The 72,089-nt window shown below is 44.5% G+C and overlaps 1 protein-coding gene and 1 long non-coding RNA gene across 3 annotated transcripts; both read right to left on the bottom strand.

The window, feature by feature from the left end:
* Positions 1-4,138: 4,138 nt before the first annotated feature.
* Positions 4,139-7,849, bottom strand: LOC120717735. The gene is made up of 2 exons (XR_005692273.1): positions 5,841-7,849; positions 4,139-4,877 (listed from the first exon to the last, which is right to left on the bottom strand). It is a non-coding gene; the product is annotated as an uncharacterized LOC120717735 (long non-coding RNA).
* An 11,814-nt stretch (positions 7,850-19,663) lies between these two features.
* On the bottom strand, positions 19,664-55,392 carry LOC120717728 (GTPase IMAP family member 8-like). Of its 2 annotated transcripts, XM_040005944.1 has the most exons (5): positions 54,982-55,392; positions 31,613-31,657; positions 27,895-27,951; positions 24,733-25,275; positions 19,664-23,900 (listed from the first exon to the last, which is right to left on the bottom strand). In XM_040005944.1, exons 3-5 carry the CDS (start codon positions 27,929-27,931, stop codon positions 21,172-21,174), a joined length of 3,309 nt encoding a protein of 1,102 aa, XP_039861878.1. In that variant the 5' UTR covers positions 27,932-27,951; positions 31,613-31,657; positions 54,982-55,392; the 3' UTR covers positions 19,664-21,171. The 2 variants fall into 2 exon arrangements, with proteins under 2 accessions (XP_039861878.1, XP_039861879.1); XM_040005945.1 differs by lacking the exons at positions 31,613-31,657; positions 54,982-55,392 and having other exon boundaries at positions 27,895-28,947.
* Between the last annotated feature and the right edge of the window lie 16,697 nt (positions 55,393-72,089).

Here is a 72,089-nt window from a genome sequence, read left to right as displayed (position 1 = left end):
GAAGAACATCATCTCCTCCTCCATCCCAGACACCACAGATCCGCTGCAGTTCGCCTACAGATCCAACAGATCCACAGAGGATGCCATCGCCCACGTCCTACACACCACTCTCAGCCACGTGGACAAGAAACAGGGTAACTATGTGCGAATGCTGTTTGTTGATTACAGTTCAGCGTTTAACACAATAGTGCCCTGCAGACTGTTCACAAAGCTGAGGGATCTGGGACTTAACAGCCGTCTGTGTGCATGGGTGTTGGACTTCCTCACTGGCAGAACTCAGGTGGTGAGGGTGGGCAGGTGCTTCTCCAACAGCATCACCATCAACACAGGAGCACCTCAGGGATGTGTCCTCTCGCCACTGCTCTACTCCCTCTACACTTCAGACTGTGTGGCCACCCATGGCTCCAACACCATTGTGAAGTTTGCTGACGACACAGTGGTGTTGGGTGCCATCTCCAACAACGATGAGGCGGCCTACATGGATGAAGTGAAGAATCTGGCATCGTGGTGCCAGGACAACCACCTCCAGCTGAACGTCAGCAAGACCAAGGAGCTGGTGGTGGACTTCAGAAGGGGTCAGCACAGAGACTACAAGCCCATCATCATCAATGGAGCTCCAGTGGAGAGGGTGCAGTCCTTCAAGTATCTTGGTGTCCACATCTCCTCAGACCTGACATGGTCTGCCCACATTCAGGTCCAGACCAAAAAGGCTAGGCAGCGCCTGTATCACCTACGACAACTGAGGAAGTTCAGGGTCTCTCCAAAGATCCTCAGGATTTTCTATACAGGCGCTGTGGAGAGCATCCTCACACAGAACATGACATCGTGGTTTGGGAACAGCTGTGTGAAGGACCAAAAAGCTCTCCAGAGAGTGATCCGTACAGCAGAACGCTGCTGCAGGATTGCTCTCCCCCCGCTTCAGGACACCTACACCAGGAGATGCCGGACTAGAGCAGCGCAGATACTGAAGGACCCGTCCCATCCTGGCAACAAACTGTTCCAACTTCTGCAATCTGGTAGAAGGTTCCGCATCTTCCGGGCAAGGACAGAGAGACTCAAGAGGAGCTTCTATCCCCAAGCCATCCATGCCCTAAACACACACACCCGCCCTCTCACATCATCTATAATTGACTGAGACAGGACTCTTCCAGACACTAAACCAAGGCACAATGTACATTTCAAATTCCTTTAATTTTAAATATGTTTATATTGTCTCCTGTAAAATAGTCAGATGTCTATTCATATTAATATACAGAATTCACCTGCTTGCTGCTACTACTGCACATTCACCCAGTGTATATACTATATGTCTGTATATATATATATATATATATATATATATATATATATAATGTTCTTCCTCTACACCCCCCCCCAATTTTTGCACATGTCGAGGAGCGTGTCAGCCTACATTTCACTGTGTGTTATACTTGTATAACTATGCATGTGACAAATAAAGAACCTTGAACCTTGAACTGCTGTGAAGATTGCAGAACGACCCACCTGGATACACCAAAGCCATTGCAAAAAGGTGACACACATCCAGGCCAGCTCGGAGTAAGTGGCAGGAAGACCGGGTACAAAGGGGGGGGAAAGCCTCTAGGGCCCTTCGTCTCAATCCGGTGAAGAAACCAACTGAGCCACAGGTACTCATCAGAATGGCTGGTAAAGTGTTGTCTACCCTGCTGGGTGTAATGGCTTTGATGTCATCATGGTCAGCTGTGGAGACCCTGTATGTCCAAGGAAACCACACCCAATACCCTCATGGCTATTCTACAAACTTTTGGTGGCAGTTTATGAATACAACTGCTCACTTGAACAATAGGACGGACTGCTATGTGTGTGCTCATATGCCGTTATCCACATATACATCTGGACTGTGGCCGTACAGCATACCAAAGGACAGGAGTTGGTGTCTGTTGGGCTTAGCAACTCATCCTGGCGACAGAGTCCTCTGGTCCCAGGCCAACTATAGTACACCTCTGAACATCACCTGGAGTAAGTCGCCACTTCTAGGCGTGAATTGTTCTGGACAAACTGACTTATTGGCCTGGCCTCAAGTGTCAGACCCACTGCCAGACATAATATTGCTGAACAAGCTGAACACAGCTCAACTGCCGTTGTGTGTGATGAACAATGGATCACTGTCAGTGGGGGAGCTGCCGCTTCATTTATGTGGATACATATACACCTTCTGCCCTCCAGAGAATGAGAGCAGGTGTATGGAATGCTTGACCAGTGCGAAGTGCGCTGGGAACTTGACATTAAGGGGGACTGAATGCAAGTCCAACATGGCTTACAGAATACCAGTAAAAGCCAAGAGTCAGACGTGGACAAGATGTGTAAGGACGGTGCAGAGCAGTAAAGGAACAAGAGTTTTGGCTGATTGGTATTTCCTGTGTGGACATAAAGCCTATCTATCACTCCCTGAGGGATGGGGAGGATTGTGTGCCTTGGTGAAGTTATCGGATCATGTCTTCTTCATGGACAGAGTTGAACATCACCCTAGTAACCGACGGAAGCGTGAGGTGAATATAGCCTCACCAAACTCTTTTGGAGTGACAGTAGACACTGGAGTGCCGCGAGAATTTCGCATTTGGAGTGGAGGAGCTAAATTCTTCCAAAGTCTGATCCCAAACATCGGAGTTGCAGAGGTGCGGGATCATGTGGAGATCAACCGGTATGCCTTACTGCGACACATTAATCTCACTAAGACTCTGGGAACAGCTTTAGCGGAGGAGCAAAAGGCCATCAGAACGATGGTACTGCAGAACAGGCTGACCCTGGACTTGATAACAGCATCACAAGGAGGAGTGTGTAAGCTGATTGGAGAGACATGTTGTACGTTTATTCCGGATGGATATACGACTGGAGGAGACATCTATGAGGCACTGCAGAACTTAACTGCTTTGCAGAAATATGTGGAGGACCACACATCAGGAGGAGACGCGTCACAAGGCTGGATAGCCTGGTTGACATCTGGACCATGGTGGAATATGTTCTTAAAGTTTTTGACTCCCATTCTTACATTATTGGCGTTGCTTTGCTTGTTTACAGGTTGCATTTTGCCATGTGTAAGATCGATGGTGAATAAAATGATTGCTAACACCTTTACCAATTACATACTGTTGCAGCAGAGTGACATGGATGCTAAGGCTAATGTGTGTGTATGAAATGAAGCCTGCACTGAAAATGTTGACAAGTGGTGTGGAGCTGAAGATATATATGCGCCGTATAGCCTTAAAAAATGACAATACAGGGTGGTGATGATGGGTTTAGATTTTGTTATTGTCATTTGTATTTAGAAATATTTAACCATATATGCTTAGAGGTGTATAATCATTTGTAGATTGAAAGAATGTCTCATCCTAGGAGGTCTGTAACAGCTCTGTGTAGCATGAAAGGGGAGTGCGTTCACTCCCTCTACAGAGTGTTCCGGCGTAGATCACACCTCCTAGGAGAGGTCGTATCTTCTCTTGCTGATATATCGTTTAGCAAACACACGTATATTTCTTTAAGTATAAGAGCCTTTTGTTCAGAAGTCCTGGCACCAGCTTTGGGGAGTCTTCACAGGGTCACACCTTGACCTCACACACACACACACACACACACACACACACACACACACACACACACACACACAGTATTCTTTGTTCACATGTATACCTATGTAAGATGTTATATGTTAATGACCTTATGCATATTCATGTAACCACAATAAAAGGAGTGCTATGGGGAACCTGGCTGAGAGTCTGACGGTGGTCAAGTGGTGGAACGACACTCGGCCCCAGCCAGGTCTCCCTCATGCATGAGTAAACCAGAGAACTTTGGTGCCTTGTGTCTTGCTTTTTGCTGCGTAGCAGATTGTCCTTAACGTTCCAGCGAATAGGTTTATGCTACAAACCTATCAGAGCCACACAAAGATTATCAAGATGCAGTGGCAGATGTAATAGAGAAAGACACAGGGCCACCTGAAAACTGTCGTCCTATCTGGTCCAAAACCAACCTGTAGGAGAATCTGGAATTTTGATTTTGAGTTAAAAATAAAATATGGGTAAAATGCAGAAATGTTTTCCACTAAAGAAAAAAAAAATAAAATAAGAGTCACAATTATAGCTGAATCCATGACACCTAATTGTTTCTACAAGATCACGTCATTGCTAAAAGTCATCAGTGATCTCAATGTGCAAACAGAACTCACAGTATCTGGAGTTCAAGCTCCTCTTGGCTGAGAAACCAGGGACAAACATGTGAACAAGACCTGAATAATACCAGTAATGAAAAGTTCTCTCCGAAAATCAAGAAAAGGAGGCCCCAACCAGATGAGAGTGTAGCAAAATATGGTTCACTCCACTTGCCTGAAATGGTTAACGGTCCAAGGCATTTCAGTTGTAGAATGGTTGGGTGCAACAGTAAAACATATGTGAGATGTGGGAAGTGCCAAATGTTCCTTTGTGTCTCCAAATAAAAATAAAAAATCACAGTACTTCCTCAGATATCATAAATGAATTGACTTTTGTGAAATAGAAAGCCCAGTGCAATCACTTGTTCCTGAACCAATGGCTTACAGCTAGTGAAGTGTCAGTGACTTCTAAGTTGGTCCCTGATCTACATTTTTTATGATATTGTTATATAAATAAGTTTTAATCTCCTGCTTACAAAAATTTCAGTGGAGCATTTAATTTTCTTAAATAGCTCTTGAATGTTGTTAGTTTCACATTCGTGATCAATGAACTCCCCTTGTGCACTGTAGTGCACATGTTGTAAAATTTAAATAAAATTAGTTAAAAACAATTTTGTTCTTGTAATGTATTTATTTTACCGTCCCAACACTTGATTTATCTTAAAAAGAAAAAGAAAAAATGAAACTACTTTTCCTTTTTTCTTTTTTCTTCCTCCCTGGGTCTCAGGAGGACATTGTGTCTCTTTCCACTACAAGACTCTTGCTATATCTAAAAAACAGTCATATTCAAAGTAATCCTAAATTGGACTCTGGCGCTTTCTCCCGACTTTCCTGACATGATTCTGCGCGTGGACGGAGCAGCAACACAGATGACTCAACTTACGTACTGCCTTGACTTGACTATTGCAGGGCACGCACACATCAATGATACTAAACACATTTTGCTATAAATCCAGTTGATTTTAGTTAGTTTTGTGAACCTTCATTACCGTTTTAATCAGTTTTCCTTCTTCGTTTTGGTTTTATTTCCGTTAACGCAAATGTTTTTCCACTTCTAGCTTTCGTTATTTCATTTGTTGTCTTTAATAATAATAACCTTGCTCCGCACACTGGAATAAACATAATCAACATGATCAACATTTCACTGCGTATCAATTCACCATCTTATCAATTCAAGTGCTCCATCCTTATGTGGTTTGTGACATTATGTTTATCTAAACCTCCACTTTGTCTCTAAACGTTTAAAGAATTTTTTCAAGTTCAGGGTCAAATTTTGAGAATTTGACCATAAGTGAAAGTTATGGCATTATCACCCCCTTTGGGGCTTACCTTTCCCAGTTTTGATGATATTCCTCTCTATTCTTTGCAAGTACCCTTTTTCGGTGGCGAGAAACTGTTGGTGTGGCCAAGTGGGTGCTGTAAAAACAAAAGCTCAGGACAGAACAGTCACCAGTCATGTACTTCATTCAAAATTAGCATATATTGAACTTCATATTGATCCTCTGAGTGTAATGGTACATTTTAATTTAAACTTCTCAAAGCTAAACACAATATTTTACTTTATCTTACTCTTGTTCTTGTGCAGCACCACCCCTGTCGGTTCTATCTTACTTTTAAATTTCTGATTATTTCAAGAAAGCACCCAAAAGGCGGGGACCAGTGTTTATCATTACATATCTCTATTTTGCGTGTGAGAAGTCTATCATTCCCCTGTTATTCATAGACCTCGGTAGAGGGTTTTTTTTTTTTTTACCTCTATAAAAGTTAATTGACTCTTTACAGTAACCCACTATGGTTAATAATAACATGTTCAGTCATGAGTGAAATCAAACCTTTTCTTCACTTTAGCATTTAACATTCCCAACCATATAATATGATACATTAATCGAAACACAGCTACTAAAACACAATTTTCTTAATGCAAACATCAGTAACTCAAAATTAGCAACCAAAGGGTTAAGTCTGCAGTTCACACTCCTGTGAAGCTACAGCCTCCCCCTGAAAACTCTGTCATTCTTCTGTTATTACAAAACAAACCAAAGCAAGACAAAACATCCACCCTTCTTTTACAGGCTGGGGGAATTGTTTGTGAACATCTACTAATCCTAAAGTCGGTACCGTTTTTGTCTCAGTACCAAGTCAGCTAAAACTTTTAGTCGTCAGTCCATCACAGTCCAGTCACATGCATACATCCACACACATTCATAACAGATATTGCTGATAATGGAGATATTGCTGATAATGGAGTCTGACTATTCGAGCCTCCATCACCAGCAAGATGACGTCATCATTTTAAAGGAAACAGTTCCTTGTTTGTTATTTTTTTCTTTGGACTGGATTGACTCGCTGCAATCCTTTTAGGCTCAGGACTTCTCATTCGATCAGTGTCCCATATAAGTGAATTTCTCCCCAGCCCATTATAATCATGGAGAAAAACACTTTGCGACTGTTTTCAGTAAGAATATTTTATAGCGCTTTAAAGTTCAATCTCTCGGACCTGGATTAAGGAGCCGATTTGTTAAATCAGGAGCTCACAAAATACCAAAATATCACCACCGGTGGATCATACCTCTCAGATGTTCTTATCTCAGTGCACTGTAACGAAAGCAAAAACAAACGTAACCAATAAAACACTCATATAATAACAAATACTGGGGCCCATTGCAAACATGTCCAAGCATAAAACCATCCTTCTCTCTCCTAGAGAAGGAAAACAATCCAAACCTCACTGATAGAATCAACCTAGTGTCAAACAAAACCCAAAGATCAAACAAAACTCCACACACAATATTGTGTAGGCATACAGTTACCGAAACTCCTGTTTTTGCACCAACAAAAACATGTCGGATTTACTTGATTCAATAGTGGACACTGGTTACACACAAACGCTTTGCTTTGGCAGAAATTTAAACAACTGGGTTAAATCAACACAACCTTTTCATATTTTCTCCGGAATAAAACTCACACCGTTCATTCATCATTTTCACTCTCTACCACTGCTCCTTGTTAGGCTGTGTTAAGCACAGTGAACAATTCAGTGGAGGCCTTGAGCCATAAACAGACATCACGCACACACATTGTTTTCATTACCAAACTGCAATAGACCCTGTCCCCTAAATCTACACAAATGCCCTCTGGGTAACTTGAAATGCATTTAACCAATAAACAATCAATGGCTTCTTGTTGTTGTAACCGACTCCGTATTTGGATGTTTGTGTGCAGCATTTGTTAGTAAAGCATTCTTCATTGCATCAGCGTGTGTGTGTGTATCACTCTTCATTCTGAGTCTGTGCATGTAGATGTGTGTGTTTGTGTGGGTGTTTGTGTTCATCACTTTCCTGTTGTGGTGTTCTGGGTAAACCACGGCCTGAAGCGTGCCCTTGGATCCTGCCCTCCTCCATTTCAGTCTGTTTACATCCATCGGTTCTGCTGCTCAAAGTTTTGTCCATACTGGTTCTGGCCCCAATTGGGGCAGTCCTTTTCTCCAGTGTCCTGCATCTTCTCCTCGTTCCGCTCCTCCTTAACTTGACCCTTTTTCTTCTGTAGCTCCTTCAGGGTTTTGATACGCAGCTCAATCGTCTGGATGTCCGTGCCAAGCTCCAGTCTACGCTGCTGCTCCAGCTCTTCCTCTGTTTCTCCCAGCCAAGTCAAGATTTTTGTTCGGGTCAGAGGTCCTAAGCCTGCCAGAGCTCCCAGTGCCCAATCACTCTTTAAGTCTGGGACTCTGAGCTGCTGGGATCTGCTAGTCGCCCATCAGTCACAGATATCCCATGTATGAGGAGTCCGTTTCTGTGCTTGCAGAAGTGCGGCTGCTGTCCGTTTGTTGCAGGTGGAAACAGCTAACATCCAAAGGGTGTATATGAGAGTCTGCAGCAGCAACCTCCCCAGTGGAAGACCTCAGTGTTTGTTCTGTTAGTTTAACCAAGGCCTCAGGGCTCTCTGGGATCACTACATCTGACAAGCCTGAGGCAGGGCGCCGAAGGAAGTCTCCCTCCTCACTCTGGTGCTCTCTGGGATCCCCGCTTGCACTTTCAAGCCCACGGCTCAGGTCGTAGTCGTGGTCCCATTCCAGGGGAATGGAGTCCACGTTTGCTGGGGTGTCTCGGCCCGAGCGTTCAGTCCGGCTCTGGGCAGCCAAGGAAGCTGAGCGACCGGAGGGCGGCAGAGGCGACAGGAAGCCATCCCCCAAACGTTCACTCCACAGCAGACTGGACAAATCACAATGCTCATCTAGCTCCTGGAAGCTCCGGCCTGATTTCAAGTCCTGTGTCTGGGACTCCAAGCCTGATGGGTTCGATTATCAGCCAGCTCCTCTTGAGCCATGCTCAGTCTCTGCTCTGATGCCTTGAGCTCTTACTGAGGGCAGAAACCTCAGAGTCTTTTCCGTACAAGTCAGATTGAAGTCCATTGATGTTTCCCTTGCCTTGCTCCACGGCCTTCTGCAGCTCTGCTGTTCGGGTCTTCTTAGAGGTCAGCTCCTGGCCGAGCCCCGACACCTGTGCCTTCAGCTTATTTTCTCCTGGTGCTTTTGTCCATTCTGAGGTGCCTCCTGACCTCAGTTACTCCTCCTGTCTCTGGCACGCCCTTTTTGCTGCCCGATGATCAGTGTTGGTCCGTCACTGTCCTGCACAGCTTTGATGTAGAGTGGTTAAGGTCAGCATTGTCTTGCTCGGCCTCACTTTTCCTCCGGGCTTAATGGGCGTCTCGTCACTGCTCTGTCAGCTGAAGCTGTCCGGAAATCTCCCCCGTGTAGTGAAACGGGCCTTGGATTTAACGCTCTCCGTCTCCGCTGCATAAGATCGTTTTCCTGCAGCGCTGTTGACATCTTCAAGTTGTTGTTGTGGGTCCAGCTGCTATAGCATTTGGTCAGGGTCACATCAAAGATGGTGGAGGAGAGAGCAAAGATGGTAGGGAGGGAGAGCAGGAGTCCAGGGTCAGCCTCGGCTTTCTGGGCCGACAAAGCAGCCTGTAATCAAGCATAAAGAGAAAAAACAAAACAAAACAAAAACAAAACAAAACAAAACGAAAATAATGATGTTGTGTTGGCTGTGTCATTCAGAGAGGGGAGAAACACCGGGGCCAGGCCCTGTGTCAGCCTTCTCTCCCCCTTTTTTGTTTTTTCTCACCATATAATCCTCTCATAACCCACCAAGCTGACAGGACAACACAGGTACATGTTAAAATTCTTAAGATCATGTTTAAAAGTTCAAAAATGGAATTTTCTTTCATTCAGTAATCACTTGTATTAATCAATCAGCAGAAAACATGTCACAATTTGACTTTCCTAACCACTAAATTTGTCGTGTCTTCACTGGTTGGTCAGACCAGTGTCTTTTTTTTTTTTTTTTTGAAGTTAAGTTGTTGTCCTGCAACCCAGAGAGTTTATTTGTTAGTAGTGGATAACTTTATTGTTTAACGGCGGGTGTATGTTAAGTTTCACTGCTTTAAACTTGCTGGAAAATCTTCACGTGTTCATGGGTGTAAGCTGTTTCTTCATTGCGTGTATGTGCATTTGTAGGTGGGTTAATTTAACTTTTTGTGTGCTCGTGGGGGGCAGTTTGTCCAGGCCCGTAGCCACCTGTATCAACACACTAAGAGATTTATTTAATATCATTTTCATCACAATCTTACTCTGCCGACTGAAGTGCCGGTCTTAATCAAGCACAATTTATCTCTTCTATATCAAAACCCAGCCGAACATCAAACATCCATCATAGTCATTCAAAACCTTATTTGTAATATTATAATCAGCAAAACCAGCGTTTTTATTACAGGCATGTGTCATTATTTGCAAATCATAATTATAAAACTCAAAAACACACTAAACAGGAAGCAAAAATCCTCTGTGCGCTTCACAGCAGCCACCTCATTTGTATGTTCACACACCGTCTAAAAATAGCTCGCAGCGCTGCAGCTGCACGTCACACACAGTCTCACACAAAGCTCAGACAAAACTCTATTATTTTATATTACAAAGACGTCTTATATTTACAATCACTGCAAGGCCAGACAGATTTAGCACCTAACAAATTTCGACAAATTTAAAATAACGGGTCTCACCGAAGAAAGTCTCACTTTTTTGTAATCAATCAAACAGTATCTGTTACTTCTGGAACAGTTTCTGACCTAATTTCTAAAATCCCTAACTCAATTTAACTGTGTCCAAAAAAGCACATCACACCGTTTCCAACGGTGAGGAGACTCTAACTCCTAGCTTATTTCAGGATGCCCTGTACCCCACAGATAAGCCAAACTGAACTAACCCTGTTCGCTGACAGGTCAAGACCGCGCGTCCATGACCAGGAGGGAGCGTAACCTCCGGGCTATGCGCTTCTTAGCAACTTCTGGTGCCGTCCTATAACAATTTTCGCCTACATAATTTTGACAAATTTTACCATAACGGGTCCAACCGAAGAAGGATAACTTTTTTGTAATCAATTAACCAGTATCTGTTACTTCTGGAACAGCCTCTGGCCTAATTTCTAAAATATACGTAGCCAATTCCCTACCAAACTACTTGAGACTCTAGTTCAATTCCTTGGGACTCTAACCCAGCATTTCTTTCATACTTTTTCAACTTCATTAAATACTCTTAACCGACTTTAACTGTATAACACACGCAGATCCTCATCAAAATCAAAACAGACCCTCTACCAGTAATTTCAGTGAGTAGACTTTTAATTTAATCATGTCCAATTTGGCACACTTTGGAAATAATTCAACAGGTAGTGCCTTACCTTTAGATAAGCCGGCTTATGCCCACTCACGTCAGACCACTGGCTTGTGCTTGTCCATTCAACAACCTCGGACCGTCCAAACCTTTAAATTCCACCCCAATACCACAGGACGAGCCCCCAAGCTGTTATGGTTCAAAATATTGGGGATGGAGACAAGAGAAAAAACCACAATAACAACACTAACACTGGTCCGGCCGGGTTAAGTCAAACGATGATTTTAATGAACACACGCGTGGGAGATGGACACTGTATGCAGACAGCCTCAGATCTCAAAATGGTGGAGCATTGCTCAAACTCTTATAGCCTCTGGTTCTCCCACCTTATCATAAAAGCCTAAACATTCACATGCTTTTCTCTCACACGGCGCCTAAGCTACGACCTTGGCTCCCCATTTATCTGCTCCTGCTGAGTTGGGGCAGAAAACTCCAGTATATTCTGTTCTCTTCTAATCAGACAAATAAGGCGATGACTTTCTGCAAACAGTATTTCTTATAACATCATAAAACAATATCATTCATCCACAATAAATCAGCAGTCTAATGTAATGCAAATCAGTTTAACAAATGCAATAGTTATCAGCTTCTTCTAATTCAGGAGAATAATGCAAACTAAAACTACATAATAATTCACAATCTTTAGTTAGGGGTATAACATGGCATAAAATAATATTATAATCTAACAGAAGACTTATCAAAGTGTCTGAAATGTAACATTCCAACCTCCCCTTTAGTATGCTTGCTGGGCAACTTGGATGAGGTCACTGCAGAAATAAACACAGCCCACACAACACGTTCTCACTCCCAAAGCGTAACATTTTACGCTAGGTGACAAATCATCACCATATTACGTTTTCGGCTACCCACCACGTTCCTAAATGACGACCTCGGAAAAAAGAGGAAATATGAGAACCATCTGGACTGAATCTACACGTTTGCTCTTTTTCTTCAAATCGCTTAGAAACACGCTATTTAACATCATTAAAGTCCTGGTTAAGGTCAGGAATAAGGTTATGGTCAGGGCTAGGGATAAGGTTAGGTTTAGGGCTGGAATACAGGGCTGGAACGTCTATTACCACGGGAGCGTCATTGCACTGGATTCCAGCCATAGCCCGCCACGTACCATAAGAACGCCGAAGGTCTCCTTTCGCGTTCCTCAGGAACACCGCGGGACGTGACAAAATGTCGACATGTTACGCCTCGGGAGTGAGAACGGGCTGGCCCACATTGTCAAAGGAGCTTGCAAAGAAAAGCGTCTGGACTTCTTTAAGTTGCTTGAAGACGTTTCACCTCTCATCCGAGAAGCTTCTTCAGTTCTAAGGTCAAATGGTGGGGAGTCCAGATTTAAACCTAGTGGGAGTATCCCCCCGCAGAGGGACAAAAGGACCCTCTGATGATCCTCTAATCGCCTGAGCCAAGGTGTGAAACTGGGTGTGGGTCCCAATCAGCCAGGGTTTCGGGTGAGCTCATTGTGAAACCTGGCCCCACCTTATCATGCGAATTCCTGAGGTCAGATGGCCCAGGATGTGAGTGAGCATTAAGGCGTCTGGGGAGGGAACTCAACACTGGATTATAGATGGCAGACAGTTGGTGTCGTAAACCACCGCCTCTGTTCAAAGATGGTCGCTCACAGTGGACATAGATGGCTTCTTTCACTCCTCTTTCAAACCATCTGTCCTCTCTGTCCAAAATGTGAACATTGGCATCCTCGAAAGAGTGACCTTTGTCCTTAAGATGCAGATGGACTGCTGAGTCTTGTCCTGTGGAGGTGGCTCTTCTATGTTTTGCCATGCGCTTGTGAAGTGGCTGTTTGGTCTCTCCAATGTAGAGGTCTGGGCATTCCTCGCTGCACTGTACAGCATACACCACATTGTTAAGTCTGTGTTTTGGAGTTTTGTCTTTCGGCTGAACCAGTTTTTGTCTGAGCGTGTTGCTGGGTCTGAAATGCTTGGAGAAAACCCTCCTGAGTTTTTCTGATACACCGGCTACATAAGGGATGACAATGTTGTTGCGTCTGTCCTTCTTATCCTCCCTCGCTGGTGTCTGATCTTCTTTTCTGTGCCTCTTTGCTGACTTTAAGAACGCTTCCTTTACATGCGTGTGTTCCTTCTTTTTCCCTTCAGGCTTAGAGGGAACATGTTCTGCCCGGTGGTGTACGGTCCTAATTACTCCAAGTTTGTGCTGCAAGTCTGAGCAGACTTGATTCTACAGAGAGCACAAAATCACCTTTTAAGTGAAAGGATAAGACAGGTCCATTTCACTATAGATGCCCTCGAGACCTAAGAACTTCTTGGATGAGAGGTGAAAGGTCTACAAGCAACTTAAAGAAATCCAGACGCTTTTCTTTGCAAACTCCTTTGACTACGATGACCTGGATGACTGAGAACCTTCACAGACACAGCCCACATTGTTTTTACGGCCCTATGCATTGCCAAGAAAACGGTCCTCATTAACTGGAAAAATAAAAATAATCTTAATTCTAACCAATATAAAAACCATGTAATAGATCACATTAGTCTTGATACAGCCTCTGCCATCACATTTGATTCATATATATATATATATATATATATATTAGGGGTGCAACGATATTCGTATCGATATTGAACCGTTCGATACAGTGCTTTCGGTTCGGTACGCATATGTATCGAACAATACAACATTTGTAATTTATTTTATCAATTTTCCTTCTGACGATGCTGTCTGTGTTGAGCGCTCAGTGAATCTGTGTTCGACTACTCCGCCTAGGCTGCACTGTCGAGCGCAGATCCACTGAGCGCTCAACACAGACAGCATAGTCAGAAGGAAGAGCGCAGGGCAAGCTAGCGAGACAGAAGTTAAGCTCTACTTGCAACATTCAGATCTGGCGTTTGGAATTATTTTGGTTTTCATGTGACGTATGACCCTGAAGGTAAGCGAGTCATGGACTAAAGTAAATCAGTATGTTGGATGTGCCATGCAATGCTCAATTACATTGGTGTGAACTAGTGTGTTAGCGCAGTTAGCTCGTTAACGTGTTTGCCGTCTAGCCCCATGCACGGAGCGATCGGCGGTAGCTCGTTAACGGAGATTTGCCGTGTTGTGGCGTTAAGGTCATTTCAACGAGATTAACCTGAAAGCACTAGTGGGAACACAACGAATATGACTGCACATTTACGCCGACATCATCCTAGTGCAAAGACAAAAACAACAAGCATGCTACTAACTTTAGCCGAGTCATTTAGACAGCTGTTAGCACATGATTCTCCTTATGCTGCTGAGAATATAGCCCAGAAGAAGCGGATAGTATAGCTTTTATTTTGGAAAGAGCCATTTCTCTGTAATAAACTCTCTTTTCCAAAGATGAGTGATTCCTCAATCAGATACAGGGCTTGCAATATCGCTAGCCCGACGTCCCGGAGCTAGCGATTTTTTCAGTCGGGCTACCAAAATCTATCTCTTCCCTGCCCGTCGGGCTATTGTAGGAAAAATATATGTCAGTGCTTTTGCATTCTTTCAGAAATGTAGCTGGGTAATTATGTCATTGGCATCGGTGAGCCACTGTCAATATGTGACATATTGAAGTCGCGTTTGAATTTGCGCTTGTTTTTTTGCTTTCACTTTGCAATCGTGCGAACTGTGTATAGAGAGCGACAGCACTGATCTGTGAGTGATGATAATTTGTGCACCAATTCCTCTGACATCGTCTTATTAATCGTTAGCTTACTATGCAAACATGACAAGTGAAATCTCCCGCAGCAAGCTTAAACATGTGAGAGGTTGATCGCGCAGAGAATCGCTGAGCTTATGTGAGTGAGCGTGTAAAAGCAGCAGGATATATATTTTAGTTCTGCTGAGCCAAATAAGACAGGTCAGGGTGAAGAAGTGACAGCCAAAGAAAAGCTTACCACAAAACGGAGAAGTTATGACAAATCAGACTATAAGGCAAAAAGAAAGTGCAGCTTTATGGTTTCATGGACAAAAGAATTTCTGTGGCTGCAATATGATGAGCTAAATAACCAGGGCTGCACATAAGTGGTCCACAGGTGCGCATTCGCTGTCAAAATAAAAAACATGCACAAGGGTTAGGGTTAAATTTAAAAACTGTACTTTTGAGTTAAAATATATATTTATAATTTTAATAAATGACAAATTAAAAAGGCATGAACATTTTTTTTGTATCGAAAAAATATCGAACCGTGACACCAAAGTATCGAACCGAACCGAACCGTGAATTTTGTGTATCGTTGCACCCCTAATATATATATATATATATAAAAACACCCAGCACGCCCCTGCGGGCGGTTTATCCTTCAAGCTCGGGTCCTCTACCAGAGGCCTGGGAGCTTGAGGGTCCTGCGCAGTATCTTAGCTGTCCCCAGGACTGCGCTCTTCTGGACAGAGATCTCCGATGTTATTCCTGGGATCTGCTGGAGCCACTCGCCTAGCTTGGGAGTCACCGCACCTAGTGCTCCGATTACCATGGGGACCACCGTTACCTTCACCCTCCACATCCTCTCGAGCTCTTCTCTGAGACCTTGGTATTTCTCCAGCTTCTCGTGTTCCTTCTTCCTGATATTGCTGTCATTCGGAACCGCTACATCGATCACTACGGCCGTCTTCTTCTGTTTATCTACCACCACTATGTCCGGTTGGTTAGCCACCACCATTTTGTCCGTCTGTATCTGGAAGTCCCACAGGATCTTAGCTCGGTCATTCTCCACCACCCTTGGGGGCATCTCCCATTTTGACCTCGGGACTTCCAGGTTATACTCGGCACAGATGTTCCTGTACACTATGCCGGCCACTTGGTTATGGCGTTCCATGTATGCCTTGCCTGCTAGCATCTTGCACCCTGCTGTTATGTGCTGGATTGTCTCTGGGGCATCTTTACACAGCCTGCACCTGGGGTCTTGCCTGGTGTGATAGACCCCAGCTTCTAAGGATCTTGTACTCAGAGCTTGTTCTTGTGCTGCCATGATTAGTCCCTCTGTGCTGTCTTTCAGTCCAGCTTTGTCCAGCCACTGGTAGGATTTCTGGATATCAGCCACCTCCATAGTGGAGTCCCGTGCGTAAGCTATTCCAGCCTCCATCACCAGCAAGATCACGTCATCATATTTTAAAAGAAAAAACAATTCTTTATGATTTTGGACTGGATTGACCCGCTGCTATCCTTTTAGACAGGGACTCACACTCTGATCAGGTCCCTCATAGGTAGCCTTCTCCTCAGCCCACTGTAATCTGGAAAAGCTCACCTTATATTTGCTCTCACGAAAATGTTTTACAACGCTGTTTATTCAATCCTGCAGGCCTGCTTAGAACAAAAATGAGAGAGAGCTGATTATTAAATCATCAAAACACAAATCATCATCACCATAAGGGTGACACCTGACAGGTTTTTTCTCTAAGTGCACTGTTACAAAAATAATGGACCCAGTTCTCGACATGTCCATGTATAGAAAAACTCTCTCTATGAAAAAGAGGAAAACAACCCAAACCTAACTGGCAGAATCAACCTATCACTAAAACAAAAAACCCCAAAATATGCCAGTGTCACGGCGAGTGAGATGAGCCATGTGGAAAATGAAGGAGGATCCGAAACCAGAAACAAGGGGCACAAGAGTCCAAAACCAGTCCAAAAACACAAGAAAACAGTCCACGAACACAGGAAAACAGATCAAAAACAAAACCAAACTAGAGCTCAACAAGAGTCCAAGAAAAGTTCAGGCGGTCCACCCGGGGGTCGACAACACAAGGACCAAGACAGTTCCGGAGGCTGGCCGTGCACACGGCAACGGCGGCGGCGCAGGCAAAACCAATCAGGAGGCCGATCACTTGGAAGGCAGTGGCAGCCACTGAGCAGGTCCGGAGGTCGGCCGCGATGCCAGCGGCGGCGACGAACTCTTTCCGGAGGCCGTCCCCGAAGGCCATGATGCCAACTTAGAGGCCTGGAAAACGGCCGGCAGAGGCGAAGCGGAACAGGTCGAGCTGGTTCTGACGGCGGTGTGGCAACCGCAGGACCAGACGAGGCAGGACCAGACGAGGCAGGACCAGACGAGGCAGGACCAGACGAGGCGGAGCTGAAGCTGGACCTATTTATAGTGTATTTATACACACTATAAATACAGGGCCAGAAAGGGAACACAGCTGATACAAATTAACTAACGGGACCAGGTGGACGCAAGCAAAACTAAAAACATCAACATAAGACACAGACCTTCAAAGTAAAACAGGAAATCTCCGAAAGTTGATTCTGTTCATCTGGGCTGGGAGGTCGGTTACTGATCAGGTCAGTTACTGATCTCCCAGCCCATTGTTCCTTCAGTGGGCTGGTTTCAGTTATTATGCAAATGTACTGTTTATAAGATTGGGGAAATCTGCAGTCAGCTGAGACGGAAGAAGTCACTTGGATGAGTGACGAAACGTTTCTCCCACTGAAAACGCTACGTCCAGATGAACAGAATCAGCTTTTGGAGATTTACTTACCTGGATGATTGAGCATGCATAGAGACAATAAAACAGGAAATCCATAGACAAAACTCAGGGGTACCCACCCAAACTTGTATTAAACACCAGTCCATCAGGAACGCTAGAGCTCATGAAATAGTCCAACATAAAGTCCACAAAAATCTCCAGGGCCTGAGAAAACAGTTCATAAACAGCTCAGGGGGCCGACCCAGAGACCATTCAGGCAGCCGGCCACGCGGAAGGCAGTCAGCAGCCTGTTAAGTGGCCACTGACATGAAACCAGATGCAGATGAGGCGGCAGCATGGTGGCTGCAGAGGATGGAGCAGCTGGAGATGCTGATGGCAGAAGCGGTTCTTCTGATCCTCCAGCAGGAACAGGCACCTGAAGAGGCCCCCCGAACCCTCCAGCGGAGACAGGAGGCGGCTGAAGGGGCCCCTTGGGCCCCCCAGCGGCGGCAGACAGCTGGACGGGCCCCTCGGAACCCCCAGCGGAGGCAGATGGCTGAAACTACCCCTCGGACCCCTCAGCGGAGACAAACGGCTGAAACAGTTCTCCTGAACTGTCAGCGGAGACAGACAGCGGCATGGGAGCCCCAGAGTGCTGGATTGGCTCACTTGAGCTTCCAGCAGGAGCAGGTGCAGGGTCAGAAGGTATTGGGACCCCTGGCTGAGCGTATAGCTTACCAGACAGCTAAGTGTGAGGCTGACCAGGTAGCTGAGTAGGTAGGTGATTGGACAGAGGACTGAGTTGCTGGTGGCAGAGCAAATGGCTGTGTGGACAGCAGAGCAAACGGCTCTGGCTCCTTAGCTCCAGGTTAGTTAGCTGAGGTAGGTGGCTCAGCCAGGGGAAGCCCTTGGGAGGGTGACAGTCTCTGGCAGGGTTAGATCGGCCATATTAACCATTATTGGGTTAGTTTCGGCTGGGTAGGCTAAACTAGAGTTTTCTGAGAACGGGCTAACGGTCAGTGTGGATATAACTTTATGTGCAGAAAGAGCAGGAGAAACAGTGTCTTTAAACTCCAAAACTATTCCAGGAGAAACAGTTTTTGATGGAGCTCCCACAGAACTATCCATAGCCTTAGCATAACATGCAGAAACTGTCCTTGTTAAAACAATATCAGGCTCAGAATGAGTGAAACAAACAGAGTCTTTAAATCCTCTGAGTTTGAACATGCCACCTCAGAGGGAGCAGTCCCTAGCCCAGAAAAAGTATGAGTTGAACAGTCTTTCTCATTCCCCTCACAACACATCGCTTCAGGATATACAAAGCTGACCTCAGAGAAAACAGGGAAAGTGTCTTTGCCACTCACCTGGGTTCCGGCTGAGATCTCGGAACCCAGCTGTGGAGGGGAGCGCTGGTGGCACGTAGGCTGCTTCTTGCCGGAGGGGGAGGCAGCGGAGATGACAGAGGTGACGGTGATGGTGATGAATTGGAGGCTGGTTCAACATCTTCTGACCACATAATGGGTAAAATTAAGTGGCAAACTGTCCTGGCTTTATGAATATGAGCTACAAGCATACTCTGATGGGCAAAGTTAAGTGGCAAACCATCATACCTACTGAAATTTGTGCTGGAATTACTCTGTGACAGCAGAAATGTGCATAAACTACTTACTGTAGGACGTTTTGCCAAAGTAGGATGGTTTGTCAGAACACCGGGTATCCGAAGCATGAATTGTCTATTTAATTAGCTGTGTAATGCGGCCAAAATCTTTCTACAGAGCAGAGTGTTCGCGTCGTTCTGTCATGGTCTGTGTGTAGGCAGGCAGGGAAAAAGACCCAAGTGCAAGACTCGCGGAGGCAGAAGTGAACTCAAAAGAACCACAGCTTCCAAAGTACAAAACTCAAAATTGCATATGGACGAAACACACAGGCAGGAACGGTGGTACGACACAGACCTTCAAAGTAAAACAGGAAATCCATAGACAAAACTCAGCAGCACCCAACCAAACCTATATTAAACACCAGAAATAACAAATTACAATAATAATAATAATAATAACAATAATAATAATAATACGCAAAACACTGGGTCACAGACCCAGGACCGTGACAGTTTGCAAGTTAATCTTACTGCTGATGTCATCTTGTACACCTTTAAGCACTTTTTCCACCCCTAAAAAACTACCTGGATGCCAACGGTCATAATAAGCTTTTTGCAATCAAAGTTATACTCGGCCATGCGTGATCCTCAAAGTTAAGCTTAATTGTCATCAAATCATAATCAAACCAATGGTTTATTCAAGAAAACAAACTTTTGTTAAAATTTCAAAACATGTTTTTATTGAAGTAAAACAAATCAATACACTCAATTTTTAAAAACAAGTAAATACACACACATACACACACACACACACACACATTGATTTAACTGATTTAAAAGATTAATAAAATCACAACAGATATGCAGCCTCACTCCACCGACAAAATCTTGTTTTCTTATTTAAGACATTAGGACATTGGTTTTGGAAATCTCAGTAACACTAGTCTCTAATTCCGACAGAGACTTCCCAATGTCACTTGATTCTCTGACCTCAAAGAGATAAACTTCTGCAGCCCCTCTGACCTGAGCAGGGTGAGGTGAACCTCTCTAATAGAATGGCTGTGAAATGTCCATTCCAAAATCTTTTACACACTTCATCAGAATAGCAGAAGAAATATTATTTTTCCTTCAGAAAAAGACAAGAATGAAGAAAAAAGAAAATGTTCAGATCAAACATCAAACAATTTTCTGAGGAAGGACACTGCCCTGAACCATTTTATACCTTTCCAGAACACTTTCAAGCAAACAACATTCCACAGCACATCATATATCTCTATACCTTCAATCCAGCTCATCTTGGCCCCTCTCCCACTCTAAAAAAGTTACGACCACCCGTCACCTCCCGAGAAGGAGGATGTCTGGAGATCTTCAAGTCTACAATGCAATTGCATACAATTGGTGTCAGGAGTGAGCTTGCTATACCAAAGTGAGAAAGTGATGTTACTATTACCAATGTGATATGATTAAAATATGTCATTATTACATAAAATAAAGAAATTTCCAGTACAGAGGAAAGCAGTCTTACATATTTGTTTAATATGTGCATTGAAGGACATGGTCAAAAATCACATGTGTTTCTTTGTGCGTCTCTGTATGTCATTATGTATGTTTGAGTGAGTGAGTGAGCCTCTGTGTGTGTGCATGCCTGGGCCAGGGTTTGGGGCTTGATGTGCCTTTGCCCCTGTAGAACATGGTCATGGAGGGAGTGGTTACATATCTAAATGCATATAACACAATAACACGAATTGAAATAAAAAAAAAAACTAAACAGATAAAAGAAACACCTGAAAAAGACGAGGCTACTGAGAACCTATAAAGCTGATGTTAGAAAATCAAAATATGTTTGGCACAACAGTACATTCAGATCATAGTTATAATTGCAAAAAAGCTGACAGACAGAACAGGATTTAAAAAAAACAAAAGACAAACTCCTATATTTGTCATTGCAGAGCCAATGAGCTGTATTAATTTGCAAAATGAAAAAACAACGATAGTCTCTGTTGGTCTCTTACTCGTTACATGTCTCTTCCTCTTTTATCATCTTTTTAAAATTATTTTTTTAGAAAGCCAACCATGATATTTAATATATAAAAAGAACTGACTACATTTCTGTTTTTCATCAAGAAATCATGGAAGTGCTGTTTCTGCAGTCACAGTCCTTTTTAAGCAACTGGAGCTGTTGTGTTTTGTTTTTATTTGAAATTTATTCAATGGTATGGATATCCGGATCACTCCTCATGTGTTGTCCTAGGTTGTTTAAATTCATCAGGCAATGGTGCACCAGCTTTTCTGTTTTAATTGTTTTAATTTGTCTTCGTGCTTTTTCTGCATTTCCTCCCTTTCTTTCTTAAGCATTTCTTCTTTGTGGTCTGCGACTTTGTGCAAAAGAGTAAACTCATTCTTGTGTTCCTGTTGCTTTTGCATTAATATTCCATATGTTTCCTTCAGATCCCTTATCTCCTCGTTATATTTATCTATCAGTGATTCAAAGTCCCTGGTGTATTTCTCACTGAAATCATTGAACAGTTCAGCTTGATTTCTGGCATCATCTTCATATTTCTGCTTCATTTCCTCCATTTTAGTTTTATAGTCTTTCTCTAATGCTCTTCTCTTCCTTTCCTCCTCCTCTAATCTAATGCAATGTTCTTTTATTTTCCTTTCATATACTTCTCTTTCCAAGTCATATTTTTCTTTGAGATTTTTAATTTTCATAGCTTCTGCTTCTCGTCTCTGTATTTTTTCTTGATAACTTTTTTCCCACCAGTCATTTCTTTCCATCTCCCAGGCCTCTCTCCCTTTTCTTGTTTCTTCTCTGGTGTGCTTCAGCTCTCTGATGAGCTCTTCCTTTGATTCAGATTCTATTTGCTTCTCCAAAGTTTCCAGTCTTTGTTTCCATTGTTGTCGTTGAGTTTCTTCCTGTTCTGTCTTCTTTCTGTCTTCATCTTCTCTGATTTTCTTTTCTATCTCTCTTTTCTCTCGCTCCTTGATAATGCAGTCCTCCATCTGCTTCAGCTGAATCCTACTCTGCTCTTTCTCAGATTCAAATTTAGAGATCTGTTCTTCTATTTCTCTTTTTATTTTTTGCATTTCTTCTTCATGCTTCCTTTTAAGCTCCCCCCTCTCTCTCTTCATGTCTTCATCTTTCTCTTTCAGCAGCGTCTCTACTTTCTTCTGTATCGCTGCCTCAGCCTCTTGGAACATCTCAGTGGTGTAGTGTCTGCCATCATTTTCTTTCAACATGGCTTCAGTTTTGATCAGCAGGTCTGTCACTTGTCTACGGTTTGTTTGATCTTTGTTGTTGAAGACGTGGTATCTGCCTCCACAGTCATTAATCAGAGTTTTTACGAAATCGGCACAATCTTCTTTTATGTAACTTTCAATGGATGTGTCTTCAAGCTCATCTCCTCTGGTGAAAGTAACAATGATGAAGTTTCCTGACTTCTTTCCAAAAATCTCTTTGATCTTTTTCACGGTTTCTTTTTCCTCATCTGTAAATCGACCGATCGGCACCACCAGTAAGAACACATGAGGTCCAGGAGACAGCAAGCTGATACATTTCAGAAGCTCCTGTCGAACTTCATAATGGGACAGAGTCGTGTCAAACAAGCCGGGGGTGTCGACCACAACAACAGGACATCCATCAATTTCTCCTGCTGCTTTCTGACATTCTCTGGTCACAGAAATCTGACTGGCTTTGGATAAAAAATTTATTTTGTTTAAAATGGTGTTTGCAGTTGCACTTTTCCCACTGCCAGTTTTCCCAATCAGCACCATCCGGATGGACTGTTTAGTATCACTTCCATTATCAGGTCCAGCCTCCCTCTTGTGTTTAACTTCCTCCAGTTCAGCATCAAGTCTTGTTACCCTCTCAATCTGAGCTTTGCATAACATCTCAGTTGTGAAGCACTTGGGTCCTTCAGGTCTCATCTTTTCCACTCTATCTATGAGCTCAACAATTGGTTTTGTTTCCTTGATATTAAGAACAACTGAATTTCCTCCCCACCTTTCAAAGAGCTCATGCATGTCTTTGTTTTCCTTTAGAGAGTTAACAACAACTGGATCTGTAGGATCTGAGTCCACAGTGAACAGAATCATGGTGAAGTCATTGACTCGAGAGCTGAATGTGTTCTGGATGGTCTCTAACTCTCCTTTGTCTTCATCAGTGAGGGGAGCCACAGGTAGGACCAGGATGAAGGCATGGACACCCTCAGGATCACAGAGGGAGATACACTTGAGTGATTCCTCCATCACTGCCTCCTGAGGTTTTCCATACAAGGCAGGCAGCTCCACCAGGGAAACCCAACGTCCACACACCTCTCCCTGATGTTTAACACACTCTGATGAGTTCGAGACTGAATGAAGCTCTGTCTGACCTAAAATGGCCTTGGCTGCTGAAGTCTTCCCTGCTCCTCTCCTCCCACACAGAACCAGGTTTAAAGATGGTTTGAGGAATTCAGGCTGTGGTCTGATGGTCTCTTCAGTGACTCTGAGGAATTTTCCTTTGTTCTCATGTACAATGTCTTCAATCTTCTCCATCAGCTGTTTATGATCATTTTCAAACATGTTGTAGTGCCGACCTTCACAATCGCTGAGGAGTAATTTCACAGACACACTTGTCTCTTCCTCATGTGTGATGATGACCATGGAGTGTTTAAAGATATCTTCACCAAACAAACTCAGGATGAACTTCAGAGTTTTTCTGTTCTCCTCAGTGAAATCAGAAGGTTTCACTAACAGCAGCAGAACATTTGGTCCAGGAGGACAGAGACTCACACAGCTCCTAATCTCCTCTCTTACCCTCTCCACAGGCAGAGTGAATATGTCGGGAGTTTTCACCACTATTAATGGTTTTCCTCTCCACTCTCCATGATGGGAAACTTGACTGGTTCGAAGAATTCTTGGAAAGCCTGATTCTTTAACATTTCTGATAAAATTAAAGAGTGATGTTTTCTTTTTGTGGCTCATTCCAAAGAGCATAATCCTGAGTCCATTTTCTATGAAGAAAAAAACAAGAATTACTTTCAAAGGTTAAGAAAAGTGGACTGATTGCACTAAATACTTCAGTCAAATATATTTTACAAGAACTCTATATGAAACATGTGTGTCTGAGAGTTTGTATATAATTTCATGCTTCACTCTCTTTTATGTTTTTATGTCTTTCTATTACAGCATTAAATCAGCCTCTGCTTCATGTGGCTTTTCTAATCTATGAGGTGGAAAAACAAGAACAGACTGGACAGTGTACAATGCAAAGACTGATTATGTTTTAGAAGAGGTTTTTATTTTGTTTTACATGTTCTGGGACAGAAGGTTTTAAAGGTTTACTTAGTGGACTTCCACTAAATTATAACTGTATACATATAATGGTGAAATGTTCTTTCAGTTTTAGTTCCATTAATTAAACCAGAAAATATCATAACTTTACTTCAGTAAAGAAAGGAACTGATGAAGTAGATGTTGAACACTTTTGGTGGACAGTGTCTTTTTTATCTAACAGTACTCTCCAGTGTACTGTGTATTTCCAGTTAAAAATATGGGTGTTACAGTGAAGGTTACGTAGTTATTGGCACTGACTCGACATTTATAAATGAAAAATTTATATTATTTACTAACTAGAGAGCATATCAGCACATCACTTGTTCCACATTTCATACAGCATCACTTCACAATGGGTTAAAATCATTTTTCTAATCAAAATTCAACACACAATGCTCCATAAGGACAACGTGAAAGCTTGAAATTCTTGCAAATTCATTAAAATTAAAAACTTGTGACCAATTTGATTTAAGCTTTTAACATTATTACAAAATATTTTTATAGACTTACGAACAGGGGCTCCAGCTGTGCTTGGATGACAAATCAGATGATTTCCATCATTATGCGCTATAATTTCCTTAATTTTTGACTGCAACTCACGAACTTCAAGGAATTTCCGTCTCAGCGATCGAAATCTGCATTTTCTGATCAAGTCCTCTAAAGGTTGACTGTACATGCGAGACTTCGTTCTGGGCGTTGATTTCAGAACCAGTGAATGGTCAAAAGAATAATCACTGAAGATGTTCAGGATTTCACAGAGCCTCAGTTTGTGTTCCTCTGTGAAGTCCTCAGGCTGTATGACCAGTAGGAACACATGAGGGCCAGGATCAGAGAGCCTCACACACTTTTCCACATGTCCTCTTAGTTTGTCTTCAGAGATGCTGGAATGAAGCAGATCTGGTGTGTTGATAAGAACAATTTCTTTGCTTTGAATGCTCACATGACAGTCAACTTCTTCCACTGTGTTAAATTTGTTCTCTCCCAGTAAGAAGTTTCCCACTGAACTCCTCTCAGACCAGCTGTTCCCCAGCAGAACAATCCTCATCTCAGACACTGAAATGGTAACAAAAATGTTAAAGGTTAGCACAAATGTAATCTTTTAATGCAACATGTGTTCTAAATAATACATTTGAATTACTATAGATTCATATAATACAAAATGTTTTATTTAAAATGTAACTCCATGACTTACATGTTTCATCTTTGTTTTCACACGTACTGTTTTAGCTTTAATAATGTTGAAGACATACAGTTGGGTCTGAACATTTTTAATCATAGATTGTGTAGTACATCATGACAATTTCCAGATTTAGAAATGAAAAAATTAAGATGCAGATAAAATGCAGGTTCCACATTTAATAAACAGTGTTGGGCAAGTTCTTTGAAAAAGTAATTGATTATAGTTACTAGTTACTTCTTCAAAAAAGTAAATGAGTTATTAACTGAGTTACAAGATTCTAAAAGTATTTAATTACTAGGAAAATTAAATAGTGCGTTACTTTAAAAAAGAAATGTTTAACCCTCTGGTGCCCAGGGTATAATTGGCCATTTTTAACTACTTTTGATTTTACCTCTACATTTTACCTTAAAAACTATTTACTTTGCCTTGTTTCTTTAAAGCACAACCTCATGTGTCTGTATTTACGGTTATGTTTTCATTTTGACATACTGTATTAACACAATTGATCTAAAATCAGACAAAAAACATAAAATTCAAGTACAAAAAGTTATATTTTTTACTGTAACAACCACAAACGTGTTGTGGAAGTTTTCCATTAAATAAAGCCTGCAGACGAGCGGTGAGCGGTAGCTAACATTCTTTAATCAAAACAAAGAACAGAAAACCAAGCTTGGTGGAGAGCCTGCATGATCGTGGGGCAGGCAGTCAGCAGAGTCTCTCTCTGAGCCTCAGTTAAATACCTTCTTCAGGAACAAAAGGCAGTACACAGCTGTATCACACCTTAAGGTTCACACTCCCTTGCTACCTCCCAGAGTCATCGAAGAGACAAAAGATTGTTCCTGTGGAGTTGTCTGCTTCCCCCAACTTCCTTACCAGACCCCCACCATCTGTCTAACTGTATGAGTGTGAGACATGTTAAAATCCAGTGGCACCAAAGCATTATACAATAAAATAATGTGAATAATACATAAGTAAAAGAAATTCCTATACGCATGTTTAAATGAATCATATTTCATAACTTTAAATGCAAATATAAATTGTCAATTTTAAAATCCTATACACAAGTTATTTGCAGCCATTTACCTTTTACCCTTTTTTATAACCATTTCAAACTATTTACATAACAATCAGGTGTTCTGCCACATAAGTTATTTGTGCCAGTGTAAAAAATAATTTCTGTCCACTATAAACATCACAGATGGTCTGACAGCAGCAGGTGTATCACTCCTCCTGTTTTTTTTACCTGGAGACAGCAGTCGCCTCATTGTGCTGACACACAACACAAAACTATCCACAACACTACACACTAACTACACAAGACAACACATTAACTACACACTCCAAACATACTAAACGTCACAAATCTCTCACATCTCAAAACTCTCTCTCTCTCTCTCTCTCTCTCTCGCTGTCACTCCTAAAACTTCCCCCTCTTCCTAAACAACCAAATGAGCAATAAAATTGCTAAGGGACGGTACAGGGAAAACATGAAGTCTGTTACAGCAGCTGAAACATCAGGTCGGGACAAGATAGCTTCCCAGGTCATGTGCTCAAAGCATGCACTCACAAACTGGCAGCTGTCTTGGCAGACAACTTTAGCCTCTCATTGTTTTTGTCTGTAGTCCCCTCATGCCTTAAGAGGAACACTATCATCCAAAATCATCATCATCAAAGGTGGTACGGATCAGCAGTGTCACATCATCTACACTGACGATCAGTACCCCAGGGATGTGTGAGTCAGCCCCTGCTGTAAATTCTGTTCTTCCACGACTGTGGGGCCACACACAGATCCAACACCATCATTAAATCTGCAGACAACACCACCATCATCAGCTGCAATTCAGATGGAGACAAGTCTGCTTACAGGGCAGAGGTGAGAGCCCTGACATCATGGTGTCGGGACACAGAGGTGGAGAGAGTCAGATGTTTCAGGTTCCTGTTGATTAACATCAGTGAGGATCTGAGCTCGTTACATTACTTATGTGACATATATTTTTTTATTAATATATGTCTTCTTTATTTATATAGTGTATCTTATTTATGTCTTATTTATTTCTGTTAGTTCTGTGCATTTTTACTTTTCTGTGTGAAAATATTGAGGATGATCTGAGCCTAATAATTTCATTGCTAATAGTAATATGCCATTGTTACCTGTATATGACGAATAACAACTTGAACTTGTTGAACTATTTTTTTTGACATCCTTAAAATAAAGGTTAAAGTATGTACTTTAATTGCATCTTCAGAGTTTAATTTCTAATCTTTTGTAATGTCCTACAGAGGTATGGAATATGTATCAATATAAATGTCACTGTCAACAAACTCCCAGAGCTGGATATTCAATTTAATGTGTTCAACTTTGCTGTGGTACCTTCTATTCTGAGCAGGTATTTTTAACCAATAACTATTTTATTCCTTTTGAATTAATATAGCTCTACTTAGTTGTATTTTTTTTCTTCAAGAAATAACTTGGAGTGTTTTTCAAAACTCACTGTCGAGTGGTGGGGAAATGCTGTTCCTACGTTTCATGATTAATTAGTCTTCTGGAACTGCAGGAGAAAAAAAGAAAAACATGATTTAAGCTGTTTAATTTTTTATCACACTTTTATTATTTGGGTAAACAGGTGGAAAAAGACTAACTTAAAGTTGAAGTAATGTAGAGCCTGTTTCCTAATTCAAATTGTGATATTGCTAATACAAGTTGGGTGTCATCTGCGTAGCAGTGAAAATGTATACTATGTCTTCTGATGATACTGCCTAAGTGAAGCATGTATAATTTAAAACGGAATTGGTCCTAGCACTGAACCCTGTTGAACTCCATAATTAACCTCAGTGTGTGAAGAGGACTCTCCATTTAACAAATTGGAGTCTATTAGATAGATATGATTCACCACTGTTACATATTGCATATCTTCAGGTATTCTGCACAAAAAGAAATAAAATTGTACTGTAAATATATACTGTACAACATAAACAGCTTTAAGTTATGTGTGAATTCATGGTAATTTTCTGGAAAGCAAACAATATTTGCCCATCTTGCATTGTAAGTACGTTGTCGTTTTCAGGGCATGGGCTGTATTATGGAGTGAATCAACAGATTTGATAGCCCTGAAGCACATCCCCCTTCCCAAAGAATGCTCTGAGAGGGATAGTAAAATGTCTTTTGGGGGGGAAAAAACAGCAGTAATACCTATTCCAGAATAATTAATTCTGGGTTAAGAAGTGGGTTTCCAAAACACAGATCAATGGAAGATTGCTAACAACTATAGAGTGCTAGACTTTAATAAACTAGATTATTACCTCTGTTAATCTAAAGTTGTTTCAAAATGTTTACTTATAAAATATGGAATCGATTCAAAAAGGTCTAAAATTGTATAGAAATGGAGAGGCAAATCCAGTCTTGAAGCCAAAAATTTCAGTTAGCCATAGATGAGGGTAAACGACACACATAAGCAGTGAAAACTGTCACGGTCCCCGTGTCTCTCTGGTTGGCTCACGCTGGCTACAGGTTTTGTTGTTGTTGTTATTTTTTGTTGTTGTTTTCTTTGTTTCTCCTCCTCCTCTCTGCCTGGGTGGAGCCAGGGGCGGAGCGTGGGGGTGGCTTACTGGGCTTAAACCCGGGTTGTTTTGTCAGAAGCCCGGGGTCTTTTAGAGTGTAATTTTTTCATAGGTAGATGCCTGGCTGACAACTGTATAAAACAAAAAGTACACACAATATTCAAAGCACATAGTGCACACTGTGGGAATTTACGACTGTGCGTGAATCCCCCCTAATATTGGTATGATTCGAGCTCAGGCACTAAGCGACTGAGCGAGGGGGCGGGGCAGCTGCTGCCAGCAGTGAGTGCGCTGTTGGAGAAACGGAGCCAGCCATACTAAGGAGAGCTTAAGTTTGACCAGGTACCAAAGCAAATCATTCGTACTGTACAAATAATGTAAATATGACCGTGCATCACGAAAGATTGATATCAAACTGATCACTTGACCCATATTACGTTACTCGCTCTTCAAGTGAATCAACAAATGGCGAAATGAAAAGCCGAACAAATGCTATTTTTATTAATGCTGTTTCTTTAGAGAGTCTTAGCTTACATGTGTTTATTTCATATTTTCAGTTCTTACCCTCCCCGACTAAATTGGTTTCAGTTATGTACTGAAATATAAGAATGGACATTAGAGGCTTCTTTCAAAGAAAAAACTCAGGTAAATGTTATTTTGTATATTATGCTTTGTATGTTGTTCAGTATATTTCTATGCAAAACAAGAGGGATTTCAGTACACAGCAGGATATTCACATTTGTAACCAGATATTTACATACTCTTTAGGGAGAAAACATTAAACATTTTTACTGTACAACATCAATTTAGAGTAAACTTTTGTTTTAGATAAATATTGAAATATATTTTGAATTAGTTAAATGTCAGAATAAAGAGAGACAGAGCTTTCTGTTTTTTATCACTTTCATCACATTTAGGAGTACATATACACTAAGTTTATTGTAAATTAATAAGAAAACTCCAGAGGATTCCATCCTGAGCCGAAGAAGCTTCTGATTGGTTAGTAGAGTCCATGTGAGTAAATTGGTGGCACACCTGTGGATGCATATAAGGCAAAACACAGAGCCTGTTTCTGTGACATGGGAACATCAGGAGATGTCAACCAAAACACCAGGAAAAGAACCATGGAGCTCCATAAGTGTGGCTCAAGTCTGAATACAATTTGGTGCCATTTGCAATTAAGAAATACAGATAGTTTCTCTCTTTACTCTTAAAGTTAACAAATATGTTTTTTATATTTATCAATCTAAAAAAATAAACATTTAGTCTGATTTGATGTTACAATTAAAAAAGTGTTTGTGTTTTGATCTGAAGAGTATGTAAATATCTGGTCTCCCCTGTATATTTGATGATTGTCAGCACAAAGAGGGAGAGAGAGGAACAGAGAGGGAGAGAGAGGAGAATGAGGACAGAACAGAGACGAACAAGAGCAGGTGAGACACACATGTTAGTCAAATGGTCGTTTACCAAAAGTATCACCGTATCATAGGTACTCATGTATCTCGTACCTAGTGTTTCTTTTTAGGTTTGTTATTTTTCAAATTCTATATTTATTAAGTTATGCAGGCTTGTTTGCACAACAAGGCTGAATAATTATATAAACTTTTCTCAATCTAAATAGTGGACTTTGGTAGAATTAAAAAAACAAGTGTAGTGCAGGTCTATGATGATTTTTAGTGCTACTATCATCTAGTTCTGATTGTGGTTCTGTCTTGGTTAAATCCTCAGTAGCCCTGATTTTGAACTGTTGTAGTCCTGTTTTAATTCTAATAATTTCCCCCAGGGATCAATAAAGTATTCTGATTCTGATTCTGATTCCGGATCAGTTCTGGGTCTGGTTGAATTGGGGTTTAGTCCTCATGTCTTGATACAGCCCCGACTTTGTTCTGCCTTGCTGCTTAATTAAAAAACTAGTTTAAGGTGTCCTGCACATGTGATATATATTTTTCCCTATATGAAGTCATTCTTTTTTGAACAAAAGTCAAAACAGAGCCTATTAATCTTTCAGTCATTTCTACCCCCCCCCCCCCCCAAAAAAAAAAAATCCCACATGTATACTACCCTTTTGGGCTAAGCCCCGGGTGTTTCAAATGTCTGGCTCCGCCTCTGGGTGGAGCTCGTTACGGGCTCTCGCTCTTGGCCCACGCACCTGTGTGATTGTCTCCACCTGCTGTTGATCTGGCTGATTTACCCAGCTGCTATTTAAGACAGTGGCACAGAGCAGCTCACCGCTGGAACGTTGAACCTCCTGAGTTTGTGCTCTCGGCATTATCAAAAGAATCCCCTGTATGTATTTTGCTGTGGGACTAACGTTGAATTCTGTGTGTAGATATCCCTCTTCTGGACCAAATCACGGGACCTGCCCGGGTGTGGCAGCGTGAGTGGAGTTTTAGAGCGAGTGCGGCTGAAGAGGAGTGCGTGTGTGCGGAGGAGCTGTGGCGGTGACTGTGTGGAAGAGGAAGCGTGTGTGTGGATTCCCCCCCTTCTCTCCCTGGACCCCCCCCCCCCCCCCCTTCCCAACTCACTGTACATATATATAGCACTGAAGTGATCCCCGTTGTAAATAAATAATCTCCTTTTGTTCTCAAAGAAAGAACTGTCTGCGCGTGAGTCCGTCCAGTAGCCATGACAGAAAACAAAGCAAACAAACACCTGAATATGTGTTTGTGAAGGAATTCAGTCCATAAGCACATCCATCTACAAAGCACAGAAAAACAACTTCGGATGTATCTCACTCTCTTAAACAATTAACTAGAGATGGCACGATACCACTTTTTAATGTCCGATACCGATTCCAATATCATAAATTTGGATATCGTATGGTTACGGTCTAACCTTGGTTCTCTTAGTGAGAGACTATCTCTCCACACCGTTACATATTAAATATGTCGCCGAGAGTGAATGACCAAAGAACTATACACATATGTACACACCACCCCAATCATGGCCAAGCCAGATGCGAAGGCCAAGCCGGGGAGTGGAGGCGCAGTCCGCAAGGCGCAAGACTGGCCCAAGCTGGTCCCGCCAGACGCAGGGGCCGCAACAATCGGCCGCTCCCGGGCAGCCAGCAGGAGCTTGGCAGCCCAGGGAAAGGCTACTGCCGAGGGGCACCAAGCACCCGGTCCCCGAAGGACGGGCTGGACGCCACATTCAAGCGGTAGAACCGCGTAAAGATGGAGGCCACGTTGCCGCCTCACAGATAGTGAAGAGGGAGGCGCCTCTCCACAAAGCCCAGGAAGTGGCCAGACTACGCGTAGAGTGGGCCCGTACGCCCGAGGGGAGAGAGACACCTGTCTAGGCGTAAGCCTGGCGGATGGCCTCTACGACCCAGCAGGACAACAGGGGCTTGGACAGAGGCCTGCCAAGCAACCCAGGATGGAACGAGGCAAACAGTTGGTCCGTGGAGCAAAACGGCAGAGTACGAGCGACGTACAGCGCCAGCGCTCAAACAGGGCACAGGGCCCAGAGACGTTGCGCTGCCTCCCGTTCCAAACCGCCAGTGGGAGCTGACCACAGCTCAACCGACTGGGAGAGGTGAAAATTGGAGTGGGATTTCGTCAGGAAGGCGGGGTTAGGTCGAAGGACCACCCCACGACCATCTGGCAGCCATCTGCAACAGTCGTGATGGAACGACAGGGCCTGAAACTCGCTAATTCGTCTAGCAGACGTAATAACGAGGAGAAAAGCGGTCTTGAGCGACAATCACTTCAACCCTGCTTCCTGCAGAGGCTCGAAGGGAGGGCGCTCAAGGGCACTGAGGACCAGGTCCAGATCCCAGGGGGGGACCGAGACTCCTGCATGGTGTCAATGACCAAGGCCGGGAGGCCTAGGGTACCGAGCCCCTCCCTCTCAGGGGCCAGGCAGTCAGCCGCAGCCCTGCAGGGAAAGGATGGAACAGATCCCCGTCGGCCTGAGATAGGAGGTCCCTCCGATTCGGGAGCGGCCAGGGCACGCCATCCAGGAGGGGCGGAATGGCCGAAAACCAGGGCATGTGAGGCCATAGCAGGGCCACCAGGATGAGCCGCACCGCCTCGGTCTGAACTCGACGGAGGACAGAGTGAAGGAGGGAGAAGGGAGAGAAGGCGTACAGGAGGACCCGGGGCCAGGGCATCCCAGCCCAGAGGGGGATCGTCGGCCCGCAGGGAAAAGAACAGGGGGCAGTGGGTCGAAGCCCTTGAGGCAAAGAGGTCGACCGCTGCCCTACCAAACTGGCGCCAAATCTTGACCACCACCTGTGGGTGGAGTTGCCACTCCCCAGGGCATGGGCCTGGACAGGATGTCTGCTGCCGTGTACGTGGACTGCCCTGAGGGAGAGGAACCGGGGGTGGGCCCACAACCACAGCCGGGTGGCCATGTTGCAGAGGGGAGGAGAGCCCAACCCGCCCTGGCGGCCGCCATGGTGCTGTCCGTCCGGACGTGAAACGTGAAACCCCTGCAGCCGAGGCAAAAAAGCCGCAACTCCAGGACATTGATGTGTCGGGACAACCATGGGCCCGACCAGCAGCCACTGACCCTGCAACCTTCGTGGACCGCCCCCCAGCTGACTGGGGAGGCGTCTGAGAAGACCACCTGCCGGCGAGTCACAGGACCCATTGCCTGACCCTGTTGGAGATTGACAGGGTCCCGCCACCACCGCAGGGCCCGGGCAAGACCCCGGGAAACCAGCATGGTGGACAGGTGTGACTGACTGCTGTGGGCACAGGCCGAGAGACAGCAGGCGACGCTGAACCGGTCTCATGTGCAAGGAGAGTCAATGGGACCACCTGCACTGTAGCAGCCATCAAGCCCATGAGGCGGAGAGACAGTCCCCAGCGCACCCGAGAGTAGGGGCTGTAGGAGGCCAGGCACACCTCGAGGACCCGCCGGCGATCTGCCGTCAGGGAGACCAAGGCCCTGACGGAGTCCAGGGACATGCCTTGGAAGGTGGTGGTCTGGGACGGCTCCAACCTGGACTTCTTGAGATTCAGGCGGAGTCCCAGAGCCTGAACATGCGAGACCAACAGGACAACATGGCTGCGGCACTGTTCTTCTGAGGAAGTGCAGACCAGCCAGTCGTCCAAATAATTGAGAAATCTGACGCCCCGCAGCCTCATATGAGCAAGGGCTGCATCCATGCACCTGGTAAAGGTTCGGGGCGCCAGGGAGATGCCAACTGAACTCAAAGATCCGCCCCTCGAACCCAAACCTGAGGAACCGCCAGTGACCCTGCCAGATAGGGATCTGGAAATAGGCGTCCTTCGGGTCGATGGTGGCAAACCCAGTCCCCAGCGGCGATGGCCTGACGCACCCTGGGGACCGTGAGCATCTTGCACTTCAGGGGTCGGAGATAGCGATTGAGGCCCCTGAGGTCCAGAATGGGACGGAGACCTCCGTCCCGCTTTGGGACCAGAAAGTAACGGAGGAAAAACTCCATCTTGCGGTCCCCCTGTCCACCTCCTGTATGGTGTCCTTTGACAGAAGGGTCGCCAGTTCCTCCCGCGGCACCCGGCCCTGGCCCGGGTCGGCTACGGAGGTGAAGGTCGGAGTGGAAGTCAGGGGAGGCCTGCGGCAAAACTGAAGGCGATAACCCTGGGTCATGGTAGATACCACCCAAGGGTCCGCCCCCAGGGCCGACCAGGCAACCCTGCGCTGTCTTGTAGACAAGGGGGGCAGGCAGGGTGGCCTGGTCCGGGGAGATGTCAGGAAGGAGCAGGACGGCTGGAGGACAACTGGCCTTTGGCACCCCGGCCCCCTCCCCGAGCCTGAGCGCGGCTGCTGCGCCTACGAAAGGCCTCCAGCTGGGTCCGGAGATCTTCAGGACCCCGAGCTGGAGTAGCAGAGGCAGGCGGAGGCACAGAAGCTCGGGCCTGCCCCCCCTTGGCCGGACGATTGTGTAAGCCCCGTGACTTCTCCTGAGTAGTACGGCGAGTCTCTGTAGCCTGCTGGAGGAGCTGAGCAGCACCGGGGCCAAACATGGCCGCATGGTCGACCGGGAGCCTCATGAGGCAATCCTGGTCGTCCGAACGGAGCCGGGACTGAGACAGCCAGAGGTGGCGGCGTGCCACCCAAAACAAAGCCAAGGAAGAGCCTGTGGCAATAGCCTGATGTTTCATGAGTGAAGCTAGGAGAGAGGATGTGGACAGTAACTCTCCCACGCCCTCCAAATCGCCCGAGCTAGTCTGCAACTGACGGGCCAAGTGCCGCAGATGAAGCGACAATATGGCCAACGAATTGGACAGGCAGGCCTGGGTAGCCATAGACCTGTGCAGCCTAGCCAAGAGGCCGTCCATGGTTTTCACATCCCTATTAGGGCATACAGCCCGCCCCAGGAGGGAGCCTGAAGGGGCAACCAGGGGGGCCAGGGATGGATCCACCGGGGGAAGGGGCCCACAGGCAATGCGCTCCCGGCCATGCATGGCCAAAAAGCGCTTACAGGCAGGGGACCAACGGTGCAGGGCCGTGGGGGCCTCAAACTGTTTGCACACCAGGTCCTGAAAATCAGGAGCGCTGAGGCCGTGAAGCGTCGTCAAACCAAGAAGGCGCTGAGACCAGTACCTCAGGGAGGGACAGCTCAAGCGCCTGGCATGCCCTTTCCAAAAGCTGAAAGGAACTCAACTGGCCAGACTCAGTACCAGGGGAACCAGCAGGGGGCAGCTCGGGAGACAGGCGGGAGGCATTGGAGGAGAGGACGGAGGCCTCGTTAACATCCGCCTCCCCATAGTCCACATCCAACAGCCCAGGCTCAGAGGCGGGGCCACAGGAGGCAAAGGCACGGGAGGGGCCCGGCAGGTCAGTAAACGGGGAAGGGGACCCGGCCCATGGAGCTGCGGGACTAGATTCCACGTCAGCAACAGCCATTTTCCTCACTTTCGCCTGAGAGGCCTGAGATGAGGGAGGGGCGGGTCGCTTGACAGCAAAAAACCTTAGCATGAGCTTCCCTAGTCTGTGCAGGCAGAATAAAACAGTTCATGCATGAGGCAGGGGCTTCTCTAGCCAGCAAAGCATGCTCAGGACCCAGACACAGCACACAGTGCTCGTGCCCATTGTCCAAAGGCATACGAATGCCACACTCGAGGCAAGTTTGGGACGCGTGGCCTGCAATACTGTGTGGCTAGCAAGGGGCGGGGCCAAAAACCAACTGGGAAGTGGCGAGCAGCTAGCCGTCCTAGCCTAAGTCCCCAACCCACTGTGTATTCCCGCAGGGTAGGTAAGCTTTTTTTCTTCACTGCCAGTGGGACACAGCCTCTGCTGTCAGCGTGTATGACCACGGCCACAGCAGAGCTAAGCAAGCAGGCAATGGGGTAACAGTAACGCCAAAGCCGCGTGTCCCCTGTATAACGCACTACAGCAGCTAGCTTTTTTCTTTTTCCGATAGCAATGCTGAAGCCGTTTACCCTTTGTGTTATGTGACACAGCAGCTCTAGCTGACAGCATACGCTAGCAATGCAGAAGCCCTTTTCCCCTTTGTGTTATGCGACACAGCGTAGCTGACAGTGTATGCAAGCAACGCTGAAGCCCTTTTCCCCTCAGTGTACGCTTTCACAGTAGCCTAGCTGACGCCGCACGCTAGTACGCTGAAGCAGCTTCCCCCCTGTGTTATGGCTCACAGTAGCTTAGCCGACAGCATACACTCAGCAACGCTGACGCCCTGTGCCCGCCAGGTAGCCCACAGGAGCTAAGCTACCCGGCGCCCAGGCAACAGCACTCGCTCAGAGTGCTAAAGCTGAGTCTCCCCTCGAAGCGGAACAGGCTAAGGACCAGCCAACAGGGGGACAGGAGGGCACACCAAGGGACACCGGGGCTACCAGGGACACCAGGGGAATAATGGGGCTACCAGGGGAATACCAGGGCTACCAGGGGAATACCGGGGCTACCCGGGGAATACCAGGGCAAGGGAAGGGGGAGAGCCAGCGCCCACAGAGGATGCCGAAGCACGCTCCAACAGACGCAACAACACACAGCACTCTCAAGGTAAGTACGCAAACACACACACCAAGTGGAGATCAAACGATCACCGGTGTCACATCCGCACAGCTGTTTTATACGTAAGCTGTGGGGCGATCCACACAGCTGTTTTATACGTAAGCTGTGGGGCGTAGCCGGAGTGTCTTAAAGAAATATCCACACGCGGGGGTCTTACCCCGTACATATGGAATATGTGACGGTGCGGAGAGATAGTCTTGATATGCTAGAGAACTGCCGATACCGATATGAATCCAATATAGCGTATTTTGTAATCAATAAAACTGTTTTTTAAATAAATATCTTGATGCATTTTGCACAAGTTCATAATCAAGTTTTAAAAAACAAGACACTGAAGCTATTCTGTTATACCTGTATGCAACAAATAGACTCCACCCAAAACATTTTATAGTTCAGCAACACAGGTCAATCTAATAAATTTAAACCTACACCATCCTCCCTATTCTGTTATTTGAAAGAGTACTTACCTACCTAACTAACAGGGTTGCCAACTCCCAGCAAAAATATTAGGGAACCACCCCCCGCCCTTGATCGATGTAATCAACTTTAATTTAATGCAAGTGTAAAACAAATGCACAGAAATCAATTATTTTTCTACAATAATTAAATAGATTCAACATCTTTCTTCAACAGAATTGCAGACTGCACAGATGGTACCTTCCCGAAGGAAAAAGTACTATAGCTTACCAGGGTGTATATTAGACTTATTAGTTACTACAGTGGGGCAAAAAAGTATTTAGTCAGCCACCGACTGTGCAAGTTCCCCCACTTAAAATGATGACAGAGGTCAGTAATTTGCACCAGAGGTACACTTCAACTGTGAGAGACAGAATGTGAAAAAAAAATCCATGAATTCACATGGTAGGATTTGTAAAGAATTTATTCGTAAATTAGGGTGGAAAATAAGTATTTGGTCACCTCAAACAAGGAAAATCTCTGGCTCTCACAGACCTGTAACGTCTTCTGTAAGAAGCTTTTCTGTCCCCCACTCGTTACCTGTATGAATGGCACCTGTTTGAACTCATCATCTGTATAAAAGACACCTGTCCACAGCCTCAAACAGTCAGACTCCAAACTCCGCCATGGCCAAGACCAAAGAGCTTTCGAAGGACACCAGGAAAAGTATTGTAGACCTGCACCAGACTGGGAAGAGTGAATCTACAATAGGCAAGCAGCTTGGTGTGAAAAAATCAACTGTGGGAGCAATCATCAGAAAATGGAAGACATACAAGACCACTGATAATCTCCCTCGATCTGGGGCTCCACGCAAGATCTCATCCCGTGGGGTCAAAATGATCATGAGAACGGTGAGCAAAGATCCCAGAACCACACGGGGGACCTGGTGAATGACCTGCAGAGAGCTGGGACCAAAGTAACAAAGGTCACCATCAGTAACACACTACAACGGCAGGGAATCAAATCCCGCAGTGCCAGACTTGTACCGCTGCTGAAGCCAGTGCATGTCCAGGCCCGTCTGAAGTTTGCCAGAGAGCACATGGATGATACAGCAGAGGATTGGGAGAATGTCATGTGGTCAGATGAAACCAAAGTAGAACTATAAATTCAACTTAACATAAGTTAAAGCAGTTCACATGTTACCTACACTTTAAATCATATATTTTTTGACAGTTTTAATGTTCTTGCCTCTGTGCTCCACCATCATTTATTTTAAATTAAACTATAAACAAGTAGCTGAAGTGCAAACTTCATGGACCAAACTGTATGGCAGGGCATTTATTCTTTTTCTGTATTCTTAAAATGATAACTTAGAAAAAGAAATTGATTAAATCTAAAAAAGAAAATTTATAATAAAAAAACATTTGAATAAATTATAGAAAAGTGAAATAACCACTTTTCAATACCATGTGAATGGAAGGACATATCCTGGTCAAAAATGACATTTCAGCACCATTGTAGACATGAATTGATTATCACGGAATATAAATAACAGTTTTATATTGGTCTTAATTTCACACATATTTTGCCTAGACTTTCTTGTTTTTAATGATATATTAAATATTAACAGTAATTGTATTAAAAGTAATATTTTTTTTGTTATATATAAGACAGAGGATTGAAGCCAGATTTTATTATTGGTTACAGATATCTATTATTGATCTCCTCAATAACTGATATGAGCACGTTGTGTATTAGTAAGAGACACTGAGGTCCATCCACTCTTTTACACAGTGAAACTGATTCAAAATATCTTTCCATTTATTTGATAAATTCCATCGTATATATTTTTGATATCTGAGATTTTTTAGCATAATAAACATTTTTTGAGCAACTAGCAGCGTTTTTCTTAAAGATAATATTATATTAGATGAAACTCCAGTAGGTTCCCCTGGGAAATTCAGTTTCCAGTAGCATTGACAGAAGTTGCAGGTTACAGATACAATAAAGGCGAATGAGAGTAAGGATATGAGCATAAATACACCATATATACATATATACAGTAACGGTTTTTGATACGGGCGACACGGGCGGTTGCCCGGGGCGGCATCATGGTGGGGGACGGCATCACAGGCATCGGCAAAAAAAAAAAAAAAACTAAAAAAAATAGCTCTTACTCATCCTGCTCTTGCTCTTGACAAAGGCGGTCGCACTTTTCTCCTCTCCTCCTCTCCCTTAGCTTCCCTGCTTAGCCTCTTGTGTCCTTGTCTAGTCTCGTGTTTTTTGTATTACTTTTCCCTGGAACATTCTCTCACAGTCTGTTCTCTAAAACCTAAAAGAGGAATTATGGATTTGATCAACTGTTCCCTAAATGCAATTGACACCCTTTTCTCAACGAGAAGTTTGGGCTTGGGTGAGCTTGAGTGCTGAAGATATCCACCTATTCAGAACCATGGTAACAGGGTTCTGGCTGATCGGAGCTGGGTTGGCCCTGACTTATCGAAGAATTAAGAAAGCGGAACCGGCTGTTCAAACACCCACAAGGCTGCCCGCTGGGATTAAAACGGTGGGAAGAGGCGTGAGTTTCTCAAAATGGCCTCATTGAGTGCAGCACGGATAAGATCTTGGTGAGGCTTACGGCTGCTGTGAGTACTCAGAACAAGACCTCTGAGTGCAGACTTGATTACATCTTAGGGAGGCACACTGCGGTCGTGAGTTCTCGGAATCGGCTCTTTGAGCACAAGAATGACAACATCACAGAGGCAAGTTTGATAACATCATGGGGAAGCTCACGGCTCTTCAACGGGAGATTGAAAGACCAGTGTTGGACTGTTAAAACAGATTTGAAATTCATATGAGTTGTTCACACTAAAGTAAAAATCACCATCACGTCATGTGGATACCCTTTCGGCGCCAGCTGCGGTCGCAAGGCTGGAGCCGAACAAAAACACCCTGATAACGACTGTGTTTAGTCTGTTCCTTCCCATTCCATGCAAGGCCACCTGGGTTGGCTGGAAGACTGTTTACTTAGCCTAGCAGGGCGAAGGATACTGTCTCAGCTGAACTCTGGACACGCACACACATACATATACACTGATATGCACACACTCATCCCCCCTCCCTTTCCAAACGCCTTTGATGCTTGTTCCCTCCTGGGAACACGGCGGGTCTGAGCCCGCGCTGGAATGGAAGCGCTGGGCAGGATGGCTGCTGTGTTTGCTTCGGATTACTCCTCACCCCCCACCCGACCCTGTGGCTTGTCACGTGTTCCATAATGTTGTGCTGTGGACATTTATGTGCTTTTTTGTGCAGAGGAGTTTTTTTGTTTCCTGTTCTCATGCTGTCCTCCCAGGAGCCCAGCATGAGTAGAAGTCTCATTTTTTCCTCTTGTACTTTCCCATTGTAGTGTATATTTCAGGGTTTTTTTTTCTGTAACGCTACCGATCTCCGACCTGTATCCCCATGTGATGTCTGTGTTGTGTGTGTAAGGTCGGGGCAGGGGGGGGGGGGTCCTATTTCACTGCAGGGCAACTTGCACGTGGCGAATAAAGCCTTGATTGATTGATTGCCCCAACATCAGCCAGTGCATATCGGGAATGGCATAGGCACAGATCGGTTTTCCATCGCCTATTTGCTGGGAGTAAGGGCGCCCTCCGTTTGCGAGGTGCGCCTGCTGTTTGCAGCACAGGGAGGAGAGGGCGGGGCGGCGGGGGATTCTCTGTCTGCCTGGAGCAGCATCTAATAACAAACTCGCAAAATAAAATAAATTAAAAACAAAACAACAAACACCAAAACACCAGACATTATGATACAGACTTATAATTTGCACCAATGTTTTTTTGAAATTCTATATGCGAAAAGTGAGCGCGAGAGCCCTCGCTGCTTAAGTCAAAGTAAACTTCATTGTCATCTCCGCTACATACAGTCCAGTATATAGAGAGACGAGACGACGAGGCTCCAGTTACAGCTGTGCAAGTGAACAAACAATAAATATAAGAAGCGTAAGAAAATAAATATACACTTTAGGACTAGAGGTAAAGGGATCAATAACAATTTAAAATTTACATTTTGATGATTTAAAGTCTCACACACAACCCGTCGAAAGGGGAGGGGGCCCTGCTGCTTACAAATAGAGCACATTTCATTCTAATGATGTAAATCCAAGCCCATTATGTATTCATGATTTGAATCCTGGGTTGTGTGAAATCCCAGAAATAAACCTTAGACAAAGTGAATCTGTGGGGGGAGTGTTTCAGTCTTCCAGAGGGAGTGTTCGCCTGGGGCGCCAAACAGGCTAGGACCGCCACTGCATATATATGTATATATCGCTGAATAGGCTCCTCTGATTATTTACGACCGTGTGCAGAGGATTCCCAGCATTGTCCATAATGTCCAGCAGTTTCTTTAATGTCCTTTTCTCTGCCACTGTCACCATAGTGTCCAGCTTCATGCCGACCACAGAGCCAGCCTTCCTGATTAGTTTTTCCAGCCTGGATGAGTCCTTCTTTGATGTGCTGCTCCCCCAGCTGGTCGTGAACAAAATGGCTCTTAGAGCCAGATCTTTGACGTGAACGATGCGAGCCGGCTCCTTATCGCGAGCTGTGGTTTTTTTTTTTTCTTTCTCTCACCCTCTCTCTCGCACTTTTTTCCGCTTCACTCCGCACGCGAGCCTTGTGCTTTGCGCTGGGAAGAGGGGGGAGGGGCGGTAGTACACTCGCAATAGCACAGGAACAGAGCAGGCGGGAAAGAGAGAGAAAGAGAGGCAGGGACAACAACATCACATTAGAAAGGTATAGTAATCATCCACAAATATTTTTGGTTGCAGATGATTAGTGATGGTAAATTTGATTCTTTTTACTGAATCGAGTGTTAATGAGTCACTCACCAAAGTGAATCGGGTGTTTTGAGTCATTTGTTCTCTTTCATAGCATTCGTTTCATGTCTCATTATGGGAGCGCCTCCTGCGTGACCTCATCAGAAGCTCAAATACCATTACGCCAGCCCTTACAGGCTGGCTAGGTGACGCCCATGTCAGGAGGGGCTAGTGCCTCCCTATATAATAGGCTGACATAGTGTCAGATGTCATTCAAAAACCTCTTCTCGCTTCTCACAGAAGCCTGTAGACAACTGTGCTATTGGGTGCTAAAGCTAAACTGTCCACAGATTCGAGTGAACAACTCGGTCGCCGGGCGCTTTGTTCCCAGCTTTTCAGTTGTCCACTAGCATACAAGCAGTAGCAATACTGTTCTGTAGCTAGTGCTGGTGCCAAGTAGCAATACTTTCACCCAGGGAAGTAGCAATATTTTCCGAAAGCGAAGTAGCAACACTTTGCTAATAAAGGTACCTCTAGCTTCACCATCAGGTAGCTTTTACACATTAGGTAGCAATTAGGTAGAAAAGTAGCAACACTTTTCACCCCACGTTAGCGAGGAATAGCAATATTCTCCGCACTCAGTGTCAGTCTCGCTAACGTGCGCAACCCTCTAGCTAACCATGGCTACGACGGCCAACGAAGTTGCAAAACTTTGTCCTTGCGGCAAGAAGATTTCTGCCTGGGATACACACCCCGTGTGTGCGGCATGCCTGGGTTTATCTCACGCTCAGGCTGCCTTGACACCCGCACAAGACTGTATCCACTGCGCGGCTTTCCCACTCAAACTACTCCGCCGCAGGTTAGCTCGCCAGGCTAACCTGTCGGGTGGCGACCCTTTGCTGTGTGAGGCTGCTGCGGCGCAAGGAGAAATTGAGATGGCCGATGATTTGGCCGCAATGCCAGGGCCGAGCTGGGCAGAGGCAGACCCTCAGCCCATCGCGACCGCTTTCCCGTCGCTGGAAGCACACGGAGATCGTGTGTTTTTCCCCGATGCTGGAGTCACCTGGGGAGGAGATGCCAACAAGGACGGAGATGAGTCGGCTGACTCGGACCTCCTGCTGTCTGACGACGGCGAAGAGGAAGATTCCGCCTCCTTGGCTAGCATCAGCTGAGCTGCAAAGCCCTCGGCTACCGGCGAGGTTGAAAAACCGACACCGCCGTCTCCCCTGGATCTCGACATGCAGGACATGTGCAAGCGCGCAGCCGCTAGGCTCAACATCCCGTGGCCCGCCATACAAATAGAGGTTGTAAAGTCTCGTTTTGACGGTAAGAAATTGCCGAAGGCAAACAAGACGGGGAAGCATGTGCTGCCTGTTTTTCCTGAGCTACTCGATGAGATAGCGGTGACGTGGAAAGCAAAACCTTACAGCGAGAAACACCCCATCGTGGGGAGCTCCCTGTTGGATTGTGAGGGGATGGAGTCTGTCGGCCTCCGCCAGATGCCACAAGTGGAGCCGTTGGTAGCGAGCCATCTTCACCCGAAGACGTTTCTGTCCTCATCGGCCCTGTCTCTCCCCTCCAAAGCAGACCGCTTCCAGTCTAGCCTTACGGATAAGTGCTACAAGGCAGCGGCTCTGTCAGTAAGAGCCCACAACGCCTCCTCTATGCTAATGGCTTACCAAGCTGAGCTAGAAGAGGACATGACAACTAAACCAGATACCACAGTGTGGGAAGAAATCTGCGTTATAACTGACCACGTCCTCCGCCTCCACAAGGTAGCCATACAGGCTACTGGGAGAGCCATGGGCCTCATGGTTCTTCAGGAGCGAGCACGCTGGCTCGGGCTCACCAACCTGACGACCAAGGAGAAAGAGGAACTCCTCGACATCCCTGTCGTCCCTCAAGGTCTCTTCGGTGCGGCTGTTACATCCATGCAGAAGAGATGTGAGGAGAAAAAGAGAGATGATGAGGCTCTAAAACTCTGCCTGCCGAGGAGGGCCCAGCACGCCACCCCAGCAGCGCCGCGCCAGTCATTCGCGCAGGCAGCGTCTCGCCCGGTCCCCGCTTTCAGGATTCCCAAAGTGCCTAAGACACAGGCAGCCCCCGAGGCTGCCGGGGCCCCTAAGAATCCATGGACTCGGAAGCAATCTCCCCAGGCCAGACCTCAAGTGGCCCCTTCTCCTCCCCCCGCTGCCGCGATCGTGAGGAGGAAGAAGCGGCCGGCCTGACAGCCTCTCCTCTAGGCGGGAGCGTACCCAGTTCCCCCCCTTCATGGGCCGCCCTGCCGCCTCCCAGCTCCGTTCCAGAGCGAGTTCAACACACAGAGTGCTTAACTCGGGCCGGCGTTCCTGTCACCGGACCCGCCAGAGGGAAAGAGAGCCAAAGTTTACAGTATTGTTTCACTAGCACTTATTTCGTGCATTCTGTATTAAAAAGCCCCGGCACGCGCATCCAGGCAGTTTGCCGAGGGCACTGTCGAGTGTTGCAAAACACATGAGAAAAAAAAAAAAAAATGTTGAAAACAAGAGCAACGTCTGCCATAACGCAGCCCGTGGAGACTCGAGTTTCCACGGCTGTGATGACGCATATGAGCCCGTCACCTCGCTCGCCTGTGACAGAGGTGACAGGACACCGAGATGGCGTATGGTTCGCGCTGCGACCACAAGGGGCGCCAAAACGCCATCTTCGGTGGAGTGGCCAGTGAGCCCTCTGTCTCTTCGCATGAAGAGCTGGGCCACCTGCGCTCAGTTAGCATGGGTGTTGAAGACATTGGAATAGGGCTACAGGCTGCAATTCAATGTCGCTCCACCACATTTCAAAGAAATCATTTACTCTCATGCTCTGGGCGAGTCTGCCAGTTTTTTCCTGGAGGAAATTTCCACCTTGAGAGACAAAGGAGCTATAAGAGTTGTCCCTCCCGAGGAAATGCACAGCGGATTTTATTCAAGGTATTTCCTTGTGCCAAAGAATGGGGGGAGGGGGATGAGAGCCATTCTGGATCTCCGTGCCCTGAACCGGCATTTAAGGACATACAAGTTCAGGATGTTGATGCACGCCTCGCTGCTACGGTTTGTACGAGCAGGCGACTCGTTCACATCGATCGACCTGAGGGATGCTTATTTCCACATCCCCATATATCCCCCACGCCGAAAGTATCTGAGATTTGCTTTCCAGGGGATAGCATAAGAGTGTGTAGCCCTGCCTTTTGGTCTCTCACTGAGCCCAAGGGTGTTTGTGACGTGCACCGAGGCAGCAGTGGCCCCGCTCATGGAAAAGAGCACATTGACGCCAACTTAATGCATTACTTTCATAGGGCTCAGCCCAGACTCCCTCCGGGTGAGGGGGGGGGGCACCCACGAGGGCAGGACAGTGAATGGGGAATGGGGCCCTCACATGCGCTCCACCCACATAAACTGTCTGGAACTGCTGGCGGTTCACCTGTCGCTAAAACACTTTCTCCCTTGGCTGAGAGGTCATCATGTTTTAGTGAGGTTGGACAATTCTACTGTTGTGGCCTACATCAACAGACAGCGGGGTGTGGGGTCCCCCCAAGTTACACACACTGGCACACAGACTGATAGTCTGGAGCAGTGTCCACCTGCTGTCACTGAGAGCGGCTCACGTGCCGGGGGTCTTGAACTTTGGAGCAGATCTTCTCTCCAGGGGCAACCCACTGTATGGGGACTGGAAGCTTCACCCAGAGGTGGTGAAGCAGATCTGGCTGCGATTCGGTCGGGCGACCGTGGATGTTTATGCATCCAGGGAGAATGCTCAGTGTCCCCTGTTTTACTCGCTGCACGATCAGAGAGCTCCACTCGGGGTGGATGCTCTAGCTCACGAGTGGCCGAGAACCCTCCTCTATGCTTTTCCCCCAGTGGCCCTCATTTCTCCAACTCTGGCCAGAGTGAAGGGGAGAAGTCACTATATGATCCTGATAGCCCCGCACTGGCCAGGGAAGCACTGGCTGGCGGTGATTTTTCAGCAGCTGTGCTTGGCCGTTACCACTACGCAGAGACCTCCTGTCTCAGACACAGGGGGGAATATTCCACCCCCACCCAGAGAGGCTAGCTCTGTGGGCTTGGCCCGTGAGTGGTTTAACCTGAACACGGTGGAGCTCCCTCATAGTGTTATCGACACTATTCAGTGTTCTGGAGCATCGTCTACTAGGACGCTATATGAGCACAAGTGGCGTGTGTTTGAAAGCTGGTGCTTAGAATCACAGGCCATCCCTTTTCAGTGCTCTGTGGCTGTGATTCTGTCATTTCTTCAGGCCCTGATTAATAGGGGTAAAGCCTTCTCCACCATCAAGGTGTATTTGGCAGCAATTTCAGCCTGCCATATTGGTTTTGAGGGAAAGACTGTTGGCCAGCTTCCCTTAATATGCCGTTTCATGAAGGGTGCACGGCGTAAATTGCCTACGTCTAGGCCGTTGGCTCCATCGTGGGACCTTCCCACAGTGTAGGCTGCGCTCTCCTGTTGCCAATTTGAACCCCTGGAACAGGTTGAGTTAAAATTTCTGTCCTTGAAGACGGCTCTATTAATTGCTTTAGCTTCTGCTAAACGTGTGGGAGAGATCCACGCTCTCTCAGTGCATCAGTCATGCATTCAGTTCTCCTCGGATAATACGAGGGTCAGTATGCAGCTCAACCCTGCCTTTGTCCCGAAGGTTGTCGGCACATGTTCACCTATAGAACTGCCGGCCTTTTGCCCACCGCCTTTCTCCTCAGAGGAGCAACAGCGGCTGCATACCTTATGTCCAGTCCGTGCTCTGCGCATTTACATGGACCGAACCCAGAGTGTCAGACGAAGTGATCGGCTGTTCGTGTCCTGAGCTAAACAACATATGGGAAAGCCTGTGTCTAAACAGCGCCTCTCCCATTGGATTGTAGGAGCAATTGCCCTGGCCTATACTAGCAGGGGCCTTCAGCCCCCTGCTGGCTTACGTGCACATTCCACTACAGGTCTGGCAACCTCATGGGCTCTCTTTAGGGGAGTTTCTATTCAGGAGGTGTGTGCAGCTGCATGCTAGACTTCACCTCATACATTTGCTAGGTTTTACAGGTTAGATGTGACAGCACCTAACCTAGCGCGTTCAGTCCTCAGTGCAGGTTCTTCCCGGGTGGGGGCCTCTCCCCTGTGAAGTGCTGTTGGGGACAGTTGTCTTCTTAACAGGCATGTCTGGCAATCCGGGAGTCAGTATTTCTCCCATAGTGAGACACGAAACGAATGCTATGAAAGAGAACTTAAGGTTATGTATATAACCCCGGTTCTCAGAGTAACATGAGTGAGTGTCTCACCAGACCGCCCTCCTTGCTATGGAAGCGAGGAAGAGGTGGGCTTGTTTTGAATGACATATGACGCTATGTCAGCCTATTATATAGGGAGGCACTAGCCCCTCCTGACATGGGCGTCACCTAGCTAGCCTGTAAGGGCTGGCGTAATGGTATAGGGCTTTGGAGCGTGATGTCACGGGGGTGGGCGTGGAAAGGATTTTGGCCCGATCCGCCATTTTGGGGGTCTAGCGTAAGTGAAGAGGGAGCGAAGGCACACACAGCCATGGTTTGTATTTGCTGTGTGGTCGGCTGCAACGTTCGATCGCACGACCGGCAAGAGAATAAGCTTGAAAAGGGTTTGTCTTTAATTCTTTCCCAACCCGGAAGCAACATGAGGCAGCTCGTGTATCGATGTTACCAAACGAAGGCGTCTAGCCTGGATAGCAGCTGTGAGACGAGCTGACGTGCAGTTCTCTTCCATCTCCAAATATCTGTTGGTGCTCCTGACATTTTCATTCCGGTAAGTTCTAAATATGTTCATATCTTTATAGCTTATTAGTTTTATTTTCTATGCGCTCTGAGCTCATAGCAAATTAGAACAAACATCCTACTGAGTGCCAGACCTGGTGCACCTAAACGCGTAGTGAGGGTGTGCTGGGAACGTCTAGCAGAGGCCCCAGTCCGCGAGATCTTCAACGCACACCTCCGGCAGAGCTTCAACAGCATTCCGAGGGAGACTGGGGGCATTGAGTCCGAATGGACCATGTTCAGCGTCTCCATTGCCGAAGCTGCTGCATTGAGCTGCGGCCGCAAGGTGGTTGGTGCCTGCCGTGGTGGTAATCCCCGAACCAAATGGTGGACACCAGAGGTGAAGGGAGCCACCAGGCTGAAGAAGGAGTCCTATCGGGCTTGGTTAGCCTGTGGGACTCCGGAGGCAGCCGACAGGTATCGACAGGCCAAGCGGAATGCAGCTCGGGCAGTGGCTGAAGCAAAAACTCGGGTGTGGGAGGAGTTCGGAGAGGCCATGGAAAAAGACTTTCGGACTGCCTCGAAGAGATTCTGGTAAACCGTCAGACGTCTCAGGAGGGGAAAGCGGTGCTCTACCTGCACTGTGTATAGCGCTGGCGGAGCGCTGCTGACGTCGACTGAGAAAATTGTCAGGCGGTGGAAGGAATACTTCGAGGACCTCCTTAATCCCACTGACACGTCTTCCGAGGAGGAAGCAGAGTCTGGGGATGAGGGGAATGACCCGCCAATTTCCGGGGGCGAGGTCACTGAGGCAGTTAAACAACTCCTTGGTGGCAGAGCCCCTGGTGTTGATGAGGTCCGCCCCGAGTTCCTGAAGGCTCTGGACGTTGTAGGGCTGTCCTGGTTGACACGCCTCTGCAATGTTGCGTGGAGATCAGGGGCAGTACCTGTGGACTGGCAGACCGGGGTGGTGGTCCCCATCTTTAAGAAGGGGGACCGGAGGGTGTGTTCCAACTACAGGGGGATCACACTCCTCAGCCTCCCTGGGAAAGTCTATGCCAGGGTGCTGGAAAGGAGAGTTCGTCCGTTAGTCGAACCTCGGATACAGGAGGAACAATGCGGTTTTCGTCCTGGTCGCGGAACACTGGACCAGCTCTTTATCCTCTCCAGGATACTTGAGGGTGCATGGGAGTTTGCCCAACCAGTCTACATGTGTTTTGTGGACTTGGAGAAGGCATTCGACCGTGTCCCTCGGGGTGTCCTGTGGGAGGTGTTGCGGGAATATGGGGTGTCTGGCCCATTGCTACGGGCCATTCGATCCCTATACAACCGTTGCAAGAGCTTGGTTCGCATTGCCGGCAATAAGTCGGACTCGTTCCCGGTGGGTGATGGGCTCCGCCAGGGCTGCCCTTTGTCTCCGGTTCTGTTCATAATTTTTATGGACAGGATTTCTAGGCGCAGCCAAGTGGCGGAGGGCTTTCGCTTTGGTGGCCTCATAATCTCATCTCTGAGTTTTGCAGATGATGTGGTTCTGTTGGCTTCATCGGGTGAGGGCCTCCAGCTCGCACTGGAACGGTTCGCAGCCGAGTGTGAAGCAGCGGGAATGAGGATCAGCACCTCCAAATCTGAGGCCATGGTTCTCAGCCGGAAAAGGGTGGAGTGCCCACTCCGGGTCGGGGATGAGTTCCTGCCCCAAGTGGAGGAGTTCAAGTATCTCGGGGTCTTGTTCGCGAGTGATGGGAGAAGGGAGCCGGAGATCGACAGATGGATTGGGGCTGCAGCTGCAGTAATGCGGACGCTGCACCGGTCCGTCGTGGTGAAGAGGGAGCTGAGTGTAAAAGCGAAGCTCTCAATTTACCGGTCGATCTACGTCCCTACCCTCATCTATGGCCACGAGCTGTGGGTAGTGACCGAAAGAACGAGATCGCGGATACAAGCGGCAGAAATGAGCTTCCTCCGAAGGGTGGCTGGCCTCTCCCTTAGAGATAGGGTGAGAAGTTCGGCCATCCGGGAGGGGCTCAGAGTAGAGCAGCTGCTGCTCCACATCGAAAGGAGCCAGCTGAGGTGGTTCGGGCATCTGACAAGGATGCCCCCTGGGCGCCTCCTGGGTGAGGTGTTCCAGGCATGTCCCACCGGGAGGAGGCCCCGGGGCAGACCCAGGACACGCTGGAGAGATTATATCTCTCGGCTGGCCTGGGAACGCCTTGGTATTCCCCCGGATAAGCTGGAGGAGGTGGCTGGGGAGAGGGAGGTCTGGGCCTCTTTGCTTAGGCTGCTGCCCCCGCGACCCGGCCCCGGATAAAGCGGATGAAGATGGATGGATGGATGGATGGATCCTACTGAGTGCAGAACTACCTTCTATTTATAGAGTTGCTAATTATTTGGCATTATTGCAGCAAACCAGCCTATGAAATGGGTGAAACACATCGTGATTGAGTTCCAGCGCTACACAAGGGACCTGCTTCAAACATACCACCATGCCAATCAGATTACTTCTTCCATGTGAGGGTGCAGAGGTGACCCTCCTGGATAAGATGGTGAAGGTTTGCTGTGTTTTGGTGAACAGTGTGATAATAAAACCAGGGAAGAATGAAACCTGCTCCTGTTAAATATTCTTAAGTATTGTGCTGTTAAAATTGCTGTATTTTTTCAAAAGATACAGTAAATAAAGTAATGTTAGTAGTGGGGGATATCATGTAAACACTGTCATGATTTTGTGTAAACATTTTGTCATTTGTAAACTATAAATGACATGGATTCTACACTGTAACTGATGTGATGTTCTATAAGGTCGTTTTAATAAAAAAGAAAAAGAGGCAAAAATTAGTTTGTTTCTTTATTCAACTTTTGAACAGTGGTACTCAGTCAGTATGTCACGGGGTGGAAAGGGACAAGTAATCTAAGTTTTTCTACTATGCATGTTTTGCTGCGTTTTACCTTTTTAATATTTTAATATTGTATACTGGTTTATTTTTATGAGTTTTACTGCATGTTTTTATGGTATTTATTTGGTGACTTGTCCTGGAAAGACTCCGCCCCTACCTGATAATAAACTGATCACACCTGCGAGAGATCCCAGAGAGGCCAATAAGAGGGCCTGGCAGACCACAGGAAGGAGTTCGACCGAGAGGCTTGAGCAGGAGGCTTGAGGGGAGGCTGGAGATATGGCCAGGAGTGAGTGGTGCCAGGCGGCGGCGCCTGCAAGCCGAAGGGGCTGTTGGAGTTGGCTTTCAGGAAGAGCACCAGCAGGAGGACCAGCGCGCAGAGAGCAACAGTACCAGCGCAGAGAGCGACAGTACCAGCGGGGAGAGCGGAGACAGCACCAGCGGAGGCTACGAGACGGCTGTGCCGATTTCCAGTTTTAAAGAAGCGGCGGGCGGAGTTGAGAGCTCTGCCCACCCGGGGTAAGTCTCTGACTTATCCCTTTTTTATGAAGTAAACCTGTCTGGAAAGAATAGTGACTGCCGCTTCCTCTCCTTCTTCAGCATATCAGGACGTGAGTGCGAGAGGGAGGCGAGGACTCCGCTGGTTCCTTTGGTTATACCACTTGCTGGATTTCTTAGCTCCCTGGGACTTTTAGGTCGTGGCGCAGGCCACTGGACATTTTAATATTGTGTTTTATTGACTTTTATTGTGCTACCCCTTGGCCAAGGTTGTTTTAATTCATTTTGCATTTTTAACAATTTAAATATAATAAATTATATTTTAATTATACAGTTTTTAATGTGTGCTTTCCCTTGGCGGCTCCACTGCTCAATCCGTTTGGAGGAAGGTTTCCTTCCTTCGCACAAAACCACTGTGGAAGTAGAATCAGCCTTCCGCCTCTGTTACAAGTACATATTCAGTAAATGCAAATTATTTACACAGCAGTGCACTACAGGCATAAATCTAGACCCCTAGATAAAACATTATGGGTCATTCTCACAACCCACAGCTTTACTGTGTTCCAGCAAAGTATCCAATAGCAGTGACAACTCCTCCACAGTAGCAGGTGGGATTTTTCTGTTTTGAGGACGGCTCCTTTTACCTGTCACTACAGATGGTCTGTTTATGTTTTGATTGAGAGCCTTTTTTTGGGCAGCTGAAGAGGAGAAGTCTATCTTATGGCCAACCTCTGGCTGTATCTTGGTCATATTACCCAGCAAAACCCAGTATGCAGGTTCATCTGTAACAGTCCTTGTGCCACGGATCAACACTGTTGCTTCTACATTAAACAGAAGAGCAGCGACATGGCTGCAGGTCTCTGCGAATCCGGCCTTACAGGTGCAGTGGGCGGCTTCAACCTTCCCTGTGATGCTCACAGTGACCCATGGCTGCAATGCTGGTTCATTCAGTCTTTGAGAGTGCAGTACCTGAAACACACACAGACAAAGTTCATTTAAAGACAAGAACTAACGAGCCAAGGCCGACACAAATGTGTTTTATCTACTTTATCATAAATGTAACAAAGTGTTTAGAAAGTTAGCACATACATGTAATTTTTCATTTCTTTATGTGTCCATCTATAGAACGCTGCATGTTATATTCTAAATCTGCCTGTTCTGTCAGAAACCTGCCTGCAGAAAATGAACCTAAAGTATGTAATGCAAGGATGTCATCACTTTCAAGATGGAGAAAGCATAAAGTGACAATTATGAATCACTTAATATGATAAGGAGATTCTGCAGGTCATTAATCAATGTATAAAACTAAAATAAAATGTATTTTTAGTGACACAGGATACAAACATGGAAGCAAGATGTATAATTAGGATTATTTATAATAAATATGAATAAATTAGTGCAATTTCTTTAACCATAAAGAATAACTAAATCCTTCAGGACAGTGTCTCATCAATGCACTGAACTCACTATGTTATCCACCTAACAGCCTCCACATGTTCTCACTGTAATTTCCCCTCATGAATGAATTTATGCTGCACTAATGTGAATGTTTGCAGGGGAATCAAACGCATTTCACTCGCAGTACTCGAGCTGACTTACCTTTGTTTGAATGACGACTTGTACGCGCTGACTCCACAGACAAGGCACGAAAATATGTCAGGCTACGTCAATAGCGGTTGGTCTTCAGGGTTTCTACTCCACGGCCGTATTTCATACGGGTCCACATTTCCAATGCACGCTATTTCCTGCAAGTACCGCTGCTTCGCCTCTGGACGCAATCGGTCTCTACACAGTCCGTTCTCTTTTGAGCTGCTTTTAAGCATCTTGTAATCGTCGTTCCAACACAGTGTGTTTGTTTTGATTCGTAGACCCCGAAAATGGCGCTGCGCTCCCACAATGCATTGCGGCGTGACGTCAACTCCAAAGCCCTATTTGAGCTTCTGATGAGGTCACGCAGGAGGCGTTCCCATAGTGAGACACTCACTCATGCTACTCAGAGAACCGGGGTTATATACATAACCTTAAGATTCACTGAGTCAGTTGATCAGAGAGTGCAAAAATTTTACATTTTCACTCAAACTGAATTTGTTTCCCTTTTCATGTAAATCCCACTGCTAACATGAATGATTCAAAAAAAACAACAACAACTATTTTATAGAGAAAAGAGCAAAAACATTTCTAAAATTAAGCAATTTCCTATCAAAATTGCTTAATAAACATTTATTTTGTTTATTTGTATTTTAGTAGTATTTTCCTTGAGTGTGTCAAATATATATTTTCTCATCTAAATGTCCACTGCGCCGTGAGCCAGGGGGCGGTAATGCGCCTTAACATTGGTTGCCAACCAAAAAGAAGAAGAAGCTGTGAGCCAGGAGGGAGGGGGTGAGTGAGTGATTCGTTCGCTCGCTCTATGATTCAGCACAGGAGGGAGGGGGTGAGTGAGTGAGTGATTCGTTCGCTCGCTCTATGATTCAGCACAGGAGGGAGGGGTTGAGCGAGTCCTGAGTGATTCGTTCACTCTTTGATTCAGCACAGGAGGGAGGGGGTGAGCGAGTCCTGAGTGATTCGCTTATGCTTACGATTCAGCACAGGAAGAGAGAGGATGAGTAGCTCAAATGTGTTGTTAGCATGTTAGCAGCGCGATGCTACTCTGAACCGAGGAGCTATTTTCTTGATGTGAGCTTCTACTCAGGGTTTTTTCTTCCAGTTCAGAGCAGAAATGCTTTTGTTACGAAACTGGCTGTTGTTTTTCCCCCCCACAATTTTAATTATAAGCTAGATATATTTCTACTAATGGAATTAGTTTGCTAATAGCAACAGGGATGAGTCAGTGAGTCAGTTGGGCTTGTGAATCATGATTCACGAGTCAGTAAAGTGATTCTCGAGTATTGAACGATTCGTTCACGAATCGAACATCACTACAGATGATAAAGGATTCAGAAAGTTTATTCATGCAGGCCCATATGACAGAGAATATGCATGTTCTTTTTGTTTTCATATTTTAATTTATATTTAATTGTGTTGTGGTTTGTAGTGTTTTGTGTTGTTTCATTTTAAATTTGTTTAAAAGTTTTCCTTTTAAACAAATTTAAAATTTAAAAGCTGAAAATTTAAATAGTTAAAAGTTGAACTGTGACTAGTTGTTTTTATTGTATTATATGATTTATTTATTACATTTTATGTGGAGTGAATAAATAAAAGTATATTTACGGTGGCCCCTACAGACAAAGGATGCACAAACTGCAAAACACGTACGAACTCTGAAGCACGTACGAACTCCAAAACACGTAAAAACTCCAAAACGCGTAAAAACTCCAAAACATCTACAAAACACAACAGAAGTGCTCCAGGATGCTAGGCGCAGTGTTGAGCTTTTGTTACCTAGTGGATACACAAGTCAGCAAGTACCAACGACCGGATTTAGTGTGTGGTAGTAACAGGTAAATGAACTTTTTTTTAAAATTATTTGAATATATATGAGTGCTTGTGTATAAATACTGTTCATCTGGACGTAACGTTTTCAGTGGGAGAAACGTTTCTTCACTCATCCAAGTGACTTCTTCAGTCTCAGCTGACTGCAGGTTTCCCCAGTCTTATAAACAGTACATTTGCATAATGATTGAAACCAACCCAGTGAAGGAACAATGGACTGGGAGGTCAGTTCATTCAACCAACTGAAAACGCAATGTCCAGATGAACAGAATCAGCCTTTTGGGATTTACTTACCTGGATGATTGAGCATGCATCAAGACGATTTAACACTTACTACATCATCGGGGCCTCTCCGTAAAGGCAAAACATACATAAAATCAGCTGTTTTCTTGTGGACTGAAGAATAAATACGAATACAGAAAAAAAATACATTTTGACTTGATTCATCAAACGCGCTTATTGTATTAGAGTAATAATCGACTATTTAAACTTCACTTTGATTTTTGAAGTTCAGCTAGTAACTAACATAAAACTTAACTGGAAGGAGACAATTATCGGTGATATTTATTTTGCTTTATTTTCCCTTCAGTTAATAAGGTTGTAATATACCACACAGCTATATTTTAATCTCTTATCTATCGATGAGAGATTAAAATCCGTTTATATATTAATTACTTAGTTTAACTATTGCCACGTTTTGTTCACTCACCTGGTAAGACTCCTGCTGCGATCAAGAGTGAAAACGAAAGGTTGAATCTGGAAAAACAGGTGGAACTAGTGTGTAAACAGTTCACTCTTACACACCCAGAAAACAAATACTTCATTGGAAATGTTTCACTTTATAAATTGTATGTGTAGGTCTCTCTCTCTCACACTCACTCACAAACACACACACACACATGCACACACACACACAATATCATATAGCAATAATCGAACAAAAGCATCACTGCACCTCCATGGACAGAAACCATGGATCTATTTAAGCTTGTGACCTACGGCGGTGTTACTCAGGCCTGTGGCACATGACATGTATGTTAATTTACCACGTTATTGTTTTGATCAAGTTATATTGATCTTCTTCTTCTTTCTGCAAACTAGATGTAGCAGGTGGATCTAAAAAAAAAAAAAAGGAGTTAGTCCGCCCCCAAAACACGCCTTTCCATTTGCATTCAGCAGCCTGCGGAGCTGGGCAGACTGACTAAATGTGAACTGTAACCAAAAAAAAAAAAAAAAGTCAGCAGAAAACTCATTACAGTGTTAGCTGCAACACGATCAGTTTCGTAGATCTTGGTCATGACTCCATGAAAACATGTGCAGCCGTGTGCTCCTGTTTTGAAAAACTGCTCTGAAGTTATTGTAGCCGAGTGGTAAATTAATAATAATATTTTCCATTTCAGTTAACCAAATATCCATTTAAGGTTAAAAAAGGGGTCTTAAAATGTTGTTTCTTTGTTTCCATGTATGGTAAGACAAGAATGTTATTGGGTAATTTAATGTTATTGCTTGTGCTATTTCTTTGGTTATCTGCATGTTCTTTGCACTTGAAGCTGTTAATTTTATAGGTTTGTGTAGTTGCATATTGTGGTCACTGGGGGGGGGGGGGGCAGTGCTTAAGGGTTAACTGCAGTTTTCCAAAACAAACTTAACAAGAAATGCAACTTGGGACTTCCTGTTTACTTTTCTTTTTGTTGTGGATGTGGAACGGGAATGTTGTGAAGGAGTTAAATTGTTGGTAAGGAATTGTTAAATATGCACATAACTCATTGAAACATATTGTTATAATTGTAGTGCAGTGGCAAAACGTCAGTATTTTAACAAGATGATGTATTTCTTAAATGTATGATGCAAAGGACCTGTATGTGCAGCGTGGAGCGGCCATTTTCCCCATGCAAGGGATAAGCTGCGAGATCGTCTGTGTGCTCCAGTATTGCAAGTGAGCTGAGATTTCTGTGGAATGTAAGTGTGTATAAAAATGTATGTAACACTTCCACATTTTTTTAAAGGAGCCTTGTGTGATTTAGTTCTTTGTATTTTGTTCTGCACAGACAGAGGCCACTGCCGTATTTTTGTGTTTTGTATTTCATTTCACTTATTTTATTCCTCGTATTGCATTGGCGCATCTTTGTTTAATCGGTTATTCTGTTACTTTGCCACGTTACCTCTTGTGCTGTCGATGCTCAGTACAAGTCCATATGGCCGCTGTTTGACAAAAGTAAAGGTCAAAGGACATTTTTTTTTGTTTATTCAGTCGTCATTGACAATAAAACTGCACATTAAGAACCCCAGTAATTGTGTCCTGTGTGGCTAACCATTTCCCAGGCTACATCATTTTGGTACCAGGAGTGGAGTGTGCAGCAGAAGGAGAGTTTTAGTTCACTAACTTATAACTGGCGGCACAGTGGCATGTTATTTCCTTTTTATTAAAAATACAAAAAATATGGCAGTGGTGAAGACTACAGGGACTAACCATCACTGCGGGAGGACGTGCGGAGGTGGTGATTCTGCAGAGTTGCTGGTGCGGCGCTTGGAACAGAACCCATCTGGACCTGGCAATCTGATAGCAGCGAACAAGATTTGTCTTGTTCCTTGAACTGGACTTTTCCCATAGTATCCTTATTATAGCTAAACTATACTTAAGCTTGGACTGTGGACTGAATTAGAAGCGCCATGTCAAGTGCTCCAGATGCTGGGGATAATGCCAGTGGTGGGGATTTATCCAGTCAGGGCCCATTGGAGCCGGCAGGACCAAGTAGGGCTCCAGATGATGAGATACAAAACCAGCTTCAGGAGCTGACGAGGTTGAGGGATGACCTTATCAGATTAACTGATGAAACAAGGGCTCAAAGGGACAGTGCTGGTCCTGCCCTTAACCGTTCATACATTTGTGTTCCACGTGAACGCCAGGTCCAAGTCTTTACAGGGGAATTGGGAAAGGACGGGAGGTCTGTTGAAGAATTTATCGAAGAGGTTGAAAGAGTGACAAGGTCCAGAGAACAGAGCACCGAGGAACAGTGTGATTTTATACTTTCATTGTTGCGTGGGCCAGCACTTGAGGAAGTGAGGTTATGTATGAGGGGTCAATCAGTTGGGCCAAGTGATTTATTCGCCTATCTAAGAAATGTGTTTGGTGAGAGGCGTAGTGTCACACAGCTCCTGCAGTCTTTTTACAACCGTAAGCAGGCAGATGGAGAAGATCTCCGTGATTATTCCCATGCACTTTCTCAGATACTGAGCTCTGTAGTAAAACAGTCCACAAATGCAATATCTGATGAGAACACTGTCCTAAGGGATCAGTTTATTGAAGGGTTAAAGAATGCCACTCTGAGGCGTGAACTAAGGAAAATGGTCAGGGAGAGACCACACTCTAGTTTGCTAGAGGTGAGGGATGAGGCTCTCCTTTGGGAAATGGAGGATTACCGATCTCATTCCACGAAAGGGTTGAGAAGCCACATGGTTCAATCAGAAGCCTTAGAGGCCCAATGCTCGGTAACTAAAACAGCTCCAAACAACGATCCCCCTTCAGTGTTAGAGGAAGTGCAACGGGCTGTTGCCCACCAGGGAGAGCAGTTAGCAGAATTAGGAAAAGCACTGACTGCACTATCAACTGCTGTAGGGGAACTGTGTAGACGTGCCCCACAGACTCCCCCAGACCCCAAGCCAAGAGTTAAACCACAGCCTGCATTTACACCTGATGGTCAGCCAATTTGTTTTAAGTGCAGAGGGGTTGGGCATATTGCCAGGATATGTCCACAAATCAAACTCGGGTCTAGTGATGCTGCTCCTGTGTCTCCTATAGGGCAGGAAAACTGGAGCCCTCGGTTGTCATGAGCCAAACAATTCGAGGGGAGGCAACTGGCTCACAAACTAAAACACTGAACAAAGATGTAGTTTTAGAGAGGGCCGTTGGGGAATGTAAGACTGTAGAAATCAAACTACAGGGAGTGGAGGTATCATGTCTCCTCGACACTGGCAGTCAAGTGAGTACCATCTCAGAGGGGTTTTTCAACGAACACTGGTCGGCAGAAGACACCAATATCCATTCTACCTTTGAATGGCTGAAGATCACGGCAGCTAATGGACTGGAGATACCTTATGTAGGCTATGTGGAGCTGGAAGTACAGGCGATGGGGCTGAGAATCCCAGAAAGGGGGTTTCTTATACAGGGAGTGCAGAATTATTAGGCAAGTTGTATTTTTGAGGAATAATTTTATTATTGAACAACAACCATGTTCTCAATGAACCCAAAAAACTCATTAATATCAAAGCTGAATGTTTTTGGAAGTAGTTTTTAGTTTGTTTTTAGTTTTAGCTATTTTAGGGGGATATCTGTGTATGCAGGTGACTATTACTGTGCATAATAATTAGGCAACTTAACAAAAAACAAATATATACCCATTTCAATTATTTATTTTTACCAGTGAAACCAATATAACATCTCCACATTCGCAAATATACATTTCTGACATTCAAAAACAAAACAAAAACAAATCAGCGACCAATATAGCCACCTTTCTTTGCAAGGACACTCAAAAGCCTGCCATCCATGGATTCTGTCAGTGTTTTGATCTGTTCACCATCAACATTGCGTGCAGCAGCAACCACAGCCTCCCAGACACTGTTCAGAGAGGTGTATTGTTTTCCCTCCTTGTAAATCTCACATTTGATGATGGACCACAGGTTCTCAATGGGGTTCAGATCAGGTGAACAAGGTGGCCATGTCATTAGTTTTTCTTCTTTTATACCCTTTCTTGCCAGCCACGCTGTGGAGTACTTGGACGCGTGTGATGGAGCATTGTCCTGCATGAAAATCATGTTTTTCTTGAAGGATGCAGACTTCTTCCTGTACCACTGCTTGAAGAAGGTGTCTTCCAGAAACTGGCAGTAGGACTGGGAGTTGAGCTTGACTCCATCCTCACCCCGAAAAGGCCCCACAAGCTCATCTTTGATGATACCAGCCCAAACCAGTACTCAATTCAATTCAATTCAATTTTATTTATATAACGCCAAATCACAACATAAGTCGCCTCAAGGCGCTTCATAGATACAGAGAAAAACCCAACAATCATATGACCCCCTATGAGCAAGCACTTTGGCAACAGTGGGAAGGAAAAACTCCCTTTTAACAGGAAGAAACCTCCGGCAGAACCAGGCTCAGGGAGGGGCGGCCATCTGCTGCGACCGGTTGGGGTGAGAGAAGGGAGACGGGATAAAAGACATGCTGTGGAAGAGAGACAGAGGTTAATAACAGATATGATTCAATGCAGAGAGGTCTGTTAATACATAGTGAGCGAGAAAGGTGACTGGAAAGGAAAAACTCAATGCATCATGGGAATCCCCCGGCAGCCTATGTCTATTGCAGCATAACTAAGGGAGGATTCAGGGTCACCTGGTCCAGCCCTAACTATATGCTTTAGCAAAAAGGAAAGTTTTAAGCCTAATCTTGAAAGTAGAGATAGTGTCTGTCTCCTGAATCCAAACTGGAAGCTGGTTCCACAGAAGAGGGGCCTGAAAACTGAAGGCTCTCCCTCCCATTCTACTTTTAAATACTCTAGTAGGCCTGCAGAGCGAGAGCGAAGTGCTCTAATAGGGTGATATGGTACTACAAGGTCATTAAGATAAGATGGGGCCTGATTATTTAAGACCTTGTATGTGAGGAGCAGGATTTTGAATTCAATTCTGGATTTAACAGGAAGCCAATGAAGGGAAGCCAAAACAGGAGAAATATGCTCTCTCTTTCTAGTCCCTGTCAGTACTCTTGCTGCAGCATTTTGGATTAGCTGAAGGCTTTTCAGTGAGTTTTTTGGACATCCTGATAATAATGAATTACAGTAGTCCAGCCTGGAAGTAATAAATGCATGAACTAGTTTTTCAGCGTCACTCTGAGACAGGATATTTCTAATTTTAGAGATGTTGCGCAAATGGAAGAACGCAGTCTTACATATTCGTTTAATATGTGCATTGAAGGACATGTCCTGGTCAAAAATGACTCCAAGGTTCCTCACAGCGTTACTGGAGGCCAAGGTAATGCCATCCAGAGTAAGAATCTGGTTAGATACCATATTTCTAGGCTTTTCAGGGCCTAGTACAATAACCTCAGTTTTATCTGAATTAAGAAGCAGAAAGTTAGCGGCCATCCAGGTCTTTATGTCTTTAAGACATTCCTGCAGTTTAACTAATTGGTGTGTGTTATCTGGCTTCATGGACAGATAGAGCTGGGTGTCATCTGCATAGCAGTGAAAATGTATGCTATGTCTTCTAATGATACTGCCTAAGGGAAGCATGTATAATGTAAACAGAATTGGTCCTAGCACTGAACCCTGTGGAACTCCATAATTAACCTCAGTGTGTGAAGAGGACTCTCCATTTACATGAACAAATTGGAGTCTATTAGATAGATATGATACAAACCACTGCAGTGCAGTACCTGTAATACCTACAGCATGTTCTAATCGCTCTAATAGGATATTATGGTCGACAGTATCGAATGCTGCACTAAGGTCTAGCAGGACAAGCACAGAGATGAGTCCACTGTCAGAGGCCACACAGCAAATTCAAAAGTGTTAAATGTTTTGGTGTTAATAGTCTTCTTGCAAAAGTAGAGTTAATTTTACTCTAAGTAGAGTCACATTCTTTTAATGTAACTCTGAGGTGTAAAATGATAGTAGTTAAAATCGAGTGTTAAAAATGAGTGTTTCTATTTCAAATCTGGAGGTGTTACAATGGAAACATTAACTCTTGACCTCTTAACTCTGAACTCCTACAGGGGCTATGACACCAACAGAGTAAATTCACAGACTCCGCCCCCAGCACGGCTCCAATCGAAGCTGAAGTGAAGCCGTTTCAGAACATTTTGCTCTACATATTTGAGTTGTTTGCCATGCTTGGTAAGTCATTTTTTCAAAGATTGTTTCAATTATTTCTATTAGTTTTTACTTCTGTGGCTCTTTGGAGTTGAGACAAAGCTGTGTGAAAGGCATTAGCCATGTTGCTCGCTGATAGCATAATATTCTGTTTTAGCTAGCTGAAAGGTATTGTTTGCGGGCAAATACCACAGCCTTGAAAAAAGCTTGCATGTGAATTTTCAGTCAAATTTTTGGTCAAATACACCTAAAACAATGTCTAGAATGTGAAATGTTGGTATAATGGTGCTACTTGAAGCCTGAAAACGATCGCCCATAAAAAACAAAACAAAAAACGAGCAAACAGCAGTAGCAGACGTCCTGACTGGATTCTACGTTAGCATAGATCCCTCCATAGTTTTGTGCACACGGTTTAGGTAAAAATGACAAAGGTTGAGGTTTTACATTTAGTTCAGTATTACCTGTTGCCTGTGTCCTTGTCTTTTGGGAAAATACTTTACACAAGTAATGGCTCAAAGAAGATTCCTTTTTTTTTTTTTTACTGTGCTGCAATTGTTTACTGGATTATTTGTGCCATTAATTAGTGTCAACTAATTTTTATTCAATCTCCACACAGGATATGCTTGTGAAGATGGAATATGGGGGAGAGCAGAAGTGCGTTGAAGTTCCACAAAGGGATGAATGAAGGACATGCATATTGTATTGAAGAAATAAGTGATGAGAATGCTGTTATTTGCATTTACCAGCTCACCTATGTCAGACCTTTTGATAAACAAAATTCTAATGAAAGTGAGAACATGTATACTGTTACATCTTTCAGAAAATGTTTTGAAATTGTGGTGCACAGTTCAGAATAAATGTTTTTCAAAAACCATTGCGTCTTTTTAGTAAATGTTTATTTCCAAAAGAAATTTCTAGAAGTTCAGAACAGTAAAATTCCCGCTTTTTAGAATGAATTAGAAGATAACTCTTACGTAGTTAAACTAAAATACTCTTTGAGAGTTAATATATAAACTCTTAACACCAAGTGTTAAATTATCAACTCCAGACAGATTTGGTGTTTAACACTAAATCAGAGTTAACGTACCAACTCTCCAAAAAGAGTTAAATTAACACTCTCTGGTGTGGACCCATATAGACACTTTAATAGTGTTGAAATCAAATCCGACAGTGTTAATTTGGACATGCTGGATTTGCTGTGCATAAGAAGATCATTTGTAACCTTCACTAAAGCTGTTTCTGTGCTGTGATGAGCTCTGAAACCTGACTGAAACTCTTCAAATAAACCATTCCTCTGCAGATGATCTGTTAGCTGTTTGACAACTACTCTTTCAAGGATTTTTGATATGAAAGGAAGGTTGGAGATTGGCCTATAATTAGCTAAGACTGCTGGGTCTAGAGATGGCTTTTTGAGTAAAGGTTTAACTACAGCTAGCTTGAAGGCCTGTGGTACATAGCCGATCATTAGAGATAGGTTGATCATATTTAAGATCGAAGAATTAATTAATGGCAGGACTTCTTTGAGCAGTTTTGTAGGAATGGGGTCTAAAAGACACGTTGATGGTTTGGAGGAAGTAATTATTGAAGTTAACTCAGAAAGATCAATTAGAGAAAAAGAGTCTAACTTAACATCAATGGTACTAAGAGTCCACCTCCACCTCCACCTTGCTGGCGTCTGAGTCGGACTGGAGCTCTCTGCCCTTTACCAATCCAGCCACGGGCCCATCCATCTGGCCCATCAAGACTCACTCTCATTTCATCAGTCCATAAAACCTTAGAAAAATCAGTCTTGAGATATTTCTTGGCCCAGTCTTGACGTTTCAGCTTGTGTGTTTTGTTCAGTGGTGGTCGTCTTTCAGCCTTTCTTACCTTGGCCATGTCTCTGAGTATTGCACACCTTGTGCTTTTGGGCACTCCAGTGATGTTGCAGCTCTGAAATATGGCCAAACTGGTGGCAAGTGGCATCTTGACAGCTGCATGCTTGACTTTTCTCAGTTCATGGGCAGTTATTTGGCACCTTGGTTTTTCCACACGCTTCTTGCAACCCTGTTGACTATTTTGAATGAAACGCTTGATTGTTCGATGATCACGCTGCAGAAGCTTTGCTATTTTGAGACTGCTGCATCCCTCTGCAAGATATCTCACTATTTTTGACTTTTCTGAGCCTGTCAAGTCCTTCTTTTGACCCATTTTGCCAAAGGAAAGGACGTTGCCTAATAATTATGCACACCTGATATAGGGTGTTGATGTCATTAGACCACACCCCTTCTCATTACAGAGATGCACATCACCTAATATGCTTAATTGGTAGTAGGCTTTCGAGCCTATACAGCTTGGAGTAAGACAACATGCATGAAGAGGATGATGTGGACAAAATACTCATTTGCCTAATAATTCTGCACTCCCTGTAGTCAGAGATTCAGCACAGTCTTGCTCTGTGCCTTGTCTCCTTGGAATGAATGTAATTAAAAAGTGCCAAGAACTAGTAAATGGAGAGTTTGAAACCACAATGAAGGGTAACCTTGACAGTAACTGGAGGCAGGCTTTTCACCGAGTACAAACGGTTAGTGTAGCAAACAGACTTTCATGTGCCAGTCTCGCTGGGAAAGATGCTGTCCATGTCCCAGCCTCATCTGCGGCTACCATCATGGCCAAAGGGCTCAAAACTGTCAGTGAAACAGGTCCTTTAATGCTTCTTGAACCTGGCAATGCCCCTTTACCTGGAGGTTTGGTAGTTGTGCCAACCTTGATAACATCAGAGAGGCATATTTTTCCTGTTCAGGTCTGAACTTGTCTGATGAAGACATCTGGTTGCAACCCAGGACTAGACTTGGACTTTTGACAGAGGTTGACACTGTAGACAATGACCAGTTGTGTAAAGTTCAGTTTCAGAGAATTTGAGCAGATACAGATGAAGTGAGCGTAAGCACGCAGCCTGAACCACCCACAGATGTTCAGTCCATTCTACATAAACTTAAGGTTGGTGGCACTACAGACGAGCAGGCACAACTAGCTTTGCTGTTGGGAAAATATTCATTTGTATTTGCAACAGAAGATGAAGACCTAGGGTACACAGACAAAGTGCAACATGAAATACACCTCACAGATCACAAACCTGTGACACAGCCCTACAGACGGATTCCCCCCACACAATACAATGAAGTGAGAGAACACATTGGCAAGTTGTTACAGAAGGGAGTATTCAAAGCGAGTTCTAGCCCATATGCTTCCCCAATAGTGCTAGTCAGAAAGGTTGATGGTAGTCTGAGGCTGTGTGTCGACTACAGGAAGCTCAACTCAAAAACCAGGCATGATGCTTGTCCACTCCCAAGAATCGATGAGAGCTTTGATGCGCTGAGGGGTGCTAAGTTCTTCTCCACAATAGATTTAGCAAGTGGGTATCACCAGGTAGCCATGCACGAACGTGATAGGCCCAAGACAGCATTCACAACCCCTTTTGGCCTTTATGAGTACGTAAGGATGCCCTTTGGTGTGTGTAACGGGCCCGCAACATTTCAGCGACTGATGCAGGCAACAATGAGTGACCTCATTTTCCAGATGCTACTTGTGTATCTTGATGACATTTTAGTTTTTTCTGAAACATTTGATGAACATCTCCAAAGACTTGAAACTGTACTCAGACGCTTGGCTGAAACTGGTCTTAAGGTGAAGCTCGAAAAATGTGCCTTTCTTCAGGACACAGTGAAGTTCCTGGGACACCAAGTGTCAGCTGAGGGGGTGGGGACGGACCCATCCAAAGTGTCTACTGTTAAAGACTGGAAGGTTCCAACCACTGCCAAAGAGCTCCAGTCTTTTTTAGGGTTCTGTAGCTATTACCAGAGGTTTATCAGAGGCTTCTCACAGACTGCAGGGCCACTATATGACCTGGTGAACAAATGCTTAAGTGCAAAGAAATCTGGATGGGCAGGCCGCCATTTTGATGCAATGTGGACTCCCACGTGTAGTTCAGCTTTTGAGGGGTTGAAGGAAAAACTTACCTCTGCCCCTATTCTTGGTTTTTCTGATTTCACACAGCCTTTCGTACTGGAAACAGATGTCAGTCAAAATGGTTTAGGGGCGGTATTGTATCAGCAACAGGGTGACACAAAGCGAGTCATAGCCTATGCCAGTTGCCGGCTACGCCAGGCTGAGAGGAATGACCGTAATTACAGCAGCATAAAGCTAGAGTTACTAGCTTTGAAGTGGGCTGTTGCTGAGAAATTTAGGGGATACTTACTCGGTTCGAAGTTTGTTGTGGTCACTGACAACAATCCCCTTTGCCATCTTAAAACGGCTAAGTTGGGCGCAGTAGAGCAGAGATGGGTCGCCCAGTTGTCAGTTTTCGATTTTGAAGTGAAGTATCGTCCTGGGAGTTCTAATGCTGCTGCAGATGCCCTCTCAAGGCAGAAGTTTGCAGGGGAGCCAGGTTGATCCAGATTCAGAATTTGATGACTGTGTCCCTGTCTGCAGCCTGGTAAGGCGAGGGACTGCTCTGGAACCAGATCTTGTAGCTAAAGGTCTTGAATGCTATGAGGTGAGACAGATACGTGCTTGGGAGTCAGGCTCAGGAGTGGTGGCAGAGCAAGGAAATACTCCTACCCTCCCAGGCTATACCAGAGAGGAATTATTAGCATTTCAGGGCAGTGATCCTACCATCACAGGGTTCAGAACCTTTTGGGATCGTGGAAAGAAACCTAGTTACAAGGAAAGGGCAGCTTTATCCAACCTGGTGAGACGACTTTTAAAACAGTGGAACCTTATTCAGGAAAGGGAAGGTTTGTTGTACAGGGTTGTTCCAGAGTCCCTCCATGGGCCAGTATGGCAGTTGCTTTTGCCTGTTTGCCTCAAAGGTCAGGTCCTAGAGAGTGTCCACAACAAAATGGGGCACCAAGGGATTGAGCGCACAGTGAACCTGCTAAGGGGGAGGTGTTTTTGGGTAGGTTACTATGAGGATGTGGAGAACTGGGTTAAGAACTGTGAAAGGTGTGTCTTGTCTAAGATGCCACAGCCAAAGATTAATGCCCCCATGCAGGCATTTCTGGCATCCAGGCCATTGGAGGTAGTAGCTGTGGACTTTACTGTCCTTGAACCAGCATCAGATGGTCGGGAAAGTGTGCTGGTTGTGACTGACGTGTTCACAAAGTTCACACAGGTGTTTCTGACTAAAGATCAGAAAGCCGACACTACAGCTAAGGTTTTGCTCAGGGAATGGTTTATGAAGTATGGAGTGCCAGAAAGACTCCACTCAGATTAAGGACGAAATTTTGAGAGCGAGATTATAGCAGAACTTTGCAAGTTGTATGGTGTTAAAAAGACCAGGACGACTCCATACAGACCACAAGGAAATGCTCAGTGTGAAAGATATAACAGGACTCTTCGTGATTTACTGAGAACGCTTCCACCTGAAAAGAAAAGAAAGTGGCCAGAATATCTACCTGAGCTTGTGTATGCTTATAATGCTACTCCTCATTCAACAACAGGGTACTCACCTTACTATCTTCTTTTTGGTTTTGAGCCTCGCCTTCCAGTTGATGCACTGTTAGGCCGTGAGTGTGTATCAGACAACGGTCAGAACTGGCTCTCTGTTCACCAAGAGAGACTTAAGCAGGCCCACACGCGAGCCAGAGAGTATTCTGAGCAAAAAGCAGCAGAACGGATTTCATTTCAAAACAAGAAAGTCCATTCCGACTGCATTGGGCCAGAGTTCAGGCCCAGGATTGAGGTGGAGGGTAGCAAAGGCTCTAAGCCTGTTTCCGCTGTCAGGAAAAGTGAGCGGAGTACTGCAGGGTCACATTCAAACCTGTTTCATTTGCCCAAATCTGCCTGCAATGCTGTAGCAATTAGCACTGACATGGCATCTCAAATTTGAACAAGTCTAGGGGCAGCTCTGTTTGGAAAAAAAGAAAAAAGAAAAACAACACTGCGGGGGGGTTCCATTCAGTCGAGGTTTAGTAGTCACCGAGGGTGTTGACTGATTGCAGGGGAGAATGTAGCCGAGTGGTAAATTAATAATAATATTTTCCATTTCAGTTAACCAAATATCCATGTAAGGTTCAAATAGGGGTCTTAAAATGTTGTTTCTTTGTTTCCATGTATGGTAAGACAAGAATGTTATTGGGTAATTTAATGTTATTGCTTGTGCTATTTCTTTGGTTATCTACGGAAGTGTAGAGCTGCCACCCAGGCAAAAGAAAAATACAAGTGTATCACGTTATAACGTGAAAAGTTTATTGTTCTAACAATATACTATCATGTTTGTACAATATACCATCATGTTTGTACAATATACTTTTCACGTTTGAACAACATAATATCACGTTATTACAATATACATAATTATCACGTTTGTACAATATAAATATTATATTGTACGAACGTGATCATATATTGTACAAACGTGATAATTATGTATATTGTAATAACGTGATAGTATATTGTACAAACAGGAAAAGTATCTTGTTAGAACAATAAACTTTTCACGTTATAACGTGATACACTTGTATTTTTCTTTTGCCTGGGTGGCAGCTCTACGCTTCCGTAGTTATCTGCATGTTGTGCGCACTTGAAGCTGTTAATTTTATAGGTTTGTGTAGTTGTATATTGTGGTCACGGGGAGGGGGGGGGGTTAACTGCAGTTTTCCAAAAAAAACTTAACAAGAAATGCATCTTGGGACTTCCTGTTTACTTTTCTTTTTGTTGTGGATGTGGAACGGGAATGTTGTGAAGGAGTTAAATTGTTGGTAAGGAATTGTTAAATATGCACATAACTCATTGAAACATATTGTTATAATTGTAGTGCAGTGGCAAAACGTCAGTATTTTAACAAGATGATGTATTTCTTAAATGTATGATGCAAAGGACCTGTATGTGCAGCATGGAGCAGCCATTTTCCCCATGCAAGGGATAAGCTGCGAGATCGCCTGTGTGCTCCAGTATTGCAAGTGAGCTGAGATTTCTGTGGAATGTAAGTGTTTATAAAAATGTCTGTAACACTTCCACATTTTTTTAAAGGAGCCTTGTGTGATTTAGTTCTTTGTATTTTGTTCTGCACAGACAGAGGCCACTGCCGTATTTTTGTGTTTTGTATTTCATTTCACTTATTTTATTCCTCGTATTGTATTGGCGCATCTTTGTTTAATCGGTTATTCTGTTACTTTGCCACGTTACCTCTCGTGCTGTCGATGTTCAGTACAAGTCCATATGGCCGCTGTTTGACAAAAGTAAAGGTCAAAGGACATTTTTTTTTGTTTATTCAGTCGTCATTGACAATAAAACTGCCCATTAAGAACCCGTGTGGCTAACCATTTCCCAGGCTACATTATATTTCAAAACCCCCACATCACATGATCACTGTTGACTTTGTGAAAGTCAAATATTTTTTAATAAAAAGGTTTATATATGACAAATGTTAATATTGTTACTTGGTTTTCTCTTATTCAACTTGACTTTCCATTAGAATAATTAGCTACAAACATTCCTAGTTGTAGGTCCATTTAAGCTGTATAAAAGCTTAAATGGACATGGGCCGCTGACCTGAGGGTTGTTAGGTAGGATACTGAATTATTAATTAATATTAATTAATGTCTGCACCATCATACATTCTTGTTATACAATAAAAAAAACCCACTACATTTTCTGAAATATTAGTGGGTGTTTTCTTGTTAGTTTTTTTTTTGTTCTAGATAGATTAGATTAGATTAGATTAGATTAGATAGAACTTTATTAATCCCTCAGGTGGGTACGTCTGGAAAATTAAGTTTCCAAGTAGCAGAACAGTGCCAGCAGTGGCCCACAGCTCATTTAATTTTGCGACCACTGTTTTAAGACATGCCAGCTGTGAATGAAGCAAACTTTAATGCACCCTATATTATTGTGAGTAGTTTGCATCCTCAGGAGTATGTATCATGTATCATCATTATGTACTGTATATATGTGTCATGCTAGTCTGCTACCTTGTATAGCAGGCTAGCATGATACAAAATCCTCTTCCTTGTAACCAATTAAGTTCACATATAGTGCAGAGTTCATGCTGTTGCACCTTGATTTGTTATTGAATAGAATAGAATAATCCTTTAATTGTCCCACAAGGGGAAATTTGGTATTGGTATTGCATCGTTATTATGTATTTACACCGTGAAGTCAACTTTTTTTTTAAATGTAAATTTCTCCGAGCCATCATTTAGGTCTAAAGAGAAATTTACACATTTTTAAAAAAAAAAAGAAAAAAAAAAGATAATAGCATTTTAATAAATGAGTTTGAATTTCCTTCAGGTCTGGTTTTTCTGAATGGAGTTTTGAATCATGGCAGTCTTCTGCTCATCAAGATTTCTGCTCCCTGTAGGTGCATCTAAGAGTGGATGACTTTGTCAGAGTGTGGGATGCAGTTACTGATGCTGTGGGCTTGGGACAATTTTGTCAAATTTTGTTTAAGACACTAAAGTATTCCCATTGTTACCACCAAATCATACTCATTGTTGAATCCACACGTCTATGCTGGCATGCACATAGAGATGGACAGATGACAAGAAACTTCTCACTTTATTTTAAAATACAGTGAGTGGAAGATAGTAAGTGATATCTCTGTAGCTGCTGCAGCAATGCCAGAGCCACAATTAATAATATTATCATTATTATTAATAATAATAATAATGACTTTCAAACATAGTGCTGAACAGCTATTATAAAATAAAACAAATAAATAAAAGCAGTACAGAAGAAAACCCCCCAATACAAGTTAAAAACTGATAAGAATTTAAAAAGTAATCGGCACAGAATTAAGACATGTAGTATAGGGTGAACAAGTGGCTCTTTAACTTAGCTTTAAAAACCTGAACAGAGCATGCCTGCCTAATTATCTTGAGGGAGGTTGTTCCAAAAAAAATGGGTCATGAAAAGAAAAAGCACGCTCCCAATTGTCTTTTTTCTGGCATTAGGAATGTTTAGAAGGCCAGTATCCTGAGATCGGAGCGCATGGGATGGAATATAGAGGCGCAAAAGGTCAGAGAGGTATGAAGATTAACTTTCAGATTAACTTTCCTGACCATTTCCTTACCTCACTACATCCACTGAGCCACATTGCTGCCTCTGTTCGGTGGTGTCGAGCCAAACGGACTTTAACGTGTGTTTGAACGAGCTGACGGTTCACTCTTTAAGCTGAAAGAAAGATGCTTTAATCACAGGAGTCACACATGTGTCCACTGTACCATCTGGGAACTCTTCTTGTTTAGCACTCGTAATAACACAAACACTAAATCCTCCTTCTCTTGTGCTGTTTTGTAGCAGTGTATACACCTGAGACACCTGTCTGTCAGTCCTGCACTCTCTCTTTTTCTTTCTCTCTGATTGTGTAATAAAAGTATGAACATGTATTTATAAGTTACACTTGTGTTTGAATCCTGCAGCTTATCACACATTTGATTTCCATGTGTGACAACTGCAAGTGTCCAGAGTGAGGACAGTAGAGATGTGCAAAGTAGCCGGTATTTGTATCTGTATTTGTATTTGTTGAGGGGGGAAATGTATTTGTATTTGTATTTGAGTAAAATTCAAAATAGGCGTAAAAATCCATATTTTTTTTGCGTTACACTTCTAATTAATGTTATAGTGTAAGTATTCTTTAATTATATCCATTATAGTAATCATAGATATGCAATATTAGTTCATGTTTTTGCATAAATCCAGCAATGAACACGTAACAAGAAGCGTCATTGAAAAGAATATAACAACAGCCATTGACTCATCCATGGTTAAACCAACAACTAACCTGTCCTTGTTGGAGGATGCTGAACAGACAGTGAAACTAACTTACAGAGGCAGAAAATGGCTGGGATGATGAATTGGTGATGGTGGGGTGAGTTACCTAGAATAAGATGCTTCAAGTGAATGTGATTATGCATAACAGATGTTGACAGATGTTCGATATAACTGCCTCTGCTGATCTGACTTTTGCACACATTACATATCAGTTTGGTTTCATCTGCAGCACTGGGTGTAAAATGCTTCCACACAGAACTTGATCAAGTTGTTTTGGGTGGTGGAGGACCAAGAGGTGGCTCAGCAGCAGCAACACCCTTTTCCATTTGGTTGCCCAAATCCATGTGGGGAGTTTCAGCTAAGTTAATGAGTGACAGGAAACTATGCTAAGATTAACTGGCCTATAGCCTATATCTTGCTGTCTGCAAAAGACAGAGTAACTTATATGTACCACATAACTGCTTCAAGTGCATACAATTTGACACAACAACACACACATTGTTTTATCCTTTTAAACAGAACTTTAATGTTATTCTCTCGACAGCCTATTGTCTAAATCCGCGGCCCCCAACCGTTTTTGCCCCACAGACCGGCTTATGTCCGACAATATTTTTACGGACCGGCCTTTAAGGTGTCGCGGATAAATACAACAAAATAAAGCCAGTACCGGTGTTGTGCCAAAAAGTGATCCTCTGCCAAAAACTGATTTTCGATATTTGCTAAAAACTGATTGCTTGTATTTAAACTGCTATAAATAACTTGGTGGTCTATAATATGTGAAACATA

Source organism: Simochromis diagramma, unplaced genomic scaffold (genome assembly GCF_900408965.1).
Source record: "Simochromis diagramma unplaced genomic scaffold, fSimDia1.1 OVJJ01000510.1, whole genome shotgun sequence".
Classification (NCBI taxonomy): domain Eukaryota; kingdom Metazoa; phylum Chordata; class Actinopteri; order Cichliformes; family Cichlidae; genus Simochromis; species Simochromis diagramma.
Note: the sequence above shows the minus strand (reverse complement) of the source record. Positions and strands in the feature narration are given on the sequence as shown.

Coding starts and splice junctions, on each gene's coding strand:
- LOC120717728 (XM_040005944.1), bottom strand. CDS start 27,931: ATGAAACGTAGGAACAGCATTTCCCCACCACTCGACA. Junction 25,276..27,894: donor CATTTCCCCACCACTCGACA/GTGAGTTTTGAA, acceptor TTACCATTTCAG/TGTCTGAGATGAGGATTGTT. Junction 23,901..24,732: donor CACAGCTGGAGCCCCTGTTC/GTAAGTCTATAA, acceptor TTTTCTTCATAG/AAAATGGACTCAGGATTATG.